This window comes from Petromyzon marinus, unplaced genomic scaffold (assembly GCF_048934315.1).
Source record: "Petromyzon marinus isolate PM22_M1 ecotype Great Lakes invasive population unplaced genomic scaffold, UKy_Petmar_22M1.pri1.0 PM_Scaffold_17, whole genome shotgun sequence".
Taxonomy (NCBI): Eukaryota; Metazoa; Chordata; class Hyperoartia; order Petromyzontiformes; family Petromyzontidae; genus Petromyzon; species Petromyzon marinus.
The window spans coordinates 9158-81246 of record NW_027423135.1 but is presented as its reverse complement, the minus strand read 5'-3'; the positions used below and the strand labels follow the sequence as shown (position 1 = coordinate 81246).

The 72089-nt window shown below is 52.9% G+C and overlaps 3 protein-coding genes across 3 annotated transcripts in view; 1 reads left to right on the top strand and 2 right to left on the bottom strand.

Moving 5' to 3' along the window:
• LOC116956800 (carboxypeptidase B-like) overlaps positions 1 to 940 on the bottom strand; it is a 13191-nt gene extending 12251 nt beyond the window's left edge. The window contains exon 1 of the mRNA XM_032978641.2: positions 532 to 940. Within this exon, the coding sequence (XP_032834532.1) occupies positions 532 to 591 (60 nt within the window). The 5' untranslated portion in view covers positions 592 to 940. The remainder of the gene's footprint in view (positions 1 to 531) is intronic.
• A 48917-nt stretch (positions 941 to 49857) lies between these two features.
• Positions 49858 to 69197, top strand: LOC116956807 (carboxypeptidase B-like). The gene is made up of 11 exons (XM_032978650.2): positions 49858 to 50027; positions 51729 to 51804; positions 53967 to 54091; positions 57451 to 57550; positions 58134 to 58235; positions 59511 to 59615; positions 61620 to 61730; positions 63179 to 63269; positions 65435 to 65637; positions 66962 to 67046; positions 68326 to 69197. Exons 1-11 carry the CDS (start codon positions 49957 to 49959, stop codon positions 68511 to 68513), a joined length of 1257 nt encoding a protein of 418 aa, XP_032834541.1. The 5' UTR covers positions 49858 to 49956; the 3' UTR covers positions 68514 to 69197.
• On the bottom strand, positions 65647 to 66564 carry LOC142922775 (uncharacterized; the record flags this gene model as incomplete). The annotated part of the gene is made up of 1 exon (XM_076063641.1): positions 65647 to 66564. A coding segment is annotated over exon 1 (918 nt), but the record flags the coding sequence as incomplete, so codon positions are not given.
• Positions 69198 to 72089: the final 2892 nt, after the last annotated feature.

The window sequence follows — 72089 nt, the reverse complement described above, 5'->3', positions numbered from 1 at the left end:
ACAGAGACACACGTGGCACGTGTGTGTGCGTGGTATGTGTGGTTGTGTGGTGTGTGTGCATGGTGTGTGTATGCTCTGTGTGTATGTATGCTGTGTGTATGCTGTGTGTGTATGCTGTGTGTATGCTGTGTGTATGCTGTTTGTGTGTGTATGCTGTGTATATGATGGGTGTGTATGCTGTGTGTGTATGATGTGTGTATGCTGTTTGTGTGTGTATGCTTTGTGTATGCTGTGTGTGTGTATGCTGTGTGTGTGTCTGTGTATGATGTGTGTATGCTGTGTGTATGCTGTGTGTGTATATGCTGTGTGTGTGTGCTGTGTGTGTATGGTGTGTGTATGCTGTGTGTGTATGCTGTGTGTGTCTATGATGTGTGTGTATGCTGTGTGTATGCTGTTTGTGTGTGTGTGTGCTGTGTGTGTATGCTGTGTGTGTCTATGATGTGTGTATGCTGTGTGTGTATGCTGTGCGTGTATGCTGTGTGTGTGTATGCTGTGTGTATGCTGTGTGTATGCTGTGCGTGTGAGTCTCACTTTGCTCCACGTGTACGCGTATCCGTCGACGTTGATGACGGGCACCACGAACACGTCCATCTCGTCCACAAGCCGCCTCAGCGTCTCGCTGGTGCCTTCAACCAGCTGTCAACCACCACCAGGCACACCCACAGTCGCCACCACCACCACCACCACCACCACGCACACAGTCACCACCACCACCACCACGCACACAGTCACCACCACCACGCACACCCACAGTCACCACCACCAGGCACACAGTCACCACCACCACCACCAGGCACACCCACAGTCACCACCACCACCACCACCACGCACACCCAAAGTCACCACCACCATCGCAACCACCGCCAACACCACCACCATCACCACCATCATAGCCACCAATCATTACCACCACCACATCATTCAAACTCAGCCCACTGAGTCGGTCATAGCAAAGCCAAAGCCAATCGGACATCAATCAAACTCAGCCCGCTGAGTGGACGATAGCAAAGCCACAGCCAATCAGGCATCAACAAACTCAGCCCGCTGATTGGATGATAGCAGATCCACAGCCAATCAACATCAATCAAACTCAGCCCGCTGAGTGGACGATAGCAAAGTCACAGCCAATCAGACATCAACAAACTCAGCCCGCTGATTGGATGATAGCAGATCCACAGCCAATCAACATCAATCAAACTCAGCCCACTGAGTGGATGATAGCCGAGCCACAGCCAATCAGACATCAATCAAACTCAGCCCACAGTGTGTAAAGATATGGCAACTACTGTACTGTAGCGGAGGCGATCGCATGCATTTCGGATTAACCGGAGCAAGATATTTGTTCGTTTTAAGCACCGTGTGACTCGTATTAAACATTTCCAAGAATAACGATGTTATGTAGCTGTTTTTAGATGAATAATTTGGGCTTAAGGGGAAACCCCACGAGCTATTAATGTACGTCGAAATCTCAGGTGGCGCGGTTAGTCCGCAAATCCGACAAACCGCACACGCCCGGATAATCGAGAGTCTGTGCCTCATATACCTGTACAGGGAAATTTAGTTTTGAGGTCCATACGGTGTACAGCCGTTTCAATACGGGCACATTTTTTTGTGGCTATTTTTTGTGTTTCTCCCTAGTGATGGGACTTTGTAGGATGAACTTTGAGATTTATAAGGGGCACAGGGTGACCAAATAAGGTCTGAATTGGTCCGTAATAAGGTAGGGCACTGATCAGGGGTTGATAGGTGTGAGTTTCTCCTCTAATAACCTCTCTGGGCGCGACCGTTGACTCACACAGAGACTCGCAGACTCACCACACAGAGAGCCATCGACTCACTCAGAGACTCACAGACTCACCACACAGAGAGCCATCGACTCACTCAGAGACTCACAGACTCGCCACACAGAGAGCCATAGACTCACACAGAGACCCACAGTCTCACCACACAGAGAGCCATCGACTCACTCAGAGACCCACAGACTCACCACACAGAGAGCTATCGACTCACTCAGAGACCCACAGACTCACCACACAGAGAGCCATCGACTCACGCAGATATTCAGACAGAGACTCACCACACAGAGAGCCATCGACTCAATCAGAGACTCACAGACTCACGACACAGAGAGCCATCGACTCACTCAGAGACTCACAGACTCGCCACACAGAGACCCATAGACTCACCACACAGAGACCCACAGATTCGCCACACAGAGAGCCATCAACTCACTCAGAGACTCACAGACTCACCACACAGAGAGCCATCGACTCACTCAGAGACCCACAGACTCACCACACAGAGAGCTATCGACTCACTCAGAGACCCACAGACTCGCCACACAGAGAGCCATCGACTCACTCACAGACCCACAGACTCACCACACAGAGACCCCTCACACAGAGACCCACAGACTCACCACACAGAGAGCCATCGACTCACACAGAGACCCACAGACTCGCCACACAGAGAGCCATCGACTCACTCACAGACCCACAGACTCACCACACAGAGACCCACAGACTCGCCACACAGAGAGCCATCGACTCACTCACAGACCCACAGACTCACCACACAGAGACCTCTCGCTCACAGACCCACAGACTCACCACACAGAGACCCCTCACACAGAGACCCACAGACTCGCCACACAGAGAGCCATCGACTCACTCACAGACCCACAGACTCACCACACAGAGACCCACAGACTCACCACACAGAGACCCACAGACTCGCCACACAGAGAGCCATCGACTCACCACACAGAGACCCACAGACTCGCCACACAGAGAGCCATCGACTCACTCACAGACCCACAGACTTTCCACACAGAGACCCACAGACTCACCACACAGAGACCCCTCACTCACAGACCCACAGACTCACCACACAGAGACCCCTCACACAGAGACCCACAGATTCACCCCACGCCGCCACCAGCCCCCGCCCCCCCCCCGAGCCAATAACAACGCGGTTACGATCCCGTTGCCACGTTTCGTCACGAGACCCCCTGCCGTGCCCGCTGCGCCTCTCTTACCTCCCTGACGAACCACTGGCAGAACGCGGTGGAGATCCACTCGCGTGCGTGGATCCCGCAGTCGACGAAGAATCCCTTCTTGGAGGCACCGGTCCTCCGGCTGATCTGCCGAGAGAAAGGGGAACGGGGAGGAGGGTGGAGGGTTGTAACGCGCGAGCGACTACACCGCCACCCGCGACTCACTCAGAGACCCACAGACACGATAGCGGTCGTCGATTGGCAACGGGGTCTTTTTCAACGGTTGTAAATTCAACTGGACTGGTGTCCGCGCTCTTTGGTTATTTCGGTTAAAAGTCACGAGGGTATGAAATGAAATGAGTCGCGACGTTTCGATTGCAACACAAGCAATCATCATCATCACTACACTATACACTGCACTACTATACACTACACTATACACTACACTACTATACACTACACTACTATACACTACACTAATATACACTACACTATACACTACACTATACACTACACTATACACTACATTATACACTATACACTACTATACACTACACTATACACTACTATACACTACACTATACACTACACTACTATACACTACACTATACACTACACTATGCACTACACTACACTATACACTACACTATACACTACACTACTATACACTACACTATACACTACTATACACTACACTATACACTACACCACTTTATTAATTTGACAGTCTGAACGCAGAGTCACTTCCCGTGAGCTGGGGGGTGCTGCCGTGTGAATGTTGCCCTCACCTGGCCAACACCGCAACCTGCACCTGATGGGTCATGGATACCGATGGGCGCTACTATACACTACACTATACACTACACTACTATACACTACACTATACACTACACTACTATACACTACACTATACACTACACTACTATACACTACACTACTATACACTACTATACACTACACTACAATACACTACAATACACTACACTATACACTACACTACTATACACTACACTACTATACGCTACACTACTATACACTATACTATACTTCTATACACTACACTACTATACGTTACACTTCTATAGACTACACTACTATACACTACACTATACACTACACTGTACACTACACTATACACTACACTATACACTACACTACTATACACTACACTATACACTACATTATACACTACACTATACACTACACTACTATACACTACACTATACACGACACTATACACTACACTATACACTACACTACTATACCATACCTGCCAACCCCTTATCAGTGCCCTACCTTACTACAGACCAATTCAGACCTTTTTGGTCACCCCGTGCCCCTTATAAATCTCAACGTTCATCCTACAAAGTCCCATCACACTGGAAAAAACACAAATAGACAAAAATTACGGGATTTCTTTCGCCCGTACTGAAACGGCTGTACGCCGTATGGACCTGAAAACTCAATTATCCTGTAAACGAGTGTGTGGGTGAGTGGCTGAATGAGTTATTGAGTGAGTGAATGAGTGGGTGATTGTGTTGAACAAGGTTGGAACTCAAGAGAACAAGAGAGGAGTGTGGTTTGCAAGGTTGTGATGCTTCGATGGGTACTCTCTTTGGTTCTATTCGGTAAAGTCACGTAAAAAAAAAACAACAAAAAATAAAATAAAAAAATTCACGACGTTTCGGCCACAACACAAGCGGCCTTCATCAGGTGAAGGGAGCAGACTGTCTAGAGGACAGCGCTGGAGTGAACACAGCCAAGCTCAGACCGCGACCTTTAAGCTGTGTGAGAGGAAGCAGAGCGCCTTGACAAAGGAATTAGCATAACAATTAGCATTTAATTGGCGGACTTAGCATGATGAACGATGTACAGGGGGGGGAGCATGTGCAGGTTGGCGAGGGGGGGAGGGGGAATTTACATATTGATGGTGTGAAAAGGGAATTTGAGCAGCTGCGAAAGTTTGGGATGCTACTACTTGAAAAAATATACTGTACCATTGAAAATTAGTTTCATGTTCGGTTTGATTCAGAACATCTTTCCAATGGTTGCTTAATTTGAAACCATCCTCTCGGTTGAAATTGTGTCTGTGCTTGTAGATCTGAATTGCCTCGTGGACAAATCTCTGATAAAAACCCGTGGGTTTGCAAAGAACCTTGGTATCGGAGAAAATTATATCGTGATCACCCACAGCGTTGTAACAGTGATCAGCCACGGCAGAATAATTAGTTCTGCCGTGTTTCAAATCCGATTTGTGCTCGCGAATTCGGTCAGAGACATGTCGTTTCGTCTCCCCGATATAGCAGTCACCACAGGTGCAGATCAATTTGTAAACTCCTGGGTACTCTAAGTCAGGAATGACATCCTTCACGGAAGGGATCAGGTCACGGATTTTGTGTACTGTATTGAACCGGACCAGGATCTTGTGTTTGTTTAGAATTTTGGAGATCTTTTTAGTAACGCCTGCTATATGTGGTAGTGTGATGGTTTTGACCGGAGTATCAAGTGGTTGTTTCTGTATGGAGGGAGAAACAGCTTGGCGGATGGTACGGTCAGAGTATCCATTCTTTTTTAGGGCCAGATGTACATGTTTTAATTCACTGGTCAGGTGGTGTTGGTCCGAAATGCAATGAGCCCTATGGTATAACGTTTTGATGAGATAATTATTTTGGGCTGGGTGGTGGTGGGAATCAGTTTCAAGTAGGAATCTGTGTGGGTGGGTTTCCTGTAGACAGAATGTCCCAATGAGCCATCAGGTCTCCTCTCTGTGGTGAGTCTCTGAGTGAGTCTCTGAGTGAGTCTCTATGTGGTGAGTCTGTGAGTCTCTGAGTGATTCTCTGAGTGATTCTCTGTGTGAGTCTCTGAGTGAGTCTCTATGTGGTGAGTCTGTGAGTCTCTGAGTGATTCTCTGAGTGATTCTCTGTGTGAGTTTCTGAGTGAGTCTCTATGTGGTGTGTCTCTGAGTGAGCCTCTGAGTGAGTCTCTGAGTGAGGTTTTGGCTCTCCGTGTCACCGTGAGCATGGGGATGGAGCGTCCCTCGCTGCTGGTTCCAATCTCCGTCTTGGTCACGAGGTCGGGGTACTGAGCGGCTATGTTGGATGCCCACTGGTAGATCTAAAGGCACACAAAGACAAAGGCGCAGGTTTTTGGGCAAGTGCTGCTGTTAGCGAGCATTAGCATCAGCAGGAGCGCCTATGGAGGCTGGAGAACAACGGGAGGGTGGTGTTACCTACACCACAACCACCACCACCAACATCATGCCCTTTTAAAATTGACGCCGTTGTTGACCCCCCTAAGCGCGGGGCCCAGGGCATTTGTCCCGGTTTGCCGTTACCGTAACCCTGCCTCCAGTCTCCCCCGTGTCTCTGCTAGCATAGCCGAACACACAGCCACGGTGGAACTGCCGTTGAGTCGAAACCACGTCCAGCGCGGGTGTGGCCGTGTCTACCCGGCACACCACGTCCAGTATGAGTGCCTGCGTGTACCTCGTCCAGCGTGTGGTACTTCTCGTAGCTGTGGGCGCCGCGAGCGAGGGACGAGGAGTCGCCATCAAACTGGGACCTCACTCGCTCCGCCACGTCCCGGATCAGCAGCCTGGAGCGGAGTTGGGGGTTGGTGGGGTGGGGGGGGGGGGTGGGGGGGGGGTGAGTTGGGGGGCACGCGGAGACCAAGCGGGGGTCACACACAAGCAGGGGGGGGCACAGAGACAGGGGGTGGGGAACAATTTGGGGGGAGAGGTCCGACCCGCATGGAGCATCGTGGTGGAGCTGCGTGTGCACCCCACTGGTGGGCCACTCCGTCCTGCTGACCCATAGAGACCCATAGAGACCATAGAGACCCATGGAGACCCATGGAGACCCATGGAGACCATAGAGACCCATGGAGACCATAGAGACCCATGGGGACCATAGAGACCCATAGAGACCCATGGGGACCCATAGAGACCCATGGGGACCATGGAGACCCATAGAGACCCATGGAGACCCATGGAGACCCATAGAGACCATAGAGACCCATGGAGACCCATGGAGACCCATAGAGACCATAGAGACCCATGGGGACCATAGAGACCCATAGAGACCCATGGAGACCCATAGAGACCCATAGAGACGTGGAGGCACATAGAGACCCATAGAGATCCATAGCAACTTATAGATACCCATTGAGACCCATAGAGACCCATAGAGACCCATAGAGACCCATGGGGACCCATAGAGACCCATAGAGACGTGGAGACCATAGAGACCCATAGAGATCATAGCAACTTATAGATACCCATAGAGACCCATAGAGACCCATAGAGACCCATAGAGACCCATAGCAACTTATAGATACCCATAGAGACCCATAGAGACCCATAGAGACTCATGGGAACCCATAGAGACCCATAGAGACGTGGAGACCCATAGAGACCCATAGAGATCAATAGCAACTTATAGATACCCATAGAGACCCATAGAGACCCATAGAGACCCATAGAGACCCATAGAGATCCATAGAGACCCATATATACCCATAGAGACCCATAGAGACATGGAGACCCATAGAGACCCATAGAGACCCATAGAGACATGGAGACCCATAGAGACCCATGGAGACCCATGGAGACCCATAGAGATCCATAGCAACTTATAGATACCCATAGAGACCCATGCAGACCCATAGAGACCCATAGAGACCCATAGATACTTATATATACCCATAGAGACCCATGCAGACCCTTAGAGACCCATAGAGACCCATAGAGATCCATAGATACTTATATATACCCATAGAGACCCATGGAGACCCATGGAGACCCATAGAGACCCATAGAGATCCATAGATACTTATAGATACCCATAGAGACCCATGCAGACCCATAGAGACCCATAGAGACCCATAGATACTTATATATACCCATAGAGACCCATGCAGACCCATAGAGACCCATAGAGACCCATAGAGATCCATAGATACTTATATATACCCATAGAGACCCATGGAGACCCATGGAGACCCATAGAGACATGGAGACCCATTGATGCCCATAGGGACCGACGGAGTCTCGTGGTGGAGCCTCGTGGTGGAAGTGCGTGGTGGAGCCCCATGGTGGAGGTGCGTGGTGGAGGTGTGTGGTGGAGCCCCGTGGTGGAGGTGCGTGGTGGAGGTGCGTGGTGGAGGTGTGTGGTGGAGCCCCGTGGTGGAGGTACGTGGTGGAGGAGCGTGGTGGAGCCCCGTGGTGGAGGTGCGTGGTGGAGCCCCGTGGTGGAGGTGCGTGGTGGAGACTCGTGGTGGAGGTGCGTGGTGGAGCCCCGTGGTGGAGCCCCGTAGTGGAGGAGCGTGGTGGAGGTGCATGGTGGAGCCTCGTGGTGGAGGTGCGTGGTGGAGGTGCGTGGTGGAGGAGCGTGGTGGAGCCTCGTGGTGGAGCCCCGTGGTGGAGGTGCGTGATGGAGGTGCGTGGGGGAGGTGCGTGATGGAGGTGCGTGGTGGAGCCCCGTGATGGAGGTGCGTGGTGGAGCCCCGTGGTGGAGCCGCGTGGTGGAGGTGCGTGGTGGAGGTGCGTGGTGGAGCCCCGTGATGGAGGTGCGTGGTGGAGGTGCGTGGTGGAGCCCCGTGATGGAGGTGCGTGGTGGAGCCCCGTGGTGGAGCCTCGTGGTGAAGGTGCGTGATGGAGGTGCGTGGTGGAGCCCCGTGATGGAGGTGCGTGGTGGAGCCCCGTGGTGGAGCCGCGTGGTGGAGGTGCGTGGTGGAGGTGCGTGGTGGAGCCCCGTGATGGAGGTGCGTGGTGGAGGTGCGTGGTGGAGCCTCGTGATGGAGGTGCGTGGTGGAGCCTCGTGGTGGAGGTGCGTGGTGGAGGTGCGTGGTGGAGCCTCGTGATGGAGGTGCGTGGTGGAGCCCCGTGATGGAGGTGCATGGTGGAGGTGCGTGGTGGAGCCTCGTGATGGAGGTGCGTGGTGGAGCCCCGTGGTGGAGGTGCGTGATGGAGGTGCGTGTCTCCCCACCGGTGCGCCACTCCGTGCTGTCCCAGCCACTTGGCCACTAAGGTGCCGCTGGCTGACGAAACGTGGAGGTGAACCTCCTCCCCCAGCCGCAGCTGCGACGCCGAATCCGGCTGCCAGAAGTCCAGCTGGGACACCACACGCACCACCACCACCACCACCATCATCATCAGCATCATCATCAGCATCATTATCAGCAGCAGCATCATTATCGGCATTTTCAGCATCATCATCAATATTATCAGCATTATCAGCAGCATCATTATAAGCATGATCATTGCATCAGCAACATCATCATTAGCATCAACGGCAGCATCATAATCATTATCAGCTGCATCAAATCATCAGCCACATCATCTGCAGCATCAACCATCACTGATACCATCATCAACAACTCAATCAAGGTGGCATCACGTAGGGCTGGCAATACTACAGCTACTCAATGTGATATCACGTAGGGCTGGCAATACCACAGCTCCTACAATGTGATATCACGTAGGGCTGGCAATACTACAGCTACTCAATATGATGCCATGTAGGGCTGGCAATATTACAGCTACTCAGTGTGATATCACGTAGGGCTGGCAATACTACAGCTACTCAATGTGATATCACGTAGGGCTGACAATATTACAGCTACTCAGTGTGATATCACGTAGGGCTGGCAATACTACAGCTACTCAATGTGATATCACGTAGGGCTGGCAATACCACAGCTCCTACAATGTGATATCACGTAGGGATGGCAATACTACAGCTACTCAATGTGATATCACGTAGGGCTGGCAATACTACAGCTACTCAATGTGATATCACGTAGGGCTGGCAATACCACAGCTCCTACAATGTGATATCACGTAAAGCTGGCAATACTACAGCTACTCAGTGTGATATCACGTAGGGCTGGCAATACTACAGCTACTCTATGTGATATCACGTAGGGCTGGCAATGCCACAACTACTCAATGTGATATCACGTAGGGCTGGCAATACTACAGCTACTCAATATGATATCACGTAGGGCTTGCAATACTACAGCTACTCAATGTGATATCACGTAGGGCTGGCAATACCACAGCTCCTACAATGTGATATCACGTAGGGCTGGCAATGCGATATTAGCCGTATAGCTAATCTGGCTAAGGATTGCATTGAAAAATCTTCAATATTATTTGACATCATCATCATGGGTCAGCTGTGGATCTGCGTCGGCGCCCGTACCTCGACCACCTGATCGAGCTGTTGCAGAGCGGAGAGCTGCGCCTGGGACGTGAGCGTCAGAGACAGAACCTGGTTCCTGTGAGACGCGGGGGTAGTCGGACACCGTGACGCGGGGAGACACGTGGGGGCGGGGGCGACACACACGGGAGTAATGTGGACACGGTGTGAGTCTGAAGAAGCATTGAGGAGTATTTGGGAGTGTCACGGAGCGTGGTGGAGGCCGGATAAGTTAAGAGGACTTGTGGAGGCATGCGGGGATGTTTGGGCGCACCTACGGAATTATGGACCTGCCTGAAGTAGAGAGACTCAGGGCCGCATTATCCAATAGGCCGCAGTAGGCATCGTGCCCAGGGTCTACTACCTCACCCACCCACTCACCTAGCCACCCAATCACTCATTCACCCACTAACATACTCACTCACTCACCCACTCACCCACCTACTCACTCACCCACCTACTCATTCACCCACTAACCTACTCACTCACCCACCTACTCATTCACCCACCCACTCACCTAGCCACCCAATCACTCATTCACCCACTAACCTACTCAATCACCCACCCACTCACCCACCTACTCACTCACCCACCTACTCATTCACCCACTAACCTACTCACTCACCAACCTACTCATTCACCCACCCACTCACCTAGCCACCCAATCACTCATTCACCCACTAACCTACTCAATCACCCACGCACTCACCCACCTACTCACTCACCCACCTACTCATTCACCCACTAACCTACTCACTCACAAACCTACTCATTCACCCACCCACTCACCTAGCCACCCAATCGCTCATTCACCCACTAACCTACTCACTCACCCACCCACTCACCCACCTACTCACTCACCCACCTACTCATTCACCCACTAACCTACTCACTCACCCACCTACTCATTCACCCACCCACTCACCTAGCCACCCAATCGCTCATTTACCCACTAACCTACTCACTCACCCACCCACTCACCCACCTACTCACTCACCCACCTACTCATTCACCCACTAATCTACTCACTCACCGACCTACTAATTCACCCACCCACTCACCTAGTCACCCAATCACTCATTCACCCACTAACCTACTCACTCACCCACCTACTCATTCACCCACTAACCTACTCACTCACCCACCTACTCATTCACCCACTGACCCACCCACTCACCCACCTACTCACCCACCTACTCACTCACCCATCAGGGCTGTATTATCCAAAAGGCCACAGTAGTGGGCACTGTGCCTAGGATTGGGGGAGGGGGGGGGGGTGACACGCGGCGGAGACACCGGTGAGGATGGGCAGGGGGCAAGGGGGTGAGCCACGTGGGTGTGAGGCAGAACGTGGACGAGTGGGGGGGGGGGTGAGGGGGGGAGAGTTGTTGCATCTGCAGAGGAGTCTGGTGAAGACCCTAAAGGAGCTTGAAGAAATTCTAGGAACGTGGAGTGGGGAGTAACGTGGAGGAGGAGGAGGCCGGAGGAGGAGGAGGCCGGAGGACTCTGACAAATTGCGGAAGAGGCATGAGGAGGGAAGAGGGATCTGACAGAGGCTGAAGGTAGCCTTTGCAGGTGAGTGGAGGTGTCTACAAGATTCTGGGGGTATCCGACTTGCAAGTGGTCTGTAGGAGTGAGAAGAAGGCACGTTGCTTAATCTTGAAATGATGTGAAGGAGAGTGGATGGTTCCCGGAGATCTCTGAAGACGAGTTGAAGAGTATTGAGGATGCGATGGGGTCTCTGAAAGAGCCTGGAGGGAGCCTTTTCCAGGAGAGTGGAGGTGTCGACAGGATCCTGGAGGAATCCGAATGGATTTGTAAATGGTCTGAAAGAGTTAGAAGGCTCGTGGAGGAATGTGGAGACATCTGAATGCCTGGAGAAGAATTATGGACCGGTCCAGGTGAATCTGAAAGATAGAGGAGATGGGAATGTTGGGAGTGAATGGATGAGGCTGGTGGAGCGAGAAGGCACTTTTGAAGAATGCGGAGATGATGTGAAGGAGAGTGGATGGTTCCCGGAGATCTCTGAAGACGAGCCAAAGAGTCATCAGGAGCGATGATGTCTCTGAAAGAGCCTGGAGAGAGCCTTTTGCAGGAGAGTGGAGGTGTCGACAGGATTCTGGAAGCTTCCGAATGGATTTGTAAGCAGTCTGAAGGAGTGAGAAGGAATCTCGAGACGTCTGGATGCATGGAGAAGAATTATGGACCAGTCCGGATTGATTCTGAAAGGTGGAGGAGACGGGACTGATGGGAGTGCATGGATGAGTCAGAAGGAGTGAGACGGGAGTAGGAGGTAGAGGATGTGGAGGAAGTGGATAAGTAGGAAGAGGAGGAGGTGCAGGAGGAGGTGGATGAGGAAGTGGAGGACGTGGAGGATGTTGGTGGAGGTGGAGCAAGAGCTGGAAGCAGTGGAGGAGTTAGGGAGGAGATGCATGAGGAGGAAAAGGAGGAGGTGAGGCAGCAGTTGGATAAGGAGGTGGATGAGGATGTGGATGAGGATGTGGAGGAGGAGGAGGTGTATGAGGATGTGGAGGAGGTGGTGGAGGTGGAGGAAGTCAATGAGGTGAAGGAGTCGCAGAAGGATTGATGGGTCACAGGGAGCGAAGAGGTCTCTCAAAGATCCTGCAGGAGTGACGAGGTGGAGTGACGAGGTGGAATACCCGCGGAAGTCTTCCTGGGAAGGCCCAGGAAGGGCCCAGGCGAGTCCCAGCAGCAGCGGCAGGAGCTGCGAGAGGTGGAGGATGAGCGCGGCGTGGCGGAGAGAAGCCATGGCGACGTCACTCGGGTGCCCGGTGACTTTGAGGGTACATGGGTGACCCCGCTCGCCTTAAATAGCGGAGGAGCCTCCGTGACCCACCCACCCACCCCCCCCCCCCCACTCTCTCTCCCCGCTAACCACCCACGACCCATCACCATCTCCCCGTGGGCACCCCCCCCCCCCAACACCGTCTCATCACCAACATCACCAACATCACCGCTGACATCCTCCCCATCGGCAGATGCAACGATAATAAAAAAAAAACATTGCCGGGGGCAGGCGGGTGACAGGTGGCACGTGAGGTTTTCCGAACAAATGAGTAATTTTGTTTTTTGAAGCATGTTTGTTTGAAGAAGAGCTGGAAAAATCAATAGGTTTATTAATCCGAAACCAATATCCCGTGGATTAACGTTGGTATGTGTCTTGCGGCTTATACCACTTTGTAGTGGTCTATATCACCTTCATGTGACCTGTAACACCTTCCTTTGGCCAGTACCACCCAGCTGTGACCTATACCACCTTTTTGAGGTCTGTACCACCTTTCTGTGACCTGTACCACCTTGTTGAGGTCTCTACCACTTTGCTGTGACCTGTAAGACCTTTTTGAGGTCTCTACCATTTTGCTGCCACCTGTACCACTTTTTGAGTTCTCTACCATTCTGCTGTGACCTCTACGACCTTTTTGAGGTCTTTACCACTTTGCTGTGACCTGTACCACCTTTTTGAGGTCTCTACCACTTTTCTGTTGACTGAACCACCTAGCTGTAGACTATACCATCTTTGCAGTGGCCTGTATCACCTTTATGACGTTTGTACCACTTTGCTGTGGCCTGTACCAACTTTTTGAGGTCTGTACCACTTTGCTATGACCTATGCGACCTTTTTGAGGTCTCTACCACTTTGCTGTGACTGTACGACCTTTTTGAGGTCTCTGCCACTTTTCTGTGAACTGTACCACCTTTTTGAGGTCTCTACCACTTTGCTATGACCTGTACGACCTTTTTGAGGTCTCTACCACTTTGCTGTGACCTGTACGACATTTTTGAGGTCTCTGCCACTTTTTTGTGACCTGTACCACCTTTTTGAGGGTTGTACCGCTTTGCTGTGATCTGTACGACGTTTTTGAGGTTTCTACCACTTTGCTGTTGACTGAACCACCTAGCTGTAGACTATACCATCTTTGCAGTGGCCTGTATCACCTTTATGACGTTTGTACCACTTTGCTGTGACCTGTATCGCCTTTTTTAGGTCTCTACCACTTTGCTGTGACCTGTACCACCTTTTTGAGGTATTTGCCGCTTTGCTGTGACCTGTACGACCTTTTTGAAGTTTGTACCGCTTTGCTGTGACCTGTACCACCTTTTTGAGGTCTCTACCACTTTGCTGTGCGACCTTTTTGAGGTCTCTACCACTTTGCTGCCACTTGCACCACCTTTTTGAGGGTTGTACCGCTTTGCTGTGACCTGTACGACCTTTTTAAGGGTTGTACCGATTTGCTGTGACCTGTACCACCTTTTTGAGGTTTCTACCACTTTGCTGTGACCGGTACCACCTTTCTGAGGTCTCTACCACTTTGCTGTGACCTGTACCACCCTTTGAGGTCTGTCCCACTTTGCTGTGACCGAAACCACCTTTTTGAGGTCTCTACCACTTTGCTGTTGATTAAACCACCTAGCTGTAGACTATACCATCTTTGCATTGGCCTGTATCACCTTTATGACTTTTGTACTACCTTGCAGTGGCCTATACCATCTTGCAGTGGCTTAAACCATCTTGCAGTGGTCTATACCATCTTGCCGTGGCTTAAACCATTTTGGAGTGGCCTATACCATCTTGCAGTGGCTTAAACCATCTAGCAGTGGTCTATACCACGTTGCTGTGGCCTAAACCACCTTTATGTGGCCTTTACCACCCTGCAGTGGCCTAACCACCTTGATGTGGCCTATACCACATCTCTGTTTGAGTCAGTGGGGTCTCCATGTGAGTCTATAGGGTCTCTGTGTGAGGAGCTCACAAATCCTTGAAAGATCTGGGCAAGGTCCCATCGGTGAGCTCCTCCGGCAGGCAAGGCTGCGTTGGCTGGATCATGTATCCCGTATGCCCAGCCACCGCATGCCGAAACAGCTTTTGTTCGGCCGGATCGAGGGAGCTAAACGGGCGCGGCACGGGGTAGAGTAGAGATGGAGTGATGTGGAGCTGAGTGGACTTGCCGATGACTGGTACCAGCGGTGTCAAGATCGGCCTTTGTGGAGGAGGCTCGTGAAGGACGCTACTGGGCAGTTGGAGGGAGTCGCCCTCCAACAACAACGGAGGGCGGAGGAGCGACGCCCACAAGAACGAGCGGAAAGCCGGGTGGCTAAAGCACAGTAGGTTGGCACAGTAGGGGGCCCAGGTGGTGCATCAGCCAGTCATCTCAGTCATCTTAATCAGTCGATCCGTGGCACTTGGGTCTGCCCCGTGACCTCCTGCCAGCGGGCGTTTGACACTTCACGTGGCCTCAAGGTGCACATGGGCTGGCACAAGCGTCGTGGTGACGTCACCACCACTTAGTGGCGAATGGCGGTTGTTGTTGTTGTGTGAGTCAATGGGTCTCTGTGTGAGTCTATGGATCTATGTGTGGGTATATAGGTTCTCTGTGTGAGTCTATGTGGTATCTGCTGTGTGCGTCTATGGGGTCTCTGTGTCAGTCTATGGGTCTTTGTGTGAGTCTATGTGGTATATGTTGTGTGCATCTATGGGGTCTCTGTGTGAGTCTATGGGTCTTTATGTGAGTCTATAGGGTCTCTGTGTGAGTCTATAGGGATTCAGTGTAAGTCTATGGGTCTTTGTGTGGGTCTATGGTGTCTCTGCTGTATGAGTCTATGGTGTCTCTGCTGTGTGAGTCTATGGTGTCTCTGCTGTGTGAGTCTATGGGGTCTCTGTGTGAGTCTATGGGGTCTCTGTGTGAGTCTATGGGGTCTCTGCTGTGTGAATCTATGGGATCTCTGTGTGAGTCTATGGGGTCTCTGCTGTGTGAGTCTATGGGGTCTCTGCTGTGTGAGTGTATGGGGTCTCTGCTGTGTTAGTCTATGAGGTTTCTGTGTGAGTCTATGGGGTCTCTGCTGTGTGAGTCTATGGGGTTCCTGCTGTGTGAGCCTATGGGGTCCCTGCTGAGTGTATCTATGGGGTCTCCGTGTGAGTCTATGGGGTCTCTGTGTGAGTCTATGGCGTCTCTGTGTGAGTCTATGGGGTCTCCGTCTGAGTCTATGGGGTCCCTGTGTGAGTCTATGTGGTCTCTGTGTGAGTCTATGGGGTCTCAGTGTGAGTTTATGGGGTCTCTGCTGTGTGAGTCTAAGGGGTCTCTGTATGAGTCTATGGGGTCTCTGCTGTGTGAGTCTATGGGTCTCTGCTGTGTGAGTCTATGGGGTCTCTGCTGTGTTCGTCTATGGGGTTTCTGCTGTGTGAGTCTATGGGGTCTCTGCTGTATGAGTCTATGGTGTCTCTGCTGTGTGAGTCTATGGGGTCTCTGTGTGAGTCTATGGGGTCTCTGTGTGAGTCTATGGGGTCTCTGCTGTGTGAGTGTATGGGGTCTCTGTGTTAGTCTATGGGGTTCCTGCTGTGTGAGCCTATTGGGTCTCTGCTGTGTGAGTCTATGTCGGCTCTGTCGCGTGAGCCTATGGGTCCCTGCTAAGTGTATCTATGGGGTCTCCGTGTGAGTCTATGGGGTCTCTGTGTGAGTCTATGGGGTCTCTGTGTGAGTCTATGGGGTCTCTGCTGTGTGAGTCTATGGCGTATCTGTGTGATTCTATTGGATATCTGCTGTGTGAGTCTATGGGGTTTCTGCTGTGTGAGTCTATTGGGTCTCTGATGTGTGAGTCTACGTCGTCTCTGCTGTATGAGCCTATGGGGTCCCTGCTGAGTGAATCTATGGGGTCTCTGTGTGAGTCTATGGGATCTCTGTGTGAGTCTATGGCGTCTCTTTGTGAGTCTATAGCGTCTCTGTGTGAGACTATGGGGTCCCTGCTGTGTGAGTCTATGGGGTGTATGTGTGAGTCTATGGGGTCTCTGTGTGAGTCTATGGGGTCTCTACTGTGTGAGTCTATGAGGTCTCTGTTTGAGTCTATGGCGTCTCTGTGTGAGTCTATGGGGTCTCTGCTGTGTGAGTCTGTGGTCTTTGCTCGGTGAGTCCATGGGGTCTCCGTGTGAGTCTATGGGGTCTCTGCTGTGTGAGTCTGTGGTCTTTGCTCTATGAGTCTATGGGGTCTCCGTGTGAGTCTATGGGGTCTTTGCTGTGTGAATCTATGTGGTCTCCGTGTGAGTCTGTCCATGGGGTCTCTGCTGTACCAAGTAGCTGTGGCCTTTACCACCCTGCAGTGCCCTAACCACCTTGATGTGGCTTATACCACATCTCCGTTTGAGTTAGTAGGGTCTCCATGTGAGTCTATAGGGTCTCTGTGTGAGTCTATGGGTCTCTGTGTGAGTCTATGGATTATTGTGTAGATATATAGGTTATCTGTGTGAGTCTATGTGGTATCTGCTGTGTGCGTCTATGGGGTCTCTATGTGTCTATGGGTCTTTATGTGAGTCTATGTGGCATCTGTTTTGTGCATCTATGGGGCCTCTGTGTGAGTCTATGGGTCTTTGTGTCAGTCTATAGGGTCTCTGTGTGAGTCTATAGTGTCTCTGCTGTGTGAGTCTATGTGGTCTCTGTGTGAGTCTATGGGGTCTCTGTGTGAGTCTATGGGGTCTCTGTGTGAGTCTATGGGGTCTCTGCTGTGTGAATCTATGGCGTCTCTGTGTGAATCTATGGGGTCTGTGTGTGAGTCTATGGGGTATCTGTGTGAGTCTATGGGGTCTCTGCTGTGTGAATCTATGGCGTCTATGTGTTAGTCTATGGGGTCTCTGCTGTGTGAGTCTATGGGGTGTCTGTTGTGTGAATCTATGGGGACTCCGTATGAGTCTATGGGGTCTCTGCTGTGTGAGTCTATGGGGATCTCTATAGTGTGAGTCTATGGGGTCTCCGTGTGAGTCTGTGGGGGTCTCTATGGTGTGAGTCTGTGGGGGTCTCTATGGTGTGAGCCTCTGGGGTGTATATGTGAGTCTATGGGCTCTCTGCCGTGTGAGTCTGTGGGGGTCTCTGCTGTGAGTCTATGGGGTCTCTGATGTGTGAGTCTATCGGGTCTCTGATGTGTGAATCTATGGGGTCTCCGTATGAGTCTATGGGGTCTCTGCTGTGTGATTCTGTGGGGGTCTCTATATTGTGAGTCTGTGGGGTCTCTGCTGTGTGAGTCTGTGGGGTTCTCTGCCGTGTGAGTCTGTGGGGGTCTCTATAGTGTGAGTCTATGGGGTCTCTGCTGTGTGAGTCTGTGGGGTGTATGTGTGAGTCTATGGGGTCTCTGCTGTGTGAGTCTATGGGGCCTCTGCTGTGTGAATCTTTGGCGTCTCTGTGTGAGTCTTTGGGGTCTCTGCTGTGTGAGTCTATGGGGTCTCTGCTGTGTGAGTCTATGGGGTCTCTGCTGTGTGAGTCTATGGGGTCTCTGCTGTGTGAGTCTATGGGGTCTCTGTGTGAGTCTATGGGGTATCTGTGTGAGTCTATGGGGTCTCTGTGTGAGTCTATGGGGTCTCTGTGTGAGTCTATGGGGTCTCTGCTGTGTGAGTCTATGGGGTCCCTGCTGAGTGAATCTATGGGGTCTCCGTGTGAGTCTATGGGGTTTCTGCTGTGTGAATCTATGGCGTCTCAGTGTGAGTCTGGGGTCTCTGCTGTCTGGGTCTATGGGGTCTGCGTGTGAATCTATGGGGTATCTGCTGTGTGAGTCTATGGGGTCCCTGCTGAGTGAATCTATGGGTTCTCCGTGTGAGTCTAAGGGGTCTCTTAGCCATGTCAGTCTATGGGGTGTATGTGTGAGTCTATGGGGTCTCTGCCGTGTAAGTCTATGGGGTGTATGTGTGAGTCTATGGGGTCTCTGCTGTGTGAGTTTATGGGGTGTATGTGTGAGTCTATGGGGTCTCTGCTGTGTGAGTTTATGGGTTCTCTGCTGTGAGTCTATGGGGTCTGCGTGTGAGTCTATGGGGTCTCTGCTGTGTGAGTCTATGGGGTGCCTGCTGAGTGAATCTATGGGTTCTCCGTGTGAGTCTATGGGGTGTATGTGTGAGTCTATGGGATCTCTGCTGTGTGAGTTTATGGGGTGTATGTGTGAGTCTATGGGGTGTCTGCCATGTGAGGCTATGGGGTGTCTGCTGTGTGAGTTTATGGGTTCTCTGCTGTGAGTCTATGGGGTCTCTGCTGTATGAGTCTGTGGGGTCTCTGCCGTGTGAGTCTGTTAGGGTCTCTATAGTGTGAGTCTCTGGGGTCTCTATAGTGTGAGTCTGTGGGGTCTCTGCTGTGTGAGTCTATGGGGTTTCTATCTTGTTAGTCTATGGGGTCTCCGTGTGAGTCTGTAGGGGTCTCCATTGTGTGAGTCTGTGGGGTCTCTGCTGTGTGAATCAATGGGGTCTCCGTATGAGTCTATGGGATCTCTGCTGTGTGAGTTTATGGGGTGTATGTGTGAGTCTATGGGGTGTCTGCCATGTGAGGCTATGGGGTGTATGTGTGAGTCTATGGGGTGTCTGCTGTGTGAGTTTATGGGTTCTCTGCTGTGAGTCTATGGGGTCTCTGCTGTATGAGTCTGTGGGGTCTCTGCCGTGTGAGTCTGTTAGGGTCTCTATAGTGTGAGTCTCTGGGGTCTCTATAGTGTGAGTCTGTGGGGTCTCTGCTGTGTGAGTCTATGGGGTTTCTATCTTGTTAGTCTATGGGGTCTCCGTGTGAGTCTGTAGGGGTCTCCATTGTGTGAGTCTGTGGGGTCTCTGCTGTGTGAATCAATGGGGTCTCCGTATGAGTCTATGGGGTCTCTGCTGTGTGATTCTGTGGGGGTCTCTATGGTGTGAGTCTATGGGATCTCTGCCGTGTGAGTCTATGGGGTTTCTCCGTGTGATTCTATGGGGTCTCCGTGTGAGTCTATGGGGTCTCTGCTGTGTGAGTCTATGGGGTCTCTGCTGTGTGAGTCTGTGGGGGTCTCTGTATGAGTCTATGGGGTCTCTGCTGTGTGAGTCTATGGGGTCTCTGCTGTGTGAGTGTATGGTGTCTCTGCTGTGTGAATCTATGGGGTCTCCGTATGAGTCTATGGATTCTCTGCTGTGTGAGTCTGTGGGATCTCTGCCCTGTGAGTCTGTTAGGGTCTCTATAGTGTGAGTCTATGGAGTATATGTGTGAGTCTATGGGGTCTCTATAGTGTGAGTCTGTGGGGTCTCTGCTGTGTGAGTCTATGAGGGTCTCTATAGTGTGAGTCTGTGGGGGTCTCCATGGTGTGAGTCTATGGGGTCTCTGCTGTGTGAGTCTATGGGGTGTATGTGTGAGTCTATGGGGGTCTCTGCCGTGTGAGTCTATGGGGTCTCTATAGTGTGAGTCTATGGGGTCTCTATAGTGTGAGTCTATGGGGTCTCTATAGTGTGAGTCTATGGGGTCTCTATAGTGTGAGTCTGTGTCGGTCTCCATGGTGTGAGTCTATGGGGTCTCTATCGTGTGAATCTATGGGGTCTCTGCCGTGTGAGTCTGTTAGGGTCTCTATAGTGTGAGTCTATGGGGTCTCTATAGTGTGAGTCTGTGGGGTCTCTGCTGTGTGAGTCTATGGGGTCTCTATAGTGTGAGTCTGTGGGGTCTCTGCTGCGTGAGTCTGTGTAGGTCTCTGCCGTGTGAGTCTATGGGGTGTATGTGTGAGTCTATGGGGTGTATGTGTGAGTCTATGGGGTCTCTATAGTGTGAGTCTATGGGGTGTCTATGGTGTTAGTCTATGGGGTGTATGTGTGAGTCTATGGGGTCTCTATAGTTTGAGTCTATGGGGTCTCTATGGTGTGAGTCTATGGGGTGTATGTGTGAGTCTATGGTGTGTATATGTGAGTCTATGTGGTCTCTGCTGTGTGAGTCTGTGGGGGTCTCTATATTGTGAGTCTATGGGGTCTCTGCCGTGTGAGTCTATGGGGTCTCTATAATGTGAGTCTGTGGGGTCTCTATATTGTGAGTCTATGGGGTCTCTATAGCGTGATTCTGTGGGGGTCTCTGCCACGTGAATCTGTGGGGGTCTCTACGGTGTGAACTGGGAGATGCAAAGAAGTCAGAACCGCCCCCCCCCCCCCGTCCCCCCACATCGCCCAGCGCTGTGTCGCAAGGTCGTCCCTGCTGTTGCCGGCCTTCCCGTTACGTAACCTCTGGGTGGCAATGGCCCTGGTGCTGCTCAGGCACAGCGCTTGCACCTGCTGGCCTTCCCACGCCCGCCCAGGTGGGCAAGGCAACGCGGGTTGGACCAGCCTCACCTGAACCCCCCACCCCCACCCCCCCTACCTCCTCCACCAATCACTCCTCTATCATCGGAATCCATCTGATTGAAGACGACCTTGTGGACATCTGCCAGAGATGTTGCATCAACCGTGCAGGTGGCTGCTTCTCCACGGCCGACGGTAGTTGGTTGGTTGGTTGTGGTTATTCTTGGTGGTGGTGGTGGTGGTGGAAGTCGGGTTCCCGAAACCCACAGGGGTCACCTCCCCGCCCGGGGCAACCGCCGCCAGCTCCGGCCGCTGACCACGTTGGCAGGACGTCCACGCGACTTTGTTGCACGGGCGGGTTGCGCTTGCGGGTGTAGACCCGCGGTCGGCGGTGGTTTGGTGGTGGGCATGCCGGAACATCACAGAGGGCAGCCGATTGTCTTGAAATTTGGTTTGAAAAAATGATTTTCGGTTTTTGTTTTAGCGATTGCGTGCAAGCGGACGTCGCCGCAAAAGCCGGTTGCGGGTAGTTGAGAGCGACCGGTTTGCCGCACTCGGCCGTAGCGGCGTCGACGTGCAAGGGCGTACCGACGGGCTGTTCAATTCAGCCCGCCGTCCCAATTTATTTGACGCGCGGAGCCATCGCTCGCTCAGGCGTGGGCAATGGCGTTGGCTCGGAGGATGTCAGCTAGCTCGCCTGGTGTACAAAGGAGGTCGTGGGTTCGATCCACGACCTCCTTGACGCCTGTTCTATCCATAATAGAGGGGGGTAGGGGGGGGGGTTTAAAGGGTCAGATTGCGTGAATATGAAAATGTTGTGTCGTTAAACCCGCCACCACCACCACCCGACACAGCCAATTAGTGAGGTTTGTCAGAACCATTGCATCAACGTGCCTTCTCACTCCTCCAGACTCACGCACACACCCCCATCATTCCCTTCTCCTCGATCTTTCAGATTCATCCGGAGCGGGTCCATAATTCTCCCTCCAGGCATCCAGACGCCTCCACATTCCTCCACGAGCCTTCTAACTCTTTCAGACCATTGAGAAATCCATTCGGATTCCTCCAGGATCCTGTCGACACCTCCACTCTCCTGCAAAGGGCTCCCTCCAGGCTCTTTCAGAGACCCCATCGCATCCTCAAGACTCTTCAACTCGTCTTCAGAGATCTCTGGGAACCATCCACTCTCCTTCACGTCATTTCAAGATTCCTCAACGTGCCGTCTTCTCACTCCTACAGACCACTTGCAAATCGGATACCTCCAGAATCTTGTGGACACCTCCACTCACCTGCAAAGGCTACCTCCAGCCTCTGTCAGATCCCTCCTCATGCCTCTTCCGCAACTTCTTCGGAGTATTCTAGATTTGAAGCTTTCGTGACTGCAAGGATCCATACTCTTTGGTTCTATTCGGTAAAGTCACGTAGCTAAAAATAAAATAACAACTAAATCACGACGTTTCGGCCATAACACAAGTGGCCTTCATCAGGTGAAGGGACCGGACTGTCCAGAGGACAGCGTTGGAGTGAAAACAGCAAGCCCAGGTCACAACAACAAGCTTAAAGGACGCGACCTGGGCTTGCTGTTTTCACTCCAACGCTGTCCTCTGGACAGTCCAGTCCCTTCACCTGATGAAGGCCACTTGTGGTGTGGCCGAAACGTCGTGATTTTTTGTTCTTCGGAGTACTCCGACCTCCGCCTCCTCCTCCACGTGACTCCCCACTCCACGTTCCTAGAATTTCTTCAAGCTCCTTTAGGGTCTTCACCAGACTCCTCTACAGACGCAACAACTCTCCCCCCCTCACCCCCCCCCCACTCGTCCACGTTCTGCCTCACACCCACGTGGCTCACCCCCTTGCCCCCTGCCCATCCTCACCGGTGTCTCCGCCGCGTGTCACCCCCCCCCCCTCCCCCAATCCTAGGCACAGTGCCCACTACTGTGGCCTTTTGGATAATACAGCCCTGATGGGTGAGTGAGTAGGTGGGTGAGTAGGTGGGTGAGTGGGTGGGTTAGTGGGTGAATGAGTAGGTGGGTGAGTGAGTAGGTTAGTGGGTGAATGAGTAGGTGGGTGAGTGAGTAGGTTAGTGGGTAAATGAGTAGGTGGGTGAGTGAGTAGGTGTGTGAGTGGGTGGGTGAGTGAGTAGATTAGTGGGTGAATGAGTAGGTGGGTGAGTGAGTAGGTGGGTGAGTGGGTGGGTGAGTGAGTAGGTTAGTGGGTGAATGAGTGATTGGGTGGCTAGGTGAGTAGGTGGGTGAATGAGTAGGTGGGTGAGTGAGTAGGTTAGTGGGTGAATGAGTAGGTGGGTGAGTGAGTAGGTGGGTGAGTGGGTTCGTGAGTGAGTAGGTTAGTGGGTGAATGAGCGATTGGGTGTCTAGGTGAGTGGGTGGGTGAATGAGTAGGTGGGTGAGTGAGTAGGTTAGTGGGTGAATGAGTAGGTGGGTGAGTGAGTAGGTGGGTGAGTGGGTGGGTGATTGAGTAGGTTAGTGGGTGAATGAGTGATTGGGTGGCTAGGTGAGTGGGTGGGTGAATGAGTAGGTGGGTGAGTGAGTAGGTTAGTGGGTGAATGAGTAGGTGGGTGAGTGAGTAGGTGGGTGAGTGGGTGGGTGATTGAGTAGGTTAGTGGGTGAATGAGTGATTGGGTGGCTAGGTGAGTGGGTGGGTGAATGAGTAGGTGGGTGAGTGAGTAGGTTAGTGGGTGAATGAGTGAGTGAGTAGGTTAGTGGGTGAATGAGCGATTGGGTGTCTAGGTGAGTGGGTGGGTGAATGAGTAGGTGGGTGAGTGAGTAGGTTAGTGGGTGAATGAGTAGGTGGGTGAGTGAGTAAGTGGGTGAGTGGGTGGGTGATTGAGTAGGTTAGTGGGTGAATGAGTGATTGGGTGGCTAGGTGAGTGGGTGGGTGAATGAGTAGGTGGGTGAGTGAGTAGGTTAGTGGGTGAATGAGTAGGTGGGTGAGTGAGTAGGTGGGTGAGTGGGTGGGTGATTGAGTAGGTTAGTGGGTGAATGAGTGATTGGGTGGCTAGGTGAGTGGGTGGGTGAATGAGTAGGTGGGTGAGTGAGTAGGTTAGTGGGTGAATGAGTAGGTGGGTGAGTGAGTAGGTGGGTGAGTGGGTTCGTGAGTGAGTAGGTTAGTGGGTGAATTAGTGATTGGGTGGCTAGGTGAGTAGGTGGGTGAATGAGTAGGTGGTTGAGTGAGTAGTTTAGTGGGTGAATGAGTAGGTGGGTGAGTGAGTAGGTGGGTGAGTGGGTGGGTGAGTGAGTAGGTTAGTGGGTGAATGAGTAATTGGGTGGCTAAGTGAGTGGGTGGGTGAATGAGTAGGTGGGTGAGTGAGTAGGTTAGTGGGTGAACGAGTAGGTGGGTGAGTGAGTAGGTGGGTGAGTGGGTGGGTGAGTGAGTAGGTTAGTGGGTGAATGAGTGATTGGGTGGCTAGGTGAGTAGGTAGGTGAATGAGTAGGTGGGTGAGTGAGTAGGTGAATGGGTGAATGAGTAGGTGGGTGAGTGAGTAGGTGGGTGAGTGGGTGGGTGAGTGAGTAGGTTAGTGGGTGAATGAGTGATTGGGTGGCTAGGTGAGTGGGTGGGTGAATGAGTAGGTGGGTGAGTGAGTAGGTTAGTGGGTGAACGAGTAGGTGGGTGAGTGAGTAGGTGGGTGAGTGGGTGGGTGAGTGAGTAGGTTAGTGGGTGAATGAGTGATTGGGTGGCTAGGTGAGTAGGTGGGTGAATGAGTAGGTGGGTGAGTGAGTAGGTTAGTAGGTGAATGAGTAGGTGGGTGAGTGAGTAGGTGGGTGAGTGGGTGGGTGAGTGAGTAGGTTAGTGGGTGAATGAGTGATTGGGTGGCTAGGTGAGTGGGTGGGTGAATGAGTAGGTGGGTGAGTGAGTAGGTTAATGGGTGAATGAGTAGGTGGGTGAGTGAGTAGGTGGGTGAGTGGGTGGGTGAGTGAGTAGGTTAGTGGGTGAATGAGTGATTGGGTGGCTAGGTGAGTAGGTGGGTGAATGAGTAGGTGGGTGAGTGAGTAGGTTAATGGGTGAATGAGTGATTGGGTGGCTAGGTGAGTGGGTGGGCGAATGAGTAGGTGGGTGAGTGAGTAGGTTAGTGGGTGAATGAGTAGGTGGGTGAGTGAGTAGGTGGGTGAGTGGGTGGGTGAGTGAGAAGGTTAGTGGGTGAATGAGTGATTGGGTGGCTAGATGAGTGGGTGGGTGAGGTAGTAGACCCTGGGCACGATGCCTACTGCGGCCTATTGGATATTGCAGCCCTGAGTCTCTCTACTCCAGGCAGGTCCATAATTCCGTGAGGTGCGCCCAAACATCCCCGCATGCCTCCATAAGTCCTCTTAACTTATCCGGCCTCCACCACGCTCCGTGACACTCCCAAAGACTCCTCAATGCTTCTTCAGACTCACACCGTGTCCACATTACTCCCGTGTGTGTCGCCCCCGCCCCCACGTGTCTCCCCGCGTCACGGTGTCTGACTACCCCCGCGTCTCACAGGAACCAGGTTCTGTCTCTGACGCTCACGTCCCAGGCGCAGCTCTCCGCTCTGCAACAGCTCGATCAGGTGGTCGAGGTACGGGCGCCGACGCAGATCCACAGCTGACCCATGATGGTGATGATGATGATGTCAACTAATGTTGAAGATTTTTCAATGCAATCCTTAGCCTGATCAGCGATACGGCCAATATCGCATTGCCAGCCCTACGTGATATCACATTGTAGGAGCTGTAGTATTGCCAGCCCTACGTGATATCACATTGAATAGCTGTGGCATTGCCAGCCCTACGTGATATCACATAGTAGGAGCTGTAGTATTGCAAGCCCTACGTGATATCACATTGAGTAGCTGTGGCATTGCCAGCCCTACGTGATATCACATTGAGGAGCTGTAGTATTGGCAGCCCTACGTGATATCACATTGAGTAGCTGTGGCATTGCCAGCCCTACGTGATATCACATTGAGTAGCTGTGGCATTGCTATCCCTACGTGATATCACATTGAGTAGCTGTGGTATTGCCAGCCCTACGTGATATCACATTGAGTAGCTGTAGTATTGCCAGCCCTACATGATGTCACATTGAGTAGCTGTGGCATTGCCATCCCTACGTGATATCACATTGAGTAGCTGTAGTATTGCCAGCCCTACGTGATATCACATTGTAGGAGCTGTGGTATTGCCAGGCCTACGTGATATCACATTGAGTAGCTGTGGCATTGCCAGCCTTACGTGATATCACATTGAGAGGCTATAGTATTGCCAGCCCTACGTGATATCACATTGAGTAGCTGTGGTATTGTCAGCTCTACGTGATATCACATTGAGTAGCTGTGGCATTGCCAGTCCTACGTGATATCACATTGAGTAGCTGTAGTATTGCCAGCCCTACGTGATATCACATTGAGTAGCTGTGGTATTACCAGCCCTACGTGATATCACATTGAATAGCTGTAGTATTGCCAGCCCTACGTGATATCACATTTAGTTGCTGTAGTATTGCCAGCCCTACGGATATCACATTGAGTAGCTGTCGAATTGCCAGCCCTTCGTGATATCACATTGAGGAGCTGTGGTATTGCCAGCCCTACGTGATATCACATTGAGTAGCTGTGGTATTGCCAGCCCTACATGATATCATATTGAGTAGCTGTAGTTTTGCCATCCCTACGTGATATCACATAGTAGGAGCTGTGGTATTGCCAGCCCTAAGTGATATCACATTGAGTAGCTGTGGTATTGCCAGCCCTACGTGATATCACATTGTAGGAGCAGTAGTATTGCCAGCCCTACGTGATATCATATTGAGTAGCTGTAGTATTGCCAGCCCTACGTGATATCACATTGAATAGCTGTGGCATTGCCAGCCCTACGTGATATCAGTGGCATTGCCAGTCCTACGTGATATCACATTGTAGGAGCTGCGATATTGCCAGCCCTACGTGATATCACATTGAGTAGCTGTGGTATTGCCAGCCCTACGTGATATCACATTGAGTAGCTGTAGTATTGCCAGCCCTACGTGATATCACTTCGAGTAGCTGTAGTATTGCCAGCCTTACGTGATATCACATTGAGTAGCTGTGGCATTGCCAGTCCTACGTGATATCACATTGACTAGCTGTAGTATTGCCATCCCTACGTGATATCACATTGTACGAGCTGTGGTATTGCCAGCCCTACGTGATATCATATTGAGTAGCTGTAGTATTGCCAGCCCTACGTGATATCACATTGAGTTGCTGTGGTATTGCCAGCCCTACGTAATATCACTTCGAGTAGCTGTAGTATTGCCAGCCTTACGTGATATCATATTGAGTAGTTGTAGTATTGCCAGCCCTACGTGATATCACATTGAGTAGCTGTAATATTGCCAGCCCTACGTGATATCACATTGAGTAGCTGTAGTATTGCCAGTCCTACGTGATATCATATTGAGTAGCTGTAGTTTTGCCAGCCCTACGTGATATCACATTTAGTTGCTGTAGTATTGCCAGCCCTACGTGATATCACATTTAGTTGCTGTAGTATTGCCAGCCCTACGTGATATCACATTTAGTAGCTGTAGTATTGCCAGCCCTACGTGATATCACATTGAGTAGCTGTAGTATTGCCACCCCTACGTGATATCATACTAATTGAGTTGTTGATGATCGGTGTTCGTGGCGTTGATGCTGCAGATGATGTGGCTGATGATTTGATGCTGCTCATAATGATTATGATGCTGCCGATGATGCTGATGATGATGTTGCTGATGGAATCGTCATGATTATAATGATGCTGCTGGTAATGCTGATAATATTGATGATGATGCTGAAAATGCTGATGATGATACTGCTGCTGATAATGATGCAGATGATGATGGTGGTGGTGGTGGTGGTGCGTGCGGTGTCCCAGCTGGACTTCTGGCAGCCAGAGTCGGCGTCACAGCTGCGGCTGGGGGAGGAGGTTCACCTCCACCATGGGGCTCCACCACGCACCTCCACCACGGGGCTCCACCACGCACCTCCACCACGGGGCTCCACCACGCACCTCCACCACACACCTCCACCACGGGGCTCCATCACGGAACTCCACGACGCACCTCCACCACGGGGCTCCACCACGCACCTCCACCACAGGGCTCCACCACGCACCTCCACCACGAGGCTCCACCACGAGGCTCCACCACGCACCTCCACCACGCACCTCCACCACGCACCTCCACCACGCACCTCCACGTTGTGTGCCGGGCAGACACAGCCACACTCACTCTGGACGTGGTGTGCCGGGTAGCTGAGTCGGGCACCCCCTTCCGACAGTCCTGAACACTCCCCATGGTTATCCTCGCCATGGCCATCATCACCGTCATCACCGTCATCATCACCGTCATCATCACCGTCATCATCACCGTCATCATTACCGTCATCATCGTCATCGTCATCATCGTCGTCATCGTCATCATCATCATCGTCATCGTCATCACCGCCATCGTCATCATTGTCGTCATCGTCACCGTCATCATCATCGTTGTCGTCATCGTCTTGACCATCGTCATCATCACCGTCGTCATCATCGTCGTCATCATCACCGTCATCATCACCGTCATCATCATCATCGTCGTCGTCGTCATCGTCATCATCATCATCATCGTCATCGTCATGACCGTCGTCATTGTCATCGTCATCATCATCGTCATCGTCATGATCATCGTCATCATCATCGTCGTAATCGTCATCATCGTCGTCGTCATCGTCATGACCGTCGTCATCATCACCGTCGTCATTGTCGTCATCATCACCGTCATCATCGTCATCGTCGTCATCGTCATGACTGTCGTCATCATTACCTTCATCATCACCGTCATCGTCATCATCGTTGTCATCGTCATGACCGTCGTCATCGTCATCATCACCGTCATCATCGCCATCATCACCGTCATCATCGTCATCGTCGTCATCGTCATGACCGTCGTCATCATCATCATCATCGTCATCGTCATGATCATCGTCATCATCATCATCGTCATCATCATCGTCATCGTCATGATCATCGTCATCATCATCGTCATCATCATCGTCGTAATCGTCATCATCGTCGTCGTCATCGTCATGACCGTCGTCATCATCACCGTCGTCATTGTCGTCATCATCATCGTCATCATCATCGTCGTCATCGTCATCATCGTCATCATCATCGTCGTCGTCATCGTCTTCACCGTCGTCATCATCACCGTCATCATCGTCATCATCATCGTCGTCGTCATCGTCATGACCGTCGTCATCATCACCGTCATCATCGTCATCGTCATGACCATCGTCATTATCACCGTCATCATCATCGTCGTCGTCATCGTCATCATCACCGTCATCATCGTCATCATCTTCGTCATCGTCATGACCGTCGTCATCATCACCATCATCATCATCGTCGTCGTCATCGTCTTGACCGTCGTCATCATCATCGTCATCATCTTCGTCGTCGTCATCGTCTTGACCGTCGTCATCATCACCGTCATCATTCTCATCATCGTCATCGTCTTGACCGTCGTCATCATCACCGTCATCATCTTCGTCATCGTCATGACCATCGTCATCATCACCGTCATCATCGTCATCGTCGTCATCGTCTTGACCGTCGTCATCATCACCGTCATCATCGTCATCATCGTCTTGACCGTCGTCATCATCACCGTCATCATCTTCGTCATCGTCATGACCATCGTCATCATCACCGTCATCATCACCGTCGTCGTCATCGACATGACCGTCGTCATCATCACCGTCATCATCTTCGTCATCGTCATGACCGTCGTCATCATCACCGTCATCATCGTCGTCATCGTCATGACCGTCGTCATCGTCATGACTGTCGTCATCATTACCTTCATCATCACCGTCATCGTCATCATCGTTGTCATCGTCATGACCGTCGTCATCGTCATCATCACCGTCATCATCGCCATCATCACCGTCATCATCGTCATCGTCGTCATCGTCATGACCGTCGTCATCATCATCGTCATCGTCATGATCATCGTCATCATCATCGTCATCATCATCGTCATCGTCATGATCATCGTCATCATCATCGTCATCATCATCGTCGTAATCGTCATCATCGTCGTCGTCATCGTCATGACCGTCGTCATCATCACCGTCGTCATTGTCGTCATCATCATCGTCATCATCATCGTCGTCATCGTCATCATCGTCATCATCATCGTCGTCGTCATCGTCTTCACCGTCGTCATCATCACCGTCATCATCGTCATCATCATCGTCGTCGTCATCGTCATGACCGTCGTCATCATCACCGTCATCATCGTCATCGTCATGACCATCGTCATTATCACCGTCATCATCATCGTCGTCGTCATCGTCATCATCACCGTCATCATCGTCATCATATAATAATAATGTAATTATTGTGTTATATATATGGCATTGTCTTTAATAATAATGTAATTATAGTGTTATATATATGGCATTGTGTTTAATAATAATGTAATTATTGTGTTATATATATGGCACTGTGTTTAATAATAATGTAATTATTGTGTTATATATGGCATTGTGTTTAATAATAATGTAATTATTGTGTTATATATGGCATTGTGTTTAATAGTAATGTAATTATAGTGTTATATATGGCATTGTGTTTAATAATAATGTAATTATTGTGTTATATATGGCATTGTGTTTAATAATAATGTAATTATTGTGTTATATATGGCATTGTGTTTAATAATAATGTAATTATAGTGTTATATATGGCATTGTGTTTAATAATAATGTAATTATTGTGTTATATATGTCATTTTAAATAATAATGTAATTATAGTGTTATATATGGCATTGTTGAATAATAATGTAATTGTAGTGTTTTATATGGCATTGTGTTTAATAATAATGTAATTGTAGTGTTTTATATGTGGCTTTGTGTTTAATAATAATGTAATTATAGTGTTATATATGGCATTGCTTTTAACAATAATGTAATTATAGTGTTTTTCATATATGGCATCTTAAATTTCGATTTAAAGCTTTCGTGACTGCAAGGATTCATCTTCTTTGGTTCTTTCGGTAAAGTCACGTAGAATGAGAATAAAATAATAAATTGATAAAATAAAATAACACAATAATATTCTCACGACAGCGCTGTCCTCCAGTCTCGTCCCTTCACCTGATGAAGGCCGCTTGTGTTGTGGCCGAAACGTCGTGAGAATGTTATTGTGTTATTTAATTTTATCAATTTATTATTTTATTCTCATTCTACGTGACTTTACCGAAAGAACCAAAGAAGATATGGCATCTTCTTTAATAATAATGTAACTATAGTGTTTTATATATATATAGAACTAGTGGGAAGTACCCGGCATTGCCCGGGCGAAAAAGACACACACGCACATCGACTTACACACACACAGACATCGACCCACATACAAACACATCGAGTTACACACCCAGACATATGGACTCACACACAGACATCGACTTGACACACACTCTCGGAGTAACACACACACACCGACTCACACACACACATAGACTCACACACACATCGACCTACACACACACACATCGACTAAGACACACACACATGGACTTACACACACACACATGGACCCATGCACATACATCGACTTACACACACATATCGACGCACATACACACGTAGACTCACACACACACACACATCGAAACACGCACACATATGGACTAACACACACACATGGACTCACACACACACACACACATCGACCGACAAACATAGATTCACACACACTTCGACTTACACACACACATACATAGACTGACACACACATGGACTTACACACACACATACATAGACTCACACACACATCGACCTACACACACATATCGATGCACATACACACATAGACTCACACACACACACTATGAAACGCGCACACATATGGACTAACACACACACATGGAATCACACACACACACACATCGACGTACACACACACACATCGACCGACAAACATAGATTCACACACACTTCGACTTACACACACACATACATACATAGACTCACACACACTAATCGACTTACACACACATACATAGACTCACACACACAGCGACCTACACACACATATGGACCTACACACACACATCGACCTACACACACACATAGACTCACACACACACATCGACCTACACACACACACATCGACTTACACACACACACATCGACTTACACACACACGTAGACTTACACACACTAATCGACCTACACACACATATGGACCTACACACACACATCGACTTACACACACACACACACATCGACCCACACACACCTACATTGACTTGCACACACACGCACAGCGACTTACACACACATATCGACGTACAAACACACATTGACTCAGACACACACACATTGACTCAGACACACACATCGACTTACACACTCATCGACACACACACATCAACATACAAACACGCAGCGACTCACACACACACACACATACCTAGACTCACACATCGATTTACACGCACACACAGTTATTTATTTTCACTCACCCACACATAGACTCACAGTGTTTTATATATATGGCATTGTCTTTAATAATAATGTGACTTTCGATTTAAAGCTTTCGTGACTGCAAGGATTCACCTTCTTTGGTTCTTTCGGTAAAGTCACCACCACGTAGAATGAGAATAAAACAATAAATTGATAAAATAAAATAACACAATAATATTCTCACGACGTTTCGGCCACAACACAAGCGGCCTTTATCAGCTATTTCAATGCTAAATTCTATGCTGATTCCTTTGTCAAGGGGTGCCTCTGCGGATGTGTATGCTTTAACTTAGCTATTTCAATGCTAAATTCTATGCTAATTCCTTTGTCAAGGGGTGCCTTTGTGGATGTGTATGCTTTAACTTAGCTATTTCAATGCTAAATTCTATGCTAATTCCTTTGTCAAGGGGTGCCTTTGCGGATGTGTATGCTTTAACTTTAACATAGCCATTTCTGTGACCAGTCACAAGCTAATCACTCAGCCATTTCAATGCTAAATTCTATGCTAATTCCTTTGTCAAGGCGCTTTGTCTCTTCTCACACAGCTTAAAGGTCGTGATCTGAGCGTGGCTTTTTCACTCCAGCGCTGTCCTACCAGACAGTCTCGTCCCTTCACCTGATGAAGGCCGCTTGTGTTGTGGCCGAAACGTCGTGAGAATATTATTGTGTTATTTTATTTTATCAATTTATTATTTTATTCTCATTCTACGTGGTGACTTTACCGAAAGAACCAAAGAAAAATAATGTAACTGTAGTGTTTTATATATATGGCAAGGGACGGTGTGGACCAATCAGTTTCAAGGCCAATATATTATCATAGTATGTTTTTTGTTCGCATTTTGACTGCAGGTATTGTGGTTAATGCAGTAAACATGAATCCTCGTAAAAAAAGGTTTCAGTTTTGTTGCCAGAAAAAAGTGGAAAACCCCTACTATTATTACATTTTGCTGCTGGCAAAGGAGGTCTAATGAAGGAAGGGTAACGTTCTTACTTTTCATCATCGCTACCAGTTCCACGCTCCCTCTCCCTTCTCCCTCCTCTCACCGCTCTCTCTCTCCTCTCTCCACTCTCTCTCTCTCTTTTTTTTCACGATCAGAGGAAACAAGAAGATGCTCGGTGTAGTCGGCACTTTGCTTCGTTCATAATTTCGGGTTTTTTTTTATAATTTGCTTTATATAACCCCCACCCCTTTTTGTAAATGAAAGATTAAACAAAAGATTTCTCTCTCTGCTCTTACTTACCCATTCCCTCTCTCTCTACCCCCTCTCTTCCTACTCCATGTCGCTCTCGCTCTCTCTTGCTCTCCCTCTCGCTCTCTCTCTCTCGTTCTCCCTCCCGCTCTCTCTCACTCTCGCTCTCTCTCACTCTCGCTCTCTCTCTCGCTCTCCCTCTCGCTTTTTTTTAACTACGACAAGTGCTGCATCTGCAGCCAGCCCTTCTCGCAGTCCAACGGCCTCCGACGGGTAGCTCACAATCTGCATGCAGAGCTCTCTACCGTCATCTGCCACCGAGCACACAGCCTCCTCCAGCGCCCACTGCTCCTTGAAGGACGGCACGGCGTGGGTCAGCCGCGCTGCACGGCGGAACTCCAGCCCACACCCTGGCTCCGACCGGAGCGCGGAAGATGCCCAGGCTGTTGGCCGGACGTTTCCCCTCCAGGGCCACCTTCCTCGCCCTGTACACGGCGAGCTTGGCGTAGCCGAAGAGAACGTTGACCGGGCCCTGAAGATGTTGGGGTCCGTCGCCCTTCGGGTATCCAAAGATGAGGACCGTCGGGGAGAAGTGGAGGCTGAACCTTAGGAGGATGTTTCTCAGAACCTTGAACAGCGAGTCCAGGCTCTTGCGCTCCACGTATTGGTGCGCCACCATCTCCACTTTATGGCAGAGAGGCGTCGGTGGTGACGGTGCCGTGGGCGATGCTCCAGCCGAGGTCGCCGATGCGGTCGTACATCGGGCTGCAGTAGAGTTGCCTCCAGCGAGGCCTCTCCGGAGAGACGCAGGGCTAGGGGCTTTCCTCCAGGCATGGTCCTTGTGGCTCCTCAGGGTGTCCTGTTGGTGGAACCGGACCATGTAGGAGTAGAGCACCTTCCTCTTGACGTTTGCGAAGGCCACCTCCGGCAGGCCTTCCAGCCGGCACAGGTTGCGATCCGCCTTCGTTTGTCGGCATTGGCGATGCAGTGGCACGACTGAGAGCTCCGGTGGAGGGGGACCGAGAGGGGCCTCGTCATCCCCAACGCCGATGGGGGTGGCGTTCTCCCCATCGCTGCCGCTGAGAAGGCCCCCTTGGCTTCGGCCAGGATCCGGGCAGCCACCCGGGGCGACTGCAGCCCCCCTGTCTTTGCGGCCATGTCTGCTGGTCCGAGCCACCGGCCTCCGTGTTTCAGGCTCCACCAGATTTCCCATCCTGGCGAGCCGCGCGTTGGCGAGGCGCCTCTCCGTGCCTGGGGTGGCGGCGGTGGTGGATGGCAGCTTTGTCTGCGGGGTTCCCGAGGGTCGGTTCGAAGACCAGATCCTCGGCCGATCGCGGCTGCTTCAGCCTCCTGACGGCGAGGGAGCTCCACGTCTGCAGGACGCTTCTGTAGAAGGGTGTCAGCTGTCCCAGTGGGAGGCCCTGCAGGTCCGTGTAGAATAGATAGTTGCTTGGAGCACTGCAGACCCCCCCAGCTGTTTCAGGAGGAAGGAGGCCGTGACGCTCCGGGCCCGGTGAAGGGGCGGCGGCGTGGTGCAGGAACTTTTGCGCGGCCTGCAGTCGGAAGGTGGCCAGCTGACTCCGCACGCACACCGGCCCGTGACAGCCTTCGTCCAGTGGCCCTCCAACAACAACGGAGGGCGGAGGAGCGACGCTCACAACAACGAGCGGAGCGCCGGGTGGCTAAAGCACAGCAGGTTGGCACAGTAGGGGGCACAGGTGGTGCATCAGCCAGTCATCTCAGTCATCTCAGTCAGTCGACCCGTGGCACCTGCTGGGTCTGCCCCGTGACCTCCTGCCAGCGGGCGTTCGACACTTCACGTGGTAGCCTCAAGGTGCACATGGCCTGGCACAAGCGTCGTGGTGATGTCACCGCCACTTAGTGGCGAATGGCGGTTGTTGTTGTTGTGTAGGTGTGTACTTGTGTGTGTGTATACGTGTGTGACGTGTGACGTGTGATGCGTGATGTGTGACGTGTGACATGTTGTGTGTTGTGTGACGTGTGACGTGACGCGTGACGCGTGACGCGTGACGTGTGACTTTTGACGTGTGTGACGTGTGTGACGTGTGTTGTGTGTGTTGTGTGATGTGTGACGTGTGACGTGTGACGTGTGACGTGTGACGTGTGTTGTGTGACGTGTGATGTGTGACGTGTGTTGTGTGTGCTGTGTGTGTTGTGTGACGTGTGACGTGTGACGTGTGACGCGTGACGCGTGACGTGTGACGTGTGTGACGTGTGTGACGTGTGTGACATGTGTGACGTGTGACGTGTTCGACGTGTGACGTGTGACGCGTGACGTGTGACGTGTGACTTTTGACGTGTGTGACGTGTGTGACGTGTGTTGTGTGTGTTGTGTGTTGTGTGACGTGTGACGTGTGACATGTGTTGTGTGACGTGTGACGCGTGACGTGTGACGTGTAACGTGTGACTTTTGACGTGTGTGACGTGTGTGACGTGTGTTGTGTGTGTTGTGTGTTGTGTGACGTGTGACGTGTGACATGTGTTGTGTGACGTGTGACGTGTGACGCGTGACGTGTGACGTGTGATGTGTGACGCGTGACGTGTGACGTGTGACGTGACGTGTGACGTGTGTGCTACGTGTGACGTGTGACGTGTGTGACGTGTGACGTGTTCGACGTGTGACGTGTGACGCGTGACGTGTGACGTGTGACGTGTGACGTGTGATGTGACGTGTGACATGTGGCGTGTGACGTGTGACGTGTGTAACATGTGACGTGTGACATGTGACGCGTGATGTGTGATGTGTGACGCGTGACGTGTGACGCGTGACGTGTGACGTGTGACGTGTGATGTGACGTGTGACATGCGACGTGTGACGTGACGTGTGACGTGTGACGTGTGACATGTGACGTGTGACGTGTGACATGTGACATGTGACGTGTGACGTGTGATGTGTGACGAGATGGACGTGTTCGTAGTACTCCTCGTCAACGTCGATGGATACGTTTACACCTGGAGCATACACACAGCATACACACAGCATACACACAGCATACACACAGCATACACACAGCATACACACACACAGCATACACACAGCATACACACAGCATACACACACACACACAGCATACACACAGCATACACACAGCATACACACAGCATACACATACACAGCATACACACAGCATACACACAGCATACACACAGCATACAAACACAGCATACACACACACACCATACACACACAGCATACACACAGCATACACACAGCATACAAACACAGCATACACACACACACCATACACACACAGCATACACACAGCATACACACAGCATACAAACACAGCATACACACACACACCATACACACAGCATACACACAGCATACACACAGCATACACACAGCATACGCACAGCATACACACACAGCATACGCACACAGAGCATACACACAGCATACATACACACAGCATACACACAGCATACACACACAGCATACACACAGCATAGACACACACAGCATACACACAGCATACACACACAGCATAAACACAGCATACACACACAGCATACACACAGCATAAACACAGCATACACACACAGCATACACACACAGCATACACACACAGCATACACACAGCATAAACACAGCATACACACACAGCACACACACACAGCAAACACACAGCATACACACAGCATAAACACAGCATACACACAGCATACACACACAGCATACACACAGCATAAACACAGCATACACACAGCATACACACACAGCATACACACAGCATACACACACAGCATACACACAGCATACACACAGCATACACATAGCATACACACACAGCATACACACACAGCATACACACACAGCATACACACAGCATAAACACAGCATACACACACAGCATACACACACAGCATACACACAACATACACACAGCATAAACACAGCATACACACAGCATACACACACACAGCATAAACACAGCATACACACAGCATACACACACAGCATACACACACAGCATACACACAGCATACACACGCATACACACAGCATACACACACAGCATACACACAGCATACACACAGCATACATACACACAGCATACATATACACAGCATACACACACAGCATACACACACAGCATACACACAGCATACACACACACAGCATACACACAGCATGCACACAGCATACACACACACACACAGCATACACACAGCATACACACAGCATACACACAGCATACACACACACAGCATACACACAGCATACACACAGCATACACACAGCATACAAACACAGCATACACCCACACACACCATACACACACAGCATACACACAGCATACACACAGCATACAAACACAGCATACACACACACACCATACACACACAGCATACACACAGCATAAACACAGCATACACACACAGCATACACACAGCATAAACACAGCATACACACACAGCATACACACACAGCATACACACACAGCATACACACAGCATAAACACAGCATACACACACAGCATACACACACAGCAAACACACAGCATACACACAGCATAAACACAGCATACGCACAGCATACACACACACAGCATACACACAGCATAAACACAGCATACACACAGCATACACACACAGCATACACACACAGCATACACACAGCATACACACAGCATACACACAGCATACACACACAGCATACACACACAGCATACACACACAGCATACACACAGCATAAACACAGCATGCACACACAGCATACACACACAGCATACACACAACAATCACACAGCATAAACACAGCATACACACAGCATACACACACACAGCATACACACAGCATAAACACAGCATACACACAGCATACACACACAGCATACACACAGCCTACACACACAGCATACACACAGCATACACACAGCACACACACACAGCATACACACACAGCATACACACAGCATACATACACACAGCATACATACACACAGCATACACACAGCATACACACAGCATACACACAACATACACACACAGCATACACACACAGCATAAACACAGCATACACAAACAGCATACACACAGCATACACACACACACCATGCACACACACACCACGCGCACACACACCACACACACCAAGCACACACACCACGCACACACACACCACGCACACACACACACACCACGCACACGCACACCACGCACACACACCACGCACACACACACCACGCACACACACACACACCACACACACACACACCACGCACACACACAAACCACGCACACCACGTCCACGCACACCACGTACACACACACCACGCACATACACCAACACACACACCACGCACACGCACACCACGCACACCACGCACACACACCACGCACACACACCACGCACACACACACCAAACACACACACACCACGCACACACACCACGCACACACACCACGCACACCATGCACACACACACCACGCACACCCACACCACGCACACCACGCACACACACACCACGCACACACACACCACGTACACACACACCACGCACACACACCACGCACACACACCACGCACACACACACCAAACACACACACCAAACACACACACACCATGCACACACACCACGCACACACACCACGCACACCACGCACACACACCACGCACACACACACGACGCACACACACCACGCACACACACACCACGCACACACACCACGCACACACACCACGCACACACACACCACGCACACACCACGCACACACACACCACGCACACACACCCCGCACACACACCAGGCACACACACCCCGCAAACACACCACGCACACACACACCACGCACACACACCCCGCACACACACCACGCACACACACCACGCACACACACACCACGCACTCACAGCACGCACAGCACGCACACACACCACGCACACACACACCACACACACACACACACCACGCACACACACCACGCACACACAGACCACAGACACACAGCACGCACATACACCACGCACACCACGCACACACACACCACACACACACCACGCCCACACACCACGCACACACACCACGCACACACACACCACGCACACCACGCACACCACGCACACACACACCACGCACACACACCACGCACACACACCACGCACACACACACCACGCACACACACACACACCACGCACACACACACAACGCACACACACCACGCACACACACCACGCACACACACCACGCCCACACACCACGCACACACACCACGCACACACACACCACGCACACACACCACGCACACACACCACGCACACACACACCACGCACACACACACACACCACGCACACACACACAACGCACACACACCACGCACACACACCACGCACACACACCACGCCCACACACCACGCACACACACCACGCACACACACACCACGCACACCACGCACACCACGCACACACACCACGCACACACACCACGCACACACACCACGCACACACACACCACGCACACACACACACCACGCACACACACACACAACGCACACACACCACGCACACACACCACGCACACACACCACGAACACACCACGCACACATACCACGCACACACACCACGCACACACACACCACGCACACACACACCACGCACACACACCACGCACACACACACACCACGCACACATACCACGCACACACACCACGCACACACACACCACGCACACACACACCACACACACACACCACGCACACACACCACACACACACCACGCACACACACCACGCACACACACCACGCACACCACGCACACACAACCCCCTCCCTCTCAACTCCCCCCCCCCACTCAACCCTCCTCCCCCCTTCCACCCATGCACCCCCCCCCCATCTCCCCCTGTACCACCCCCATGCCCCCCTATGCCACCATCCCCCTGTACCAACCCAGCATACCCCCACCCCCCGCGCTCCAACACCACCCCCTTCACCTCCCACCCCTCCCTCCCTCCTCCCCCACCCCCCCACCAACCTACACCCCCCCACCATCCCCACCCACCTCCACCCCCCCCCACCATCCCCACCCACCTCCACCCCCCCCACCATCCCCACCCACCCACCACAGACATCGCGTCGGGCGGTTCGTTCGACTGGGCCAACGACCACGTGACATGGAGGACCACGCTGGCCGCCGTCGAGGTCACGTGATGGTCCCAGCTACCAATGAGAGGAGGCCCGCGGACCCCACACCCCCCGCCGGGGGGACTGTGATGTCACGCACTGTGGGAGGTGCGGGGGGATTGTGACGTCACAAACCACGCCCCCGTCCCTCCCCGTCAATAAAAAAAAACCTTCCCGGTAATTACACGTGTGTGTGTATGTGTGTACGTGTGTGTGTGTACGTGTATGTGTGTACGTGTGTGTGTGTGCACGTGTGTGTGTGTGTATGTGTGTGTGTACGTGTGTGTGTGTACGTGTATGTGTGTACGTGTGTGTGTGTACGTGTGTGTGTGTGCACGTGTGTGTGTATGTGTGTGTACGTGTATGTGTGTACGTGTGTGTGTGTACGTGTATGTGTGTACGTGTGTGTGTACGTGTATGTGTGTACGTGTGTGTGTGTGTGTAAGTGTGTGTGTGTACGTGTGTGTGTGTATGTGTGTGTGAACGTGGGGAGCGGTAGTGTAGCGGTTAGCGCTACGCTGCGCTATGAACCTGGCGACCCGGGTTCGATTCCCACTCACGGCCAACACCAGTGACGATTATCTGAACAGGTCCTGGGCCTCCCCTAGGTCGACTCAGCCTCAAATGAGTACCTGGTGCGGTGTGTAAACATCGCCACTGGGGAGACAAAGGCGGTCGGGCGTGGTACTGGCCACTCACCCCCTCGTGTACCGTTCCGGTCTTCAATGGTGCTCGCGAACAGCACTTGCCCCTACAGTCCATTAAGGCTATACGGGGATCTTTGTCTTTATCTTTGTGTACGTGTGTGTGTACGTGTGTACGTGTGTGTGTATGTACGTGTGTGTACGTGTGTAACAACTACAGGGGCATCTTACTCCTCAGTGTGCCGGGAAAGGTCCTGGCAAGGATTAGTCAACATCGCCTTGCCAGGCTCGCTGAGGAGAGTCTTGCGGAGCCCCATTGCGGTTTCAGGAAAGGGCGGTCCTGCACAGATGCCATATTTTCTGTCCGTATGCTACAGCAGAGGTGTAGGGAAATCCAGCAAGACCTAGATCTCTGCTTTATTGACCTGATCAAGGCCTATGATACCATCAGTAGGCCTGGGCTCTGGGTTGTTCTTCGTGCTTTTGGAGTACCTGACCCTCTGCTCACGATCATTAAGGACCTTCATGATGGTGAGCGGGCCCGGGTAAAACTACGTGGCCGGGAGTCCGAGCCATTCCCTGTACACCTTGGGGTGCGACAGGGATGTCCTCTGGCTCCCACATTATTTAACATCTATTTTGACCACGTAGTTCGTGAAGCCTTCAATAGCTGTACCGGGGGAATCTCCATATGGTACAGATATAATGGGAGGCTAATCGATGCCCGGGTGCGGTCAAGGGATGGCTCCCTATTGCTCAACCACGTTATGTATGCTGATGATTGGGTAATAGCTGCTCATTCAGAGGAGGAGTTGGAGACGCTGCTGCTGAGACTGGAGCGTGCCACTAAGAGGTGGGGCCTTACCATCAGCCCCCACCAAAACTAAGCACCTGCCTGGGTATTTTGTACCATCGGACACTCCACCCCCACAACTCCCAATCGGTGATGGGGCAGTTGTGGAGAGAGTGGAGAGTTTCCTATACCTGGGCAGTGTGCTTATGACTGGCTCCAGTTTAACAGCAGAGGTCTCACTCCGAATCAGTCGAGCGGCAATATCTTTTTATCGGTTGCATAACGCTGTGTGGAAGCTACCTGGTCTGTCGCTCCGCACTAAGCTTCAGGTCTTCTCGGCCATGGTCATTCCCTCCCTTCTCTACGCTTGCGAAATGTGGACCCCCCTAATGGAACATCTTTGCCGGTTAGAAACATTCAGGCTGGCCTGCCTACGATCCATCCTGGGTTTAACCAGACTGGATTGTGTGAGGAGCTCACAAATCCTTGAAAGATCTGGGCAAGGTCCCATCGGTGAGCTCCTCCGGCGGGCAAGGCTCCGATGGCTGGGTCATGTAGCCCGCATGCCCAGCCACCGCATGCCGAAACAGCTTTTGTTCGGCCGGATTGAGGGGGCTAAGCGGGCGCGGCACGGGCTAGAGAAGAGATGGAGTGATGTGGTACAGGAGGACGTGGAGCTGAGTGGACTTGCCGATGACTGGTACCAGCGGTGTCAAGATTGGCCTCTTTGGAAGAGGAGGCTCGTGAAGGATATTACTGGGCAGTTGGAGGCAGTCGCCCTCCAACAACAACGGAGGGCGGAGGAGCGACGCTCACAACAACGAGCGGAGCGCCGGGTGGCTAAAGCACAGCAGGTTGGCACAGTAGGGGGCACAGGTGGTGCATCAGCCAGTCATCTCAGTCAGTCGACCCGTGGCACCTGGGTCTGCCCCGTGACCTCCTGCCAGCGGGCGTTCGACACTTCACGTGGCCCCAGGGTGCACATAGCCTGGCACAAGCGTCGTGGTGACGTCACCGCCACTTAGTGGCGAATGGCGGTTGTTGTGTTGTTGTGTACGTGGGGAGCGGTAGTGTAGCGGTTAGCGCTACGCTGCGCTATGAACCTGGCGACCCGGGTTCGATTCCCGCTCACGGCCAACACCAGTGACGATTATCTGTACCGGTCCGGGGCCTCCCCTAGGTCGACTCAGCCTCAAATGAGTACCTGGTGTGGTGTGTAGTAAACATCGTCACTTGGGAGACAAAGGTGGTCGGGCGTGGTGCTGGCCTCCCACCCCCTCGTGTACCGTTCCGGTCTTCATAGGGACTCGCTTACAGCACTTGCCCCTACAGTCTGTTAAGGCTATACGGGGGATCTTTGTCTTTATCGTTGTGTACGTGTGTGTGTACGTGTGTGTGTGTGTGTACGTGTGTGTACGTGTGTAACAACTACAGGGGCATCTCACTCCTCAGTGTGCCGGGAAAGGTCCTGGCAAGGCTAGGCACGCTTAGGAGAGGCTTGCAGAGCTCCAATGCGGTTTCAGGAAAGGGCGGTCCTGCACAGATGCCATATTTTCTGTCCGTCTGCTACAGCAGAGGTGTAGGGAATTCCAGCAAGACCTACATCTCTGCTTTATTGACCTGGTCAAGGCCTATGATACCATCAGTAGGCCTGGGCTCTGGGTTGTTCTTCGTGCTTTTGGAGTACCTGACCCTGTGCTCACGATCATTAAGGACCTTCATGATGGTGAGCGGGCCCGGGTAAAACTACGTGGCCGGGAGTCCGAGCCATTCCCTGTACACCTTGGGGTGCGACAGGGATGTCCTCTGGCTTGCACATTATTTAACATCTATTTTGACCACATAGTTCGTGAAGCCTTCAATAGCTGTACCGGGGGAATCTCCATATGGTACAGATATAATGGGAGGCTGATCGATGCCCGGGTGCGGTCAAGGGATGGCTCCCTATTGCTCAACCACGTTATGTATGCCGATGATTTGGTAATAGCTGCTCATTCAGAGGAGGAGTTGGAGACGCTGCTGCTGAGACTGGAGCGTGCCACCAAGAGATGAGGCCTTACCATCAGCCCCCCAAAACTAAGCACCTGCCTGGGTATTTTGTACCATCGGACACTCCACCCCCACAACTCCCAATCGGTGATGGGGCAGTTGTGGAGAGAGTGGAGAGTTCCCATACCTGGGCAGTGTGCTTATGACCGGCTCCAGTTTAACAGCAGAGGATCACTCCGAATCAGTCGAGCGGCAATATCTTTTCATCGGTTGCATAATGCTGTGTGGAAGCTACCTGGTCTGTCGCTCCGCACTAAGCTTCAGGTCTTCTCGGCCACGGTCATTCCCTCCCTTCTCTACGCTTGCGAAACGTGGACCCCCCTAATGGAACATCTTCGCCGGTTAGAAACATTTAGGCTGACCTGCCTACGATCCATCCTGGGTTTAACCAGGCTGGATTGTGTGAAGAGCTCACAAATTCTTGAAAGATCTGGGCACGGTCCCATCGGTGAGCTCCTCCGGCAGGCAAGGCTGCGTTGGCTGGGTCATGTAGCCCGCATGCCCAGCCACCGCATGCCGAAACAGCTTTTGTTCAGCCGGATCGAGGGGGCTAAACGGGCGCGGCACGGGCTAGAGAAGAGATGGAGTGACGTGGTACAGGAGGACGTGGAGCTGAGTGGACTTGCCGATGACTGGTACCAGCGGTGTCAAGGTCGGCCTCTTTGGAGGAGGCTCGTGAGGGACGCTACTGGGCAGTTGGAGGCAGTCGCCCTCCAACAACAACGGAGGGCGGAGGAGCGACGCTCACAACAACGAGCGGAGCGCCGGGTGGCTAAAGCACAGCAGGTTGGCACAGTAGGGGGCACAAGTGGTGCATCAGCCAGTCATCTCAGTCAGTCGACCCGTGGCACCTGGGTCTGCCCCGTGACCTCCTGCCAGTGGGCGTTCGACAGTTCACGTGGTAGCCTCAAGGTGCACATGGCCTGGCACAAGCGTGGTTGTTGTTGTTATACGTGTGTGTGTGCACGTGTGTGTGTGTGTGTACGTGTGTGTGTGTACGTGTGTGTATGTGCACGTGTGTGTGTGTCTTCGCATAGTAAAGTAACTGTATTTTTTGTTGTTGCGCACAGCCAGATAGTACGACCAATCGCTAAACCTTAAACACCCGGTCGTTCGTATAAGTCTAAGGCGGTATAGTACTATAGTGATAGAGCAAGTGCCGAATCACTGAACTGGTAATCGATAGCTTGAAAGCGTTTAGCACGCGGCCCCTTGAAAGGGCAGTGCCTTGTAGTTACGACTACATAGGTAGTAGTAGCTACTACCTATGTAGTAACTACTAACACCTATGTAGTAGCTGCTACTTACGTAGCTGTAGCTGCTACTTACGTAGCTGCTACTTGTGTAGTAGTAGCTACGACTACATGTAGTAGCTACTAATACCTATGTAGTAGCTGCTACATGTAGTAGTAGCTACTAACACCTATGTAGTACCTGCTACTTACGTAGCTGCTACTTGTGTAGTAGTAGCTACTACTGCCTATGTAGTAGCTACTAATACCGATGTAGTAGCTCCTACTTACATAGCTGCTACTTGTGTAGTAGTAGCTACTAACACCTATGTAGTAGCTGCTACTTACGTAGCTGCTACTTGTGTAGTAGAGCTACGACTACATGTAGTAGTAGCTACTACTACCTATGTAGTAGCTACTAATACCTATGTAGTACGTGCTACTTACGTAGCTGCTACTTGTGTAGTAGTAGCTACGAATACCTATGTAGTAGCTCCTACTTACATAGCTGCTACTTGTGTAGTAGTAGCTACTAACACCTATGTAGTAGCTGCTACTTACATAGCTGCTACTTGTGTAGTAGTAGCTACTAACACCTATGTAGTAGCTCCTACTTACATAGCTGCTACTTGTGTAGTAGTAGCTGCCGCTCACGAAGCTGCTGCTCACGCGGTGGTGGTGGTGGTGGCGGTGGTGGCGGTGGTGGAGGTGGTGGTGGAGGCGGTGGTGGTGGAGGTGGTGGAGGTGGTGGAGGTGGTGGTGGTGGTGGTGGTGGAGGTGGTGGAGGTGGTGGTGGAGGTGGTGGCGGCGGTGGTGGAGGAGGTGGTGGTTGTGGTGGCAGTGGTGGTGGCGGTGGTGGTGGTGAAGGTGGTGGAGGAGGTGGTGGTGGCGGTGGTGGCGGTGGTGAAGGTGGTAATGGAGGAGGAGGTGGAGCAGCTGGTGGTTGAGGCAGTCAACATCTCCTAGCCACCGTGATGATGATGATGAGAGACATCGCAAACTCCGAATATACAGCAGCAGCAGCAGGCGTCAGGGTCGGTATCGAACCCACGACCTCCTGCACACCAGGCGAGGTAGTCAACATCTCATAGCCACCGTGATAATGAGAGAGAGAGAGAGACACGAAATCTCCAAATCTACAGCAGCAGGCGTCAGGGTCAGGATTCGAACCCACGACCTCCTGCATACCAGGCGAGGTAGTCAACATCTCATAGCCACAGTGATAATGAGAGAGAGACGCGCAAACTCCAAATCTACAGCATCAGGCGTCAGGGTCGGTATCGAACCCACGACCTCCTGCATACCAGGCGAGGTAGTCAACATCTCATAGCCACAGTGATAATGAGAGAGAGACGCGCAAACTCCAAATCTACAGCATCAGGCGTCAGGGTCGGTATCGAACCCACGACCTCCTGCATACCAGGCGAGGTAGTCAACATCTCATAGCCACCGTGATAATGAGAGAGAGAGAGAGACACGCAATCTCCAAATCTACAGCAGCAGGCGTCAGGGTCAGGATTCGAACCTACGACCTCCTGCATACCAGGCGAGGTAGTCAACATCTCATAGCCACCGTGATAATGAGAGAGAGAGAGAGGCACACAATCTCCAAATCTATAGCAGCAGGCGTCAGGGTCAGGATTCGAACCCACGACCTCCTGTAGACCAGGCGAGTTAGTCAACATCTCATAGCCACCGTGATAATGAGAGAGAGACGCGCAATCTCCAAATCTACAGCAGCAGGCGTCAGGGTCAGGATTCGAACCCACGATTTCTTCCCTGCACCTCGGGGGGGGGGAGGTGGGGGCCTTACCCCGAGTCCCAGCGAGCGAGAGCCGTGGGGAGGGTGCCTGGGGTAGTCCCCGGAGCATCAAACAGCAGCTGGCACGTGGCTGGCTCGCTCACACGGGCCAAGTCGCACTCTAGCTCCAAATTGGCACCACCCACCACCACCCCCACTTCCAACCGCCTACAACCGCTTCCACCCACCTACAACCGCTTCTACCCACCTACACCCACTTCTACCCACCTACACCCAACTACACCCACCTACACCCAACCACCCATGTCCACCCACCTACACCCACTTCCACCCACCTACACCCACCTACACCCACTTCTACCCACCTACACCCACTTCCACCCACCTACACCCAACCACCCACCCACTTCCTCCCAACCACCCACCCACCTCACACCACCTACACCCACCCACCCACTTCCACCCACCTACACCCACTTCCACCCACCTACACCCACCTACACCCAACCACCCACCCAACTACCCACCTCCACCTCCACCCACCTCACCCACCCACCTCCTTGTTTCAAAGCATCGTATTGATGATGGTGATGATGACGAAATTAACCAGGGCCTCCCCTACACCACCACCACAACCACCACCACAACCACCACCACAACCACCCAACCAACACCACTACCACAACCACCACAACTACCACAACAACCACCACAACCACCACCACCACAACTACCCAACCAATACCACTACCACAACCACCACAACCACCAACCTCACCGGGGTGACACAAGGACACTTGTCATTTTTAGATTCTAAAGCTTTCGTGACTGAGGGGATTCATCTTCTTTGGTTCTTTCGGTAAAGTCACCACCACGTAGAATGAGAATAATAAAATAAAATAACACAATAAAATTCTCACGACGTTCCGGCCACAACGCAAGCGGCCGTCTTCGAATGATCTTAAGGTTGCGTTTTATTATTTTATTCTCATTCTACGTGGTGGTGACTTTACCGAAAGAACCAAAGAAGATGAATCCTTGCAGTCACGAAAGCTTAAAATTTTTAAATAGACAACTCTGATAATGATATTGGCAGCGTCCTTGACATTGATTGGTCCACACCCGAGACGGCTTTTCTTAGAGCCCTTAGTCTCACACTGATGTTGGACCAGATGAATAGTATCAAAATACGAAAAACAGTCTCCACACTGGTGTTGGACCAGATGACGCCATTGAAGCTCTGTCGTCCCGACACTTCTGTTCCTTCACCTGAAGACGGCCGCTTGCGTTGTGGCCGAAACGTCGTGAGAATTTTTAGTGTCTCATTTTGTTTTATTGTTTTATTCTCATTCTACGTGGTGGTGACTTTACCGAAAGAACCAAAGAAGACACTTGACATCTTGAGACTTCCACCCACTTCCACCCAACCACCACCACCACCACCACCACAACCACCACCACAACCACCACCACAACCACAACCCCCACAACCACCACCACCACAACCACTAACCTCACCGGGGTGACACAAGGAAACTTGTCATCTTGAGACTTCCACCCACTTCCACCCAACCACCACCACCAAAACCACCACCACAACCACCACCACAACCCCCACAACAACCCCCACAACCACCACCACCACAACCACCAACCTCACCGGGGTGACACAAGGAAACTTGTCATCTTGAGACTTCCACCCAACCACCACCACCACAACCACCACCACAACCACCACCACAACCCCCACAACCACCACCACCACAACCACCAACCTCACCGGGGTGACACAAGGAAACTTGTCATCTTGAGACTTCCACCCACTTCCACCCAACCACCACCACCAAAACCACCACCACAACCATCACCACAACCCCCACAACAACCCCCACAACCACCACCACCACAACCACCAACCTCACCGGGGTGACACAAGGAAACTTGTCATCTTGAGACTTCCACCCAACCACCACAACCATCACCACAACCACCACCACAACCCCCACAACAACCCCCACAACCACCACCACCACAACCACCAACCTCACCGGGGTGACACAAGGAAACTTGTCATCTTGAGACTTCCACCCACTTCCACCCAACCACAACCACCACCACAACCCCCACAACAACCCCCACCACAACCACCAACCTCACCGGGGTGACACAAGGACACTTATCAGCTGGAGCTGTCCACCAACGCTGCCCCACCCACATCCCTCGTGATTAAACAAACCGCAGCAGGCAATGCCCCTCCAATCCCGAGTATAAGAGGGGCGCGTTCCACAACGCTCTCTCCATCTGCACCACCACCCACCTCCTCCAACTCCTCCAACTCCTCCTCGTCGTCGTGGTCGTCTTAGCCGCCTTTGTCTTTCCCGAGTCACCATGAAGACCCTGGTGGCTCTCTGCCTCCTGGCTCTGCTGGGAGGCTGCCTAGCAGCTCGCCGCTTCGATGGGTCAGTGTGTGTCAGTGTGTCAGTGTGTGTGTGTGTGTCAGTGCGTGTGTGTGTCAGTGTGTGTCAGTGTGTCAGTGTGTGTGTGTGTATGTGTGTGTGTCAGTGTGTGTGTGTGTGTGTCAGTGTGTGTCAGTGTGTATGTGCGTGTATGTGTGTGTGTGTATGTGTGTGTGTCAGTGTGTGTGTGTCAGTGTGTGTCTATGTGTGTGTGTGTCAGTGTGTCTGTGTGTGTGTCTGTGTGTGTGTGTATGTCAGTGTGTGTGTCAGTGTGTGTGTGTGTGTCAGTGTGTATGTGTGTCAGTGTGTGTGTCAGTGTGTGTGTCAGGGTCAGTGTGTGTGTCAGTGTGTCTGTGTGTATGTGTGTGTGTCAGTGTGTGTGTCAGTGTGTGTGTGTGTCAGTGTGTGTGTGTGTATGTGTATGTCTGTGTGTGTCAGTGTGTGTCAGTGTGTCTGTGTGTCTGTGTGTATGTGTGTGTCTGTGTGTGTCAGTGTGTGTGTGTCAGTGTGTGTGTGTGTCAGTGTGTGTGTGTCAGTGTGTCTGTGTGTCAGTGTGTGTGTGTCTGTGTGTGTCTGTGTGTGTCAGTGTGTGTCAGTGTGTCTGTGTGTCAGTGTGTGTGTGTCAGTGTGTCGGTCTGTATCAGTGTGTATGTCAGTGTGTGTCTGTGTGTGTGTGTCAGTGTGTGTGTCAGTGTGTGTCAGTGTGTGTGTCAGTGTGTGTCAGTGTGTGTGTGTGTTTCAGTGTGTCTGTGTGTCAGTGTGTGTGTGTCAGTGTGTCTGTGTGTGTCAGTGGGGAGCGGTAGTGTAGCGGTTAGCGCTACGCTGCGTTATGAACCTGGCGACCCGGGTTCGATTCCCGCTCACGGCCAACACCAGTGACGATTATCTGAACCGGTCCCGGGCCTCCCCTAGGTCGACTCAGCCTCAAATGAGTACCTGGTGTGGTGTGTAAACATTGCCACTAGGGAGACAAAGGCGGTCGGGCGTGGCGCTGGCCACCCACCCCCTCGTGTACCGTTCCGGCCTTCATAGGTGCTCGCTAACAGCACTTGCTCCTACAGTCTGTCAAGGCTATATGGGGGATCTTTGTGTGTGTCAGTGTGTATGTGTGTGTCAGTGTGTATGTGTGTGTCAGTGTGTATGTGTGTGTCAGTGTGTATGTGTGTGTCAGTGTGTATGTGTGTGTCAGTGTGTATGTGTGTGTCAGTGTGTATGTGTGTGTCAGTGTGTATGTGTGTGTCAGTGTGTATGTGTGTGTCAGTGTGTATGTGTGTGTCAGTGTGTATGTGTGTGTCAGTGTGTATGTGTGTGTCAGTGTGTATGTGTGTGTCAGTGTGTATGTGTGTGTCAGTGTGTCAGTGTGTCAGTGTGTATGTGTGTGTGTGTGTCAGTGTGTATGTGTGTGTGTGTGTCAGTGTGTATGTGTATGTGTGTGTCAGTGTGTAGTGTGTAGTGTGTGAGTGTCAGTGTGTGTGTGCGGGTGTGTGTGTCAGTGTGTCAGTGTGTGTGTGCGGGTGTGTGTGTCAGTGTGTCAGTGTGTGTGTGCGGGTGTGTGTGTCAGTGTGTGTGAGTGTCAGTGTGTCAGTGTGGGTGTAAATGCGAGTGTGTGTGTGCGGGTGTGTGTGTCAGTGTGTGTAAGTGTCAGTGTGTCAGTGTGGGTGTAAATGCGGGTGTGTGTGTCACGCGCCGTCTGTGACACTGCAGCGATGTCGTCTACCGGATGGTGGTGAAGACCCCGGAGCAAGTTCAGGCGATCCGCCTCCTCGCCAAGAACATCGAGGTGCCAACCACAATCCCACCCAGCACCACCACCACCACCACAATCCCACCCAGCACCACCACAATCCCACCCAGCACCACCACCACAATCCCACCCAGCACCACCACCACCACAATCCCGCCCAGCACCACCACCACAATCCCACCCACCACCACCACCACAATCCCACCCAGCACCACCACCACAATCCCACCCAGCACCACCACCACCACAATCCCACCCAGCATCACCACCATCACCACAATCCCACCCAGCACCACCACCACCACAATCCCACCCAGCACCACCACCACCACAATCCCACCCAGCATCACTACCACCACCACAATCCCACCCAGCACCACCACCACCACCACAATCCCATCCAGCACCACCACCACAATCCCACCCAGCACCACCACCACCACAATCCCACCCAGCACCACCACCACCACAATCCCACCCAGCACCACCACCACAATACGACCCAGCACCACCACCACCACCACCACAATCCCACCCAGCACCACCACCACCACCACAATCCCACCCAGCACCACCACCATCACCACAATCCCACCCAGCACCACCACCACCACCACAATCCCACCCAGCACCATCACCACCACCACAATCCCACCCACCACCACCACCACCACAATCCCACCCAGCACCACCACCACAATCCCACCCAGCACCACCACCACCACAATCCCACCCAGCACCACCACCACCACAATCCCACCCAGCACCACCACCACCACAATCCCACCCAGCACCACCACCACCACCACAATCCCACCCAGCACCACCACCACCACCACAATCCCACCCAGCATCACCACCATCACCACAATCCCACCCAGCACCACCACCACCACAATCCCACCCAGCACCACCACCACCACAATCCCACCCAGCATCACCACCATCACCACAATCCCACCCAGCACCACCACCACCACAATCCCATCCAGCACCACCACCACAATCCCACCCAGCACCACCACCACCACCACAATCCCACCCAGCACCACCACCACCACCACAATCCCACCCACCACCACCACAATCCCACCCAGCACCACCACCACAATACGACCCAGCACCACCACCACCACCATCCCACCCAGCACCACCACCACCACAATCCCACCCAGCACCACCACCACCACAATCCCACCCAGCACCACCACCACAATCCCACCCAGCACCACCACCACCACCACAATCTCACCCACCACCACCACAATCCCACCCAGCACCACCACCACCACAATACGACCCAGCACCACCACCACCACCACAATCCCACCCAGCACCACCACCACCACCACCACAATCCCACCCAGCACCACCACCATCACCACAATCCCACCCAGCACCACCACCACCACCACAATCCCACCCAGCACCATCGCCACCACCACAATCCCACCCACCACCACCACAATCCCACCCAGCACCACCACCACAATCCCACCCAGCACCACCACCACCACAATCCCACCCAGCACCACCACCACCACAATCCCACCCAGCACCACCACCACCACAATCCCACCCAGCACCACCAACACAAACCCACCTCCCACAATCTTACCCACTATTACCACCATCCCACCCACCACCACAATCCCACCCACCACCACCACAATCCCACCCACCACCACAATTCCACCCACCACCACCACCACAATCCCACCCACCACCACAATCCCACCCACCACAACCACCATCCCACCCATCACCACAATCTCACCCACCACCACAATCTCACCACCACCACTACCACCATCCCACCAACCACCACCACAATCCCACCCACCACCACAATCCCACCCACCACGACAATCCCACCCACCACCACAATCCCACCCACCACCACCACAATCCCACCCATCACAATCCCACCCACCACCACCATCACAATCCCACCCACCATCACTACCACCATCCCACCCACTACACACAATCACACCCACCACAATGACACCCACCACCACAATCACACCCACCACACACAATCACACCCACCACAATGACACCCACCACCACCACCACAATCACACCCACCACAATCACACCCACCCACCACAATTCCACCCACCACAATCCGAACCAAACACCATCACCACAACCCCAATACCACCGCCCCCCTACCACCACCACCACCACCACAGGTGGACTTCTGGAGGCCTGACAGCGCTGAGCAGGTGGCTGTGGGCATGGAGGTGGACATCCGCGTTCCCGCAGCGCAGGGCGACTACGCCCGCTCCTTCATGCAGCGCAGTGGCCTGCCCCTCCAGTACGTGGGAACACCGCTGTCTGTGGGCCTCTGTGTGAGTCTGTGGGTCTCTGTGTGAGTCTGTGGGTCTCTGTGTGAGTCTGTGGGTCTCTGCGTGAGTCTGTGGGTCTCTCTGTTAATCTGTGGGTCTCTGTGTGAGTCTGTGGGTCTCTGTGTTAGTCTGTGGGTCTCTCTGTTAATCTGTGGGTCTCTGTGTGAGTCTGTGGGTCTCTGTGTGAGTCTGTGGGCCTCTGTGTGAGTCTGTGGGTCTCTGTGTTAGTCTGTGGGTCTCTGTGTGAGTCTGTGGGTCTCTGTGTTAGTCTGTGGGTCTCTGCGTGAGTCTGTGGGTCTCTCTGTTAATCTGTGGGTCTCTGTGTGAGTCTGTGGGTCTCTGTGTTAGTCTGTGGGTCTCTGTGTTAGTCTGTTGGTCTCTGTGTGAGTCTGTGGGTCTTTGTGTTAGTCTGTGGGTCTCTCTGTTAGTCTGTGGGTCTCTGTGGTAGTCTGTGGGTCCCTGTGCTAGTCTGTGGGTTTCTGTGTTAGTCTGTGGCTCTCTGTGTTTGTCTGTGGGTCTCTATGTTAGTCTGTGGGTCTCTGTGTAAGTCTGTGGGTCTCTGTGGTAGTCTGTGGGTCTCTGTGTTAGTCTGTGGGTCTCTGTGTTAGTCTGTGGGTCTCTTTGTTAGTCTGTGGGTCTCTGTGTTAGTCTGTGGGTCTCTGTGTAAGTCTGTGGGTCTCTGTGGTAGTCTATGGGTCTCTGAGTCTATGGGTCTCTGTGTGAGTCTGTGGGTCTTTATGCTAGTCTGTGGGTCTCTGTGTTAGTCTGTGGGTCTCTGTGTTTGTCTGTGGGTCTCTATGTTAGTCTGTGGGTCTCTGTGTAAGCCTGTGGGTCTCTGTGTGAGTCTGTGGGTCTCTGTGGTAGTCTGTGGGTCTCTGTGGTAGTCTGTGGGTCTCTGTGTTAGTCTGTGGGTCTCTGTGTTAGTCTGTGGGTCTCTGTGGTAGTCTGTGGGTCCCTGTGCTAGTCTGTGGGTCTCTATGTTAGTCTGTGGGTTTCTGTGTTAGTCTGTGGGTCTCTGTGTGAGTCTGTGGGTCTCTGTCTTAATCTGTGGGTCTCTGTGTGAGTCTGCGGGTCTCTGTGCTAGTCTGTGGGTCTCTGTGTGAGTCTGTGGGTCTCTATGTTAGTCTGTGGGTCTCTGTGTGAGTCTGTGGGTCTCTCTGTTAGTCTGTGGGTCTCTATGCTAGTCTGTCAGTCTCTGTGGTAGTCTGTGGGTCTCTGTGTGAGTCTGTGGGTCTCTGTGCTAGTCTGTGGGTCTCTGTGTGAGTATGTGGGTCTCTGTGTTAGTCTGTGGGTCTCTGTGGTAGTCTGGGTCTCTGTGTTAGTCTGTGGGTCTCTATGCTAGTCTGTGGGTCTCTATGGTAGTCTGTGGGTCTCTGTGTGAGTCTGTGGGTCTCTCCCCTTTTGGCGTCATCTGGTCGAGCACCAATTGGGTCGAGGCTCAAAAGAAAGCCGTCCCTTGGTGTGGACCAATCAATGTCAAGGACAATGCATATATTATCATAGTATGTTTTTTGTTTGCATTTTGACTGCAGGTATTGTGGTTAATACAGTAACATGAATCCTTGTAAAAAGGTTTCAGTTTTCCTGCCAGAAAAAAGGGGGAAAACACTATTATATCCGTAGTTCTTTCGGTAAAGTGACTTTACCGAAAGAACTAAGAACATGAATTACTGCAGTCACGAAAGCTTTAAATCAAAACTATTATTATATTTTGGTACTGGCAAAGGAGGTCTAATGATGAAGTAAGGAGTTGTTAGTAAGTGAGTTGTTAGTAAGTAAGGAGTTGTTAGTGAGTAAGGAGTTGTTAGTAAGTAAGGAGTTGTTAGTAAGTAAGGAGCTGTTAGTGAGTAAGGAGTTGTTAGTAAGTAAGGAGTTGTTAGTAAGTAAGGAGCTGTTAGTGAGTAAGGAGTTCGTAAGTGAGGAGTTGTTGGTGAGTAAGGAGTTGTTAGTGAGTAAGGAGTTGTTAGTGAGTAAGGAGGTGTTAGTGAGTAAGGAGTTGTTAGTGAGTAAGGAGTTCGTAAGTGAGGAGTTGTTAGTGAGTAAGGAGTTGTTAGTGAGTAAGGAGTTGTTAGTGAGTAAGGAGTTGTTAGTGAGTAAGGAGTTGTTAGTGAGTAAGGAGGTGTTAGTGAGTAAGGAGTTGTTAGTAAGTAAGGAGTTGTTAGTAAGTAAGGAGCTGTTAGTGAGTAAGGAGTTCGTAAGTGAGGAGTTGTTAGTGAGTAAGGAGTTGTTAGTGAGTAAGGAGTTGTTAGTGAGTAAGGAGTTGTTAGTGAGTAAGGAGGTGTTAGTGAGTAAGGAGTTGTTAGTGAGTAAGGAGTTCGTAAGTTAGGAGTTGTTAGTGAGTAAGGAGTTGTTAGTGAGTAAGGAGTTGTTAGTGAGTAAGGACTTTTTAGTGAGTAAGGAGTTGTTCATAAGTAAGGAGTTGTTAGTAAGTAAGTTGTCAGTAAGTAAGGAGTTGTTAGTAAAGAGTTGTTAGTGAGTAAAGAGTTGTTAGTGAGTAAAGAGTTGTTAGTGAGTAAGGAGTTGTTAGTAAGTAAGTTGTTAGTAAGTAAGGAGTTGTTAGTAAAGAGTTGTTAGTGAGTAAAGAGTTGTTAGTAAGTAAGGAGTTGTTAGTAAGTAAGGAGTTGTTAGTAAGTGTAGGACTTGTCCCTTGCTTGTTACTCGACACGTGTGCGGTGATGGCACAGCCATCGATCGAGGTGTCGAACTCGAACCGCGTTGTTAGTGATCGGCATCTCGCTCGCTGAAGGTGTCGATGCCTTCAGGGAAGTCGTGGACTCTGTAGACGCAACTGCGCACAATTCTGTGAGTCGCTTATAACCGCTTTGCCGTTACTTATTGCCAATTATGGACTCAGACTATTGTCCTATCATCTCACAGAGTCCCTGGCGCGTAACAATATGCTAAACGGTGGCAGTGGGGGTCGCCAGATGCCGATTTATTACTAATGAACCCCCAATGATCCGATCGAAATTAGGGATTTCGATGGGATCATTGGGGGGCACGTGCCACCACCCCCCCCAGTGGCTACAGACACTGGTGAGCCCCCCCCCAGTAATATTTTCAAAAGGGAAAACTAAGTTACTTTTTTTTAAAATTATATTTACAAGGCTAACAACGAATAGAATGCAGCATTCACAAACGAAACAACGTTTCACTTCACCTTAGGCCTGCAGCCCCTAAAGCCCCCCACGCCTCGATCCGGCCCTGCCCCTAAGGGGTGTAAATCCGTGAGCTCCGTCTCCGCTTGGGACGTGAATCCCCTTGCCTGCCCCCCACCACACACTCTGCCCCCCACTCTGCCCCCCCCCCACCACTCTGCCTACGACAGGCCCTTCATCCAGGACCTCCAGCAGGCCATCGATGCCCAGCTTGACGGGGTTCGCTCCACCGCCGGCTACAACTATGAGAAGTACCACAACTGGGACGAGGTGAGAGGGTGATGGTGGTGGTGATGGTGGTGGAGGTGGTGGAGGTGGTGGTGGTGATGATGACAGTGACGGTGATGGTGACGGTGATGATGACGGTGATGATGATGATGATGATGCCGTTGATGGTGATAATGATGACGGCGGTGATGGTGATAATGATGCCGATGACGGTGATGAAGATGACGGTGATGGTGTTGATGACGGTGATGGTGTCGATGACGGTAATGGTGTCGATGATGGTGATGGTGTCGATGACGATGACGGTGATGGTGTCGATGACGGCGATGGTGACGATGACGATGACGGTGATGGTGTCGATGACGGCGATGGTGACGATGACGATGACGGTGATGGTGTTGACGCCGGTGATGGTGACGACAACGCTGATGGTGTCGACGATGGTGTCGATGACGATGATGGCGACGATGTCGGTGATGGTGATGATGACGGTGATGGTGTCGACGACGCTGATGGTGACGATGACGCTGATGGTGACGACGACGCTGATGGCGACGATGACGGTGATGGTGACGATGGTGACGATGGCGATGTCCGTCCCCCTCCCCTCTTGCCGCGCACACAGATCAGCGCGTGGCAGTCGAGCATCGTGGCCGAGAACCCCGACCTGGTGTCCCTCACCCGGATCGGATCCTCCTACCAGGGCCGCCCGCTCCTGCTGCTGACGGTACCCGGGGGCCGGTGGGCACGGTCAGCCTGGCCTACCGTCGGGGCTACTCGGGCAGTGGGCGGGGCTACAGGGCAGTGGGCGGGGGCTACACGGGCAGTGGGCGGGGGCTACACGAGCAGTGGGCGGGGCTACACGGGCAGTGGGCACGGCCTGGCAACCAGCGGGGCTTCACGGGCAGTGGGCGGGGGCTACCTGGGCAGTGGGCGGGGCTACCCAGGCAGTGGGCGGGGGGCTACCCGGGCAGTGGGCGGGGGGCTACCCGGGCAGTGGGCGGAGCTACCCGGGCAGTGGGCGGGGCTACCCGGGCAGTGGGCGGGGGCTACCCGGGCAGTGGGCGGGGATACCCGGGCAGTGGGCGGGGCTACATGAGCAGTGGGCACGGCCTGGCAACCAGCGGGGCTACCCGGGCAGTGGGCGGTGGCTACCCGGGCAGTGGGCGGGGCTACACGGATGTCCAGTAGGGGCAGCAGAAGGCTACGGGCTGACGTGAATGTGGCTGCCTCACCATTGGTGCTGTCACCCCCTAAACTAAAACCATACACAACTTTTTTCGCATTTATTGCCTACCAGGTAAGTGAGTGGGGTTCCGTAGCGCTTTATTTTTTGTCAGGAGCGACGCTGGCGGTCGCAAACAACAGAAGCTCAACGCCGTGACGGCTTTGTCACGTGCCCGGTGACGTTGATTCTAAATTCTAAACGTGGAGGGCAGGAAGGGGAAACCGGAGGACCTGGAGACAAATCCACGCGACCAAGAGGACAGAGATAGAGACAGAGACACCGCACACTCCAAATATCACAGCAGCAGCAGCAGCAGGCGTCGTGGTCGAGGTCGAACCCACGACCTCCTGTATACCAGGCGAGGTCGTCAACATCTCCTAGCCACCGTGATGATGATGATGAGAGACACCGCAAACTCCAAATATCACAGCAGGCATCGTCAGGGTCGAGGTCGAACCCACGACTTCCTGTATACCAGGCGAGGTCGTCAACATCTCCTAGCCACCGTGATGATGATGATGAGAGAGAGAGAGAGACACGCAGATTCCAAATACACAGCAGCAGATGTCAGGATCGAGATCGAACCCACGACCTCCTGTAGACCAGGCGAGGTAGTCAACATCTCCTAGCCACCGTGATGATGACAGAGAGAGACGCAGATTCCAAATCTACAGCAGCAGGCATCGTCAGGATCGAGATCGAACCCACGACCTCCTGTAGACGAGGCGAGGTAGTCAACATCTCGACACCATCACCTCTTTGCCGCCCTACCAGGTGGGGAAGAAGAGCCAGACGCAGAAGAAGGCCTTCTTCATGGACTGCACCTTCCACGCTCGTGAATGGATCTCCCCGGCCTTCTGCCAGTGGTTCGTCAAGGAGGTGAGCCACCAGGGGGCTGGGGGGGCTGGGGGGGGGGCTGGGGGGGGGGGTTCTAATCCGGGCAGTGGTGGATGCAAGGGGGCGAGCGATCGGGCGAGCGTCTGTGCGTTATAGCGGCGCTCCATCCCCATGTCACACTAGCGGTGCCAGCGCGTCACACTAGCGGGCCAGTCCCCGCGTCACACTAGCGGTGCCAGTCCCCGTGTCACACTAGCGGTGCCAGCGCGTCACACTAGCGGGCCAGTCCCCGCGTCACACTAGCGGGCCAGTCCCCGCGTCTCACTAGCGGTGCCAGCGCGTCTCACTAGCGGTGCCAGTCTCCGCATCTCACTAGCGGTGCCAGCGCGTCACACTAGCGGTGCCAGTCTCCGCGTCTCACTAGCGGTGCCAGTCTCCGCGTCTCACTAGCGGTGCCAGCGCGTCACACTAGCGGTGCCAGCGCGTCTCACTAGCGGTGCCAGCGCGTCACACTAGCGGTGCCAGCGCGTCTCACTAGCGGTGCCAGCGCGTCTCACTAGCGGTGCCAGCGCGTCTCACTAGCGGTGCCAGCGCGTCTCACTAGCGGTGCCAGCGCGTCACACTAGCGGTGCCAGCGCGTCTCACTAGCGGTGCCAGCGCGTCTCACTAGCGGTGCCAGCGCGTCTCACTAGCGGTGCCAGCGCGTCTCACTAGCGGTGCCAGCGCGTCTCACTAGCGGTGCCAGCGCGTCTCACTAGCGGTGCCAGCGCGTCACACTAGCGGTGCCAGCGCGTCTCACTAGCGGTGCCAGCGCGTCTCACTAGCGGTGCCAGCGCGTCTCACTAGCGGTGCCAGCGCGTCTCACTAGCGGTGCCAGCGCGTCTCACTAGCGGTGCCAGCGCGTCTCACTAGCGGTGCCAGCGCGTCACACTAGCGGTGCCAGCGCGTCTCACTAGCGGTGCCAGCGCGTCTCACTAGCGGTGCCAGCGCGTCTCACTAGCGGTGCCAGCGCGTCTCACTAGCGGTGCCAGCGCGTCTCACTAGCGGTGCCAGCGCGTCTCACTAGCGGTGCCAGCGCGTCTCACTAGCGGTGCCAGCGCGTCTCACTAGCGGTGCCAGCGCGTCTCACTAGCGGTGCCAGCGCGTCTCACTAGCGGTGCCAGCGCGTCTCACTAGCGGTGCCAGCGCGTCTCACTAGCGGTGCCAGCGCGTCTCACTAGCGGTGCCAGCGCGTCTCACTAGCGGTGCCAGCGCGTCTCACTAGCGGTGCCAGCGCGTCTCAGCGTTGCGCTCGACCAGCGCTCCCGGGCGGGGAAGCCAGCGCGTCGTGTCGGGCGAAACAGAAACGGCGCCGCCCCGCGTGACGGCCTTGCCCACGCGAAACGCGGAACCTTCACCTAGGGGCGATGTGCCCGTCATTGCGATCTGACGCTTCTGCGTCTGCGTCTGTCTGCGTCTGTGTCTGTCTGCGTCTGTGTCTGTGTCTGCGTCTGTCTGCGTCGTCTGTGTCTGTGTCTGTCTGTGTCTGCGTCTGCGTCTGTGTCTGTCTGTGTCTGTGTCTGCGTCTGTGTCTATCTGTGTCTGTGTCTGCGTCTGTGTCTAACTGTGTCTGCGTCTGCGTCTGTGTCTGTCTGTGTCTGTGTCTGCGTCTGTGTCTGTCTGTGTCTGTATCTTTCTGTGTCTGTGTCTGTCTGTGTCTGTGTCTGTCTGTGTCTGTGTCTGCATCTGTGTCTATCTGTGTCTGCGTCTGTGGCTGCGTCCGTGTCCATGTCTGCGTCTGCATCTGCGTCTGCGTCTGCATCTGTCTTTGTCTGCGTCTGTGTCTGCGTCTGTGTCTGCATCTGCGTCTGTGTCCCTGTCTGCGTCTGCATCTGTGTCTGCGTCTGCATCTGTGTCTGTGTCTGCATCTGTGTCTGCATCTGTGTCTGCGCCTGCATGTCCGTCCGCGTCTCCGTTTGCGTCTGCGTGTCCGTCCGCGTGTCCGTCTGTGTCTGCGTCCGCGTGTCCGTGTGCGTCTGCGTCTGTGTCCGCGCGAGCGTGGCTCAGGCCGTGTCCACGTACGGCTCGGACGCTACCATGACCAGCTTGCTGGACGGCATGGACTTCCACATCCTCACCGTGTTCAACGTGGACGGATACGCCTACAGCTGGAGCAACGTGAGGCAGCAAACAAAGCAGACAGCAACCAACAACCAAACAACATCAGCAGACAAACACCCTACCTGTCAGCTGTTATTTCCGACTCTCTGTGTGTGTGTGTCTCTCTCTCTCTCCCTATGCCTCTCTCTTAGATCGCTCACATGTCCTCTGGATTACACTTATCATGCTCACGTGTCCTCTGGATTGCACTTATCATGCTCACATGTCCTTTGGATTACACTCTCATGCTCACATGTCCTTTGGATTGCACTCTGATGCTCACATGTCCTTTGGATTACACTCTCATGCTCATATGTCCTTTGGATTGCACTCTGATGCTCACATGTCCTTTGGATTGCACCTCTCATGCTCACATGTCCTTTGGATTACACTCTCATGCTCACATCTCTTTTGGATTGCACTCTCATGCTCACATGTCCTTTGGATTGCACTCCCATGCTCACATGTCCTTTGGATTGTACTCCCATGCTCACATGTACTTTGGATTACACTTCTCATGTTCACATGTCCTTTAAATTGCACTTCTCATGGTCACGTGTCGTTTGGATTACACTCTCATGATCACGTGTCCTTTGGATTGCACTTCTCATGGTCACATGTCCTCTGGATTACACTCTCATGCTCACATGTGCTTTGGATTGCACTTCTCATGCTCACATGTGCTTTGGATTGCACTCTGATGCTCACGTGACCTTTGGATTACACTCTCATGCTCACATGTCCTTTGGATTGCTTGTGTTGCGAGCGAAACGTCGTGATTTATTTTATTTTATACCTTACGTGACTTTATCGAAATAACCAAAGAGTATGGATTCCTGCAGTCACGAGAAACATCGAACCTGGCGACCCGAGTTCGATTCCCGCTCACGGCCAACACCGGTGACGATTATCTGAACCGGTCCTGGGCCTCCCCTAGGTCGACTCAGACTCAAATGAGTTACCTGGTGTAGCGGTGGTGTAGTAGTAAACGTCGCCACTGGGGGAGACAAAGGCGGCCGGGCGTGATGCTGCTGGCCACCCACCCCCTCGTGTGCCGTGCCGGAAACCTTCATAGGGGGTGCTCGCTACTAACAGCACTTGCCCCTACAGTCTGTTACAGGCTACACGGGGGACCTTTGTCTGTGTCTACCTGCATAGCTGCTGCTGCTACTCGCTACTAACAGCACTTGCCCCTACAGTCTGTTACAGGCTACACGGGGGACCTTTGTCTGTGTCTACCTTCACAGGTGCTGCTGCTACTCGCTACTAACAGCACTTGCCCCTACAGTCTGTAGAGGCTACACGGGGGACCTTTGTCTGTGTCCCACTGCTGACCCGCCACTCCCCCCCTCCCCCCACTCCCCCCCACTCCCCCCCCACTCCCCCCCACTCCCCCCACTCCCCCCACTCCCCCCCCTCCCCCCACTCCCCCCCACTCCCCCCCACTCCCCCCACTCCCCCCACAGGACAGAATGTGGCGCAAGACGCGATCCCCCAACGCGGGCACCTCGTGCATCGGCACGGACCCCAACCGCAACTTCGACGCCGGCTGGTGCAGTACGGAGCGCATGGCAACACCAAAAAAACCAACACCACCACACACAACCACCACCACCACCCACCACCACAACCACAACCACAACAACCACCACCACAACCACCAACCACCACAACCACAACAACCACAACCACCACAACCACCACCACCACCACACCACCACAACAACCACAACCACCACAACCACAACAACCACCACCACAACCACAACCACCACAACCCCACCACCCACCACCACCACACCACCACCACCACCACCACCACCACCACCACAACCACCACCACCACCACCACCACCACCACCAACCACCACAACCACCACAACCACCACCCACCACCACCACCACACCACCACCAACACCACCACCACCACCACCACCACCACCACCACCACAACCACCACCACCACAACCACCACCACCACCACCACCACCACCACCACCACCACCCACCACCACAACCACCACCACACACCACCACCACCACAACCACCACCACCACAACCACCACACACCACAACCACCACAACCACCACAACCACCACCACAACAACCACAACAACCACCACCAACACCACAACAACCACAACCACCACAACCACAACCACCACCACCACAACCACCACCACCACCACCACAACCACCACCACCACAACCACCACCACCACAACCACCACCACAACCACAACCACCACAACCACCACCACAACCACCACCACCACCACAACCACCACAACCACCACAACCACCACAACCACCACCACCACCACAACCACCACAACCACCACCACCACAACCACCACCACCACAACCACCACAACCACCACCACCACCACAACCACCACAACCACCACAACCACCACAACCACCACCACAACCACAACCACCACCACCACCACAACCACCACAACAACCACCACCACCACAACCACCACAACCACCACCACCACAACCACCACCACCACCACCACAACCACCACAACAACCACCACAACAACCACCACCACCACAACCACCACCACAACCACAACCACCACAACCACCACAACCACCACAACCACCACCAACACCACAACCACCACCACCACCACAACAACCACCACCACAACCACCACAACCACCACCACCACCACAACCACCACCACAACCACAACCACCACAACCACCACAACCACAACCACCACAACCACAACCACCACCACCACCACAACCACCACAACCACCACAACCACCACAACCACAACCACAACCACCACAACCATCACAACCACCACAACCACCACAACCACCACCAACACCACCACAACCACCACCATCACCACCACGGCGATCACCACCAACACGACCACCACCACAACCACCACCAACACCACCAACACCACCACCACGACCACCACGACCACCACCAAAACCACCACCACCACAACCACCACCACCACAACCACCACCACCGCCACTACCACCACCACCACCACAACCACCACCACCGCCACTACCACCACCACCACCACAACCACCACCACCACAACCACCACCACCGCCACTACCACCACCACCACCACAACCACCGCCACCGCGGGCACGGCAGGCCGGTTCAGATGTTTGCCACTGATGTTGAAATCGAACTCGGGTCAACGGGGTCATCGTCACAGCGTCCCCCCTGTAACCCCTCCCCCTGCCCCCCCCTGTAACCCCTCCCCATGCCCCCCCCCTGTAACCCCTCCCCCTGCCCCCCCATTGTTGTCTCCATGTGCCCCCCCTGTAACGCCTCCCCCTGCCCCCCCCCTGTAACCCCTCCCCCTGCCCCCCCATTGTTGTCTCCATGTGCCCCCCCTGTAACCCCTCCCCCTGCCCCCCCCTGTAACCCCTCCCCATGCCCCCCCCTGTAACCCCTCCCCCTGCCCCCCCCATTGTTGTCTCCATGTGCCCCCCCCTGTAACCCCTCCCCCTGCCCCCCCATTGTTGTCTCCCTGTGCCCCCCCCCTGTAACCCCTCCCCCTGCCCCCCATTGTTGTCTCCCTGTGCTCCCCCCCCTTAACCCCTGCCCCCCCATTGTTGTCTCCATGTGCCCACCCCCGTAACCCCTCCCCCTGCCCCCCCCCCATTGTTATCTCCCCGTGGCTCACCACCCCCCATAACTCCCCCATCCACCCACCACGTGACAGCCGGAGGCGCGTCCTCTAGCCCATGCGCTGAGACGTACTGTGGCACGCGCATTGAGTCCGAGGTGGAGTCCAGCTCCATGGCCGACTTCATCCGCTCGCGCATCTCCTCCATCAAGGCCTACGTGTCGGTGCACTCGTACTCACAGATGCTGCTCTTCCCCTATGCCTACACCTACGCGCTGCCGCCCAATCACGCCGAGCTCGTGAGCGACCGCACACGGCACCACCTCATCCTCGTCGTCATCGTCATCCTCGTCGTCGTCGTCCCCCTCCTCCTCAGTGTCGTCATCCCCATTGTCGTCTTTCTCATTGTCATCATTCTCATTGTCATCATATTCATTGTCGTCATTCTCATTGTCGTCATCCTCATTGTCATCATCCTCATTGTCGTCTTTCTCATTGTCGTCATCCTCATTGTCGTCTTTCTCATTGTCATCATTCTCATTGTCATCGTCCTCATTGTCATCATCCTCATTGTCATCAGCATCATTGTCATCCTCCTCATTGTCATCCTCCTCATTGTCATCATCCTCATTGTCATCCTCCTCATTGTCGTCATTCTCATTGTCATCCTCCTCATTGTCATCGCCATCATTGTCATCCTCTTCATTGTCATCCTCCTCATTGTCATCATTCTCATTGTCGTCATTCTCATTGTCATCCTCCTCATTGTCATCGTCATCATTGTCATCCTCTTCATTGTCATCCTCCTCATTGTCATCATTCTCATTGTCATCCTCCTCATTGTCATCTTCCTCATTGTCATCCTCCTCATTGTCATCATCCTCATTGTCATGCTCCTCATTGTCATCCTCCTCATTGTCATCCTCCTCATTGTCATGCTCCTCATTGTCCTCCTCCTCATTATCATCCTCCTCATTATCATCCTCCTCATTGTCATGCTCCTCATTGTCATCCTCCTCATTGTCATCCTCCTCATTGTCATCCTCCTCATTGTCATCATCCTCATTGTCATCTTCCTCATTGTCATCATCCTCATTGTCATCCTCCTCATTATCATCATCCTCATTGTCATCTTCCTCATTGTCATCATCCTCATTGCCGTCATCCTCATTGTCATGCTCCTCATTGTCATCATCCTCATTGTCATGCTCCTCATTATAATTCATCCTCATTGTCATCATCCTCATTGTCATCCTCCTCATTGTCATCCACCTCATTGTCATCATCCTCATTGTCATCCTCCTCATTGTCATGCTCCTCATTGTCATCTTCCTCATTGTCATCATCCTCATTGTCATCCTCATTGTCATCCTCTTCATTGTCATCATCCTCATTGTCATCATCCTCATTGTCCTCCTCGTCATCCTCCTCATTGACACCCGGTCACCGCGTCGTTGTCACCCGGTCCCCCCCCCCTTCACCCCCACCCCCTCACCCCCCTCACCCCCCCTCACCCCCACCCTCACCCCCCCCCTCACCCCACCCTCACCCCTTCTCCCCCACCCTCTGACCTCCCCCCACCAATGGCCGTGTGATGTCCGTGCTGCCGTGTGTGTGCCACAGCAAAGCCTGTCCAAGACGGCTGTGAGCGCCCTGCAGGGGCTGTACAACACTCGCTACACCTACGGATCCAGCGCCACCACCATCTGTGAGTGCACACTGCCGCTGTTTATTCTGAGTTTGCTTGTTTCCCTGTCCGTGGTCGCGTGCGTGTTCCCCTCCGCGTTTAGAATCAACCGATCGCAATGAAGGCAAATTTCGATTGAAAGCTTTCGTGACTGCAGGGATTCATATTCTTGGTTCTTTCGGTAAAGTCACCACGTAGAAGGGAAATAATGAAAAAAATTACAAATATAAAAAGAATATTCCCGTGCTTTCCACACCTGATGATCATTGCTTGTGTTGCAGTCGCAACGTCGTGAGAATTGTTTTTATTTTTATTGTTTCCCTTCTCCGTGACTTTACCGAAAGAACCAAGCATACGTGATAAGCCACTTCGCGTGAGCTGTCATTCGTGATGGCCAGGCGTCGCTTCGGACAAAACGAGTGACACAGCAACTCAGCGGGGCCTTACTTACCTGCTAACGATAAAATAGTTTAGTTTTAGTATGGGTCTCTGTGAGTATGGCTCTCTAGATTCCTGAGTGTCTCTGTGGGTCTCCACGGTTCTAATTGGGTCTCTGCAGGTCTCTATGAGTATTATCTGGTTTCTATGGGTCTCTGTGAGTCTGGCTCTCTAGATTCCTGAGTGTCTCTGTGGGTCTCTACGGTTCTAATTGGGTCTCTGTAGGTCTCTATGAGTATTATCTGGTTTCTATGGGTCTCTGTGGGTATGGCTCTCTAGATTTCTGAGTGTCTCTGTGGGTCTCTACGGTTCTAATTGGGTCTCTGCAGGTCTCTATGAGTATTATCTGGTTTCTATGGGTCTCTGTGGCTCTCTGGTTCTCTACGAGTCTGCGATAAATTTCCATGCGATGACGACGACGATGATGATGATGAAACGCCGCAACTTCGCGTGAGCTGTCATTCGTGATGGCCACGGTCGCTTCTGACAAAAAGAGCGACACGGGAGTTCAGTGAGGCCTTGCTTACCTGATATGTAGTTGAGTCTCTCACTGCGGGCCTACGGGATGCCATGTGTGGAGTCTATGGGCCACTAACCTCTCCCACCGATCACCTCTTCGAGTCTCCATCACCTCCTCTGGTCCCATCGATCTCCATCACCTCCTCTGGTCCCATCGATCTCCATCACCTCCTCCAGTCTCCACCATCATCATAATCATCATCCAACCCCCGAACCCTAACCCACAACCAATCTCCATCAACAAACACAACCTGCAAATTGCTCAATTGGACCGCTCCCCCCTCACTGTCCCCCCTGCCCTCCCCCCCTTTACCACCCCCCCCCCCACTACCCCCACCACCAGACATCGCGTCGGGCGGCTCCGACGACTGGGCCTATGACGTGGGCATCAAATACTCCTTCACGCTGGAGCTGCGTGACACCGGCCGCTACGGCTTCCTGCTGCCCGAGAGCCAGATCCGGCCCACGTGCGAGGAGACCATGGTGGCCATCAAGGTCATCGCAGAGTACGTGCTGGCCAACGCCAAGTAGGGAGCCCCTTGGCGCGGCGGAGCGCGGAGGCCCTCGGCGGACTGACGGATGGACCAATGGGCTGATGGATGGACTGACCGATGGATAGACTGACGGATGGACCGATGGACCGATGGACTGATGGACTGATGGATGGGCTGACCGATGGATAGACTGACGGATGGACCGATGGACTGATGGACTGATGGATAGACTGATGGATGGACCGATAGACTGATGGACTGATGGATGGGCTGACCGATGGATAGACTGACGGATGGACCGATGGACTGATGGACTGATAGATGGACTGACCGATGGATAGACTGATGGATGGACCGATAGACTGATGGATGGACTGACCAATGGACTGACCGATGGACGGACCGACGGACGGACGGACTCACGCACCTCTCACCGACACCGCTGTCTGATCTTCCTGCGACGTGAGCCCACCCATCCGTTGGCAGTGGGCCGAGGCTGCAGTGGAGGTCAGCGTGTAGAGGCTGGAGTTCTCGATGAACGCGTGTGTGTGCGTGTGTGTGTCAATGTGCGTGTGTCCACCCGTGCGTGTCCGCCCGTGTGTGTCCATTGTGAACATCTGACCACGTGTCCCCCTCCGGCTGCCAACCGCCTCCCCCCGCCGCCCCCCGCTCTTCCCTCACCCCCCCCCCCCCCCCAATAAAATGTTTCTTGAAACGTAAACAGGCGTCGAGTGTCACCGTGTTGTGTGTGTCTCGTTGTGTATCTCGTTGTGTGTCTCGTTGTGTGTGTCTGTGGGTGGTTCGTCTGCCAGTCATCATCTCAGTCGGTCAACCTCATTGCACCTGCTGGGTCTGCCCCGTGACCTCCTGCACCTGGCCTGGCACAGTAGGGGGCACAGGTGGTGGTGCATCTTCCGGTCATCTCAGTCAGTCGAACCATGGCACCTGCTGGGTCTGTCCCCGTGACCTCTTGCCAGCGGACACTTCACGTGGCCTTAAAATGCACCTAGCCTGGCACAAGCAGCGTGGCGACGTTACCGCCACGTCCTGGTGAATGTCGGTTGTTGTTGTTTGGGGAGCGGTGGTGCAGCGGTTAGCGCTACGCTGCGCTACGAACCCGCCATCCCGAGTTCGATTCCCGCTCACGGCCACCAGCACCAGGTGACGAATATCAGCACCGGTCCTGGGCCTCCCCTAGGTCGACTCGGCCTCAAACGAGTACCGTGACGGCTCCCCACTGAAAAAAGACGAAGTAAAAACAAAGACAAAGATCCCCCGTATAGCCTGAACAGACTGTTGGGGCAAGTGCTGTGAGCGAACACCTATGAAGGCCGGAACGGCACACGAGGGGGTGGGTGGCCAGCACCACGCCCTGCCGCCTTTGTCTCCCCAGTGGCGATGTTTTTACGCACCCAGGTACTCATTTGAGGCTGAGTCGACCTCGCCGGACACACACACACGCGCACACACACGCACACACACGCACACACACACACGCGTACGCACATACACACGCACACACGCGCGCACACACACACGCACACACGCGTACGCACACACACAAACACGCACACATACACACGCACACACACACACGCGCGCACACACACACGCGCAAACACACAACACACACAACACACGCACGCACACGACACACGCGACACAACACACACACGCACACACACGACACACACACACAACAACAACAACCGCCATTCGCCACTAAGTGGCGGTGACGTCACCACGACGCTTGTGCCAGGCCACGTGCACCTTGAGGCCGCGTGAAGTGTCGAACGCCCGCTGGCAGGAGGTCACGGGGCAGACCCAGAAAGTGCCACGGGTCGACTGACTGAGATGACTGGCTGATGCACCACCTGTGCCCCCTACTGTGCCAACCTGCTGTGCTTTAGCCACCCGGCGCTCCGCCCGTTGTTGTGAGCGTCGCTCCTCCGCCCTCCGTTGTTGTTGGAGGGCGACTGCCTCCAACTGCCCAGTAGCGTCCTTCACGAGGCTCCTCTACAGAGGCCGATCTTGACACCGCTGGTACCAGTCATCGGCAAGTCCACTCAGCTCCACGTCCTCCTGTACCACATCACTCCATCTCTTCTCTAGCCCGTGCCGCGCCCGTTTAGCCCCCTCGATCCGGCCGAACAAAAGCTGTTTCGGCATACGGTGGCTGGGCATGCGGGCTACATGACCCAGCCAACGCAGCCTTGCCTGCCGGAGGAGCTCACCGATGGGACCTTGCCCAGATCTTTCAAGGATTTGTGAGCTCCTCACACAATCCAGCCTGGCTAAACCCAGGATGGATCGTAGGCAGGCCAGCCTAAATGTTTCTCACCGGTGAAGATGTTTCATTAAGGGGGTCCATGTTTCGCAAGCGTAGAGAGGAGAGGGAATGACCGTGGACGAGAAGACCTGAAGCTTAGAGCGAAGCGACAGACCAGGTAGCTTCCACACAGCGTTACGCAACCGATGAAAAGAAATTGCCGCTCGAATGATTCGGAGTGAGACTTCTGCTGTTAAACTGGAGCCGGTCATAAGCACACTGCCCAGGTATGGGAAACTCTCCACTCTCTCCACAACTGCCCCATCACCGATTGGGAGTTGTGGGGGTGGAGTGTCCGATGGTACAAAATACCCAGGCAGGTGCTTAGTTTTGGTGGGGGTGATGGTAAGGCCCCATCTCTTAGTGGCACGCTCCAGCCTCCACACACACAACACACACACAACAAACACACGACACACAAACTCACAACACACACAACACACACAACACACACACACAACACACACACAGCACACACACACGCACACACACACACGAACACACACGAACACACACGCGTACACGACACACACCACACACACACAAGACACACACACACCACACACACAACACACACACGACACAACACACACACACGACACACACACACACAACACACACACGTAGAAAACACGCACAACACACACGCACGACACACAATACACACAACACAACACACGACACAACACACACATAACACACACACACAACATACACACAACACACACACGACATACAACACACGACACACACAGGACACTCAACACACACACACCACACACACGACACACAACACACACACGACACACAACACACACACGACACACACAACACACACGACACACACAACACACACACAACACACACACGACACACACACCACACACAACACACACGACACACAACATACACACAACACACACAACACACGACACACACAACACACACACGACACACAACATACACAGAACACACACACACAACACACACACACAACACACACACACAACACACACACACGACACACACAACACACACACACGACACACACAACACACACAACACACACACGACATACACACAACATACACACAACATACACACAACACACACAACACACACACAACACACACAACACACACACGACACACAACATACACACAACACACACACAACACACACAAACAACACACACAAACGACACACACGACCACACAACACACACACACGACACACACAACACACACAACACACACACAACATACACACAACACACACACACAA

What these genes read in the sequence shown, in the direction of transcription:
- LOC116956807 (XM_032978650.2), top strand. Translation starts at nt 49,957, where the DNA reads ATGAAGACCCTGGTGGCTCTCTGCCTCCTGGCTCTGCTGGGAGGCTGC. An exon ending in CGCAGTGGCCTGCCCCTCCA is followed by an intron (nt 54,092 to 57,450) that starts GTACGTGGGAAC and finishes TGCCTACGACAG; the next exon opens with GCCCTTCATCCAGGACCTCC. An exon ending in ACGCCTACAGCTGGAGCAAC is followed by an intron (nt 61,731 to 63,178) that starts GTGAGGCAGCAA and finishes CTCCCCCCACAG; the next exon opens with GACAGAATGTGGCGCAAGAC.